Raw genomic sequence first — 72,089 nt, 5'->3', positions numbered from 1 at the left:
AGGACCAAGGGTGGAGGTCCCCCAAACACCAGAACCAAAGGTGGAGGTCTGACCCCAAGCACCACAAGACCAAAGGTGGAGCTGTGACCCCAAACACCAGAGACAGGAGCTGGAGCTATGACCCCAAACACCACAGGACCAAGGGTGGAGGTCTGACCCCAAACACCACAGGACCAAAGGTGGAGCTGTGACCCCAAACACCACAGGACCAAGGGTGGAGCTATGACCCCAAACACCACAGGACCAAAGGTGGAGCTGTGACCCCAAACACCACAGGACCAAAGGTGGAGCTGTGACCCCAAACACCACATGACCAAAGGTGGAGCTATGACCCCAAACACCACAGGACAAAGGGTGGAGGTCTGACCCAAACACCACAGGACCAAAGGTGGAGCTGTGGGGGGTTGCTGACCAGGGGTTTTGTATCTTTGTCACTTTTGTCAGGAACGAAAAAACAATAATGGAGACTGCTTCCATCCAAAGTTCTAATAGTTTTGGATTTTTCATTCTAGTTTAGTTTTATTTAGTTTGGACTTTTTTCTCTAATTCAGGTCATTTTAATTTGTGTTTACAGCAGGTTTGATAGTTTTATTAGTTTTCATTTTTTCTAAATGCTTAGTTTTAGTTTAGTGTAGTTCAGTTGTAGTTTAGTTGTAGTTCAGTCGTAGTTCAGTTGTAGTTTAGTTGTAGTTCAGTTGTAGTTTAGTTGTAGTTCAGTCGTAGTTCAGTTGTAGTTTAGTTGTAGTTTAGTTGTAGTTCAGTTGTAGTTCAGTTGTAGTTTAGTTGTAGTTTAGTTGTAGTTCAGTTGGTAGTTTAGTTGTAGTTCAGTTGTAGTTTAGTTGTAGTTCAGTTGTAGTTCAGTTGTAGTTAGTTGTAGTTCAGTGTAGTTCAGTTGTAGTTAGTTGTAGTTCAGTTGTAGTTTAGTTGTAGTTCAGTCGTAGTTTCAGTTGTAGTTTAGTTGTAGTTTCAGTTGTAGTTGTAGTTGAGTAGTTCAGTTGTAGTTCAGTTGTAGTTTAGTTGTAGTTAGTTGTAGTTCAGTTGTAGTTTAGTTGTAGTTCAGTTGTAGTTCAGTTGTAGTTCAGTTGTAGGTCAGTGGTCTCTTTCTCTTCTTCTCTGTGCCCTATTCAAATCAATCCCAGACAGGACTCTGCTGCTTTAGTCTCCATGTTTCCAGGTAGAGTGGGGACCAGAAGCCGACTGGAAACCCACAAGTGAACACAAGTGACGGAGCAAAAAGTGTCGTATGGAGACAGCACAGAAAACTGAGAGAGACAAAGAAATCCATTTAACATCAATCTGACATTGACAAAGACCAAAACCAAGGGAATTTGATCCAGAATTTTATGTTTTAGTTTTGTAAACATACAATTGTCATGACCCCTCCCTTCTGGTCATGTGGGCTGCTTGTCTGCCCTAACGTTTGTCTGCAGGTGGAAATAGGGGCGGAGTTAGGGGCGGACCAGCGCACACGCGTGGCATGTCTGGGTCCGACACACCACGCCTATTTATACTGGCGGTAAAGCGCCAAAGTCTCCTCTCTCTCTCCCTTTGCTGTTCAGACTGACAGCGTCAGACCACCGTATGTTTTCGCTGCCCTTGTCTTTTATTTAACACCATCCAACACTCACACTTCTCACATTCACTCGCCTCATTACTGACGCTACAGATGCCACATCCCATACCAGTTCTATTGTTTGTACATTTCTCTTTATTAATGTAAATTAATCACTTCATTCTTCATTGCATACTTTGTTGTTGGCGTCCTTTCGTCATGAGCCGGGCCATGAAACAATACAGTTTCAGATAGTTATCTTTTTTTTTCTTTTTAATTATAGTTTTATTATTTCAGTTAACGAAAATGTTTTTACAATTCTAGTTTTCGTCATTTCGTTTAGTTTCGTTAATGATAATAACCTTGGCTGAAACACATTTCTGTATCATTTGGTCTGTGTAGGTCATGTTTTACGCGGGGGGGGGGGGGGGGGTCACTGACCACAGGTTTTTTGTATCTTTTTCATTTTTGTGAAGAATGAAAAACAATAAATGCAGACTGCTTCCAAAGTCGTATGTATGGGTCTGGTCCTTTAAAAAACACAACGCAGAGTCCAACACCAGCACTTACACTTGCATCTGTTGCTTCTGTTTCACCTTTCTTTTCCAGTTGTTTCCACTGAAATGTTCCCGTGCGCTGCTTCACTAACACACACCTCTGGGTTTATTGGATTTTTAGGTCAGCCATGCTGTGAAGTCTGCCCTGAGGACTTCCACCTGAAAACAACCCACTGGTGCTCAGCCAGGTGTGTGTGTGTGTGTGTGTGTGTGTATGTGTGTGTGTGTGTGCATATATGTGTGTGTATATATATATGTGTGTGTGTGTGTGTGTGTGTGTGTGTGTGTGCATATATGTGTGTGTATATGTGTGTGTGTGTGTGTGTGTGTGTGCATGTGTGTGTGTGTATATATATATATGTGTGTGTGTGTGTGTGCAGCTCAGTTGTGGCTGTAGACGCTGACATTGAAAGTGTGTGTTTCAGGTTTTACTGTGTGTTTGTCTGGGGACATCCTGGGGACACCCCTACCCTTCAATCAAATATTTGTTGTCAATATTTCGTCCCTGTGCTCGGCTCCCCGGTGCCTCCCACACACACACACACACACACACACACACTCATTAGGTGTTTGACGGTGCCCCCCCCCCCCCCCCCCCCCCCCCGTGCAGATCTGCTCTCCTTCAGCCGAACACACACACTTCCAGAGTTAATCCATTTGATATGAAATGTTGACACTGTTCGGCTGTTCGCTGTTTCTACTCCAGCAGAGCGGTCGATTCCAATAACAGCTGATGGACACGAAGGGGCCAAAGGTTTGGGACGACTATTTGTGTAACAAGAGCAAATACCTGATGACAATAAAGCCCTCATCCCCTTTATTTATTTATCTGCTGTATTAAATTAAAGGTTCAGGGAATAGGATTGAAGAAGATCCAACAGCAGGAACGGAACAGAAGACAGTCCATGGACAAAGGGACGGGACGTTCTGTACCTTTAGTGGACTCAACAGACTGAATAGGACAGAGCAGGATTCAAACCACCAACCTTTCAGTTACTGGACCACCCGCTCTACCTCCTGAACCCCGACTGCCACATAAGTCTCTTTTCCATGGACCTTCAAATTGCACAAATATAACTTAAGCATAAAAATGTACCTGATGGAAAAATGATAATTTCACTAAAAAAGTCTCATTTTTTCGATTAAAAGTTTTTTGCGCTGACTAGACGTGGTTTTTTGGGCGTAGCACAAATGATATATCACACAAACTGCAATGGAAAGGCTTTTTTTTTTTGCAACTAGAGTCAGGTGAATTAAAAAATCGGACCAATGGTCCTGTATCTTACCGGCCAAATTCAAAGCTTTGGTAAATGTATCCAGATCCATTTATTCTCCCCCAGTTCTGTGTATTTATTCTATTACAGAAACAGCCCATGTTTTGCTCATATTCAATCAGATCTATAAAAATTCAAATTCACACTTGATATCATGATACTGATTTATTGCATCAATCCACTTCCTATCTGTTATAATGGGAACATTTTCAAAGTCGCACCAAATCCAGAATCAAATCCGGATCCAAATAATTTCAATCTCTTGTGTTGACATCATCATACAGAAGCTGTATACCAAGTTTGAAGTCAATCAGAGTTGTAGTTTCAGAGAAGAAGACAATTGAAATTTTTGTAACGGACGACAGACGACGACAGATGCCGCATGACGACAATAGCTTATGGCCTGTCAGCCGGTAAGCTAATAAAAACGGATGTTGACAGACGTTACAACAAGAGAAAAAGAAGAGGAAACATGTGTGTATGTGTGGACACACCAGGGGCCTCATGTATAGATGTAATGTATACGCACCAAAACCGGGTGTACATCCTTTTCCACGCTCACGTTCAGATGTATAAACAGTGACATGAGCGTGGAAATGTGCACTGCTCCACTCCAACTCCCCAGCTGGAGTTCACAGGTTTCTAGTGCTTTAGAACCACTGGAGACACTGAGAGGAAACGCTGAGAAACTGGTAATAATGTGGAAAAGGTCATTCCACAGAGTGATGAACACATCAGAGATACACAGAAGAACAACAAACACACCCACACCACATCCTACTGCCACAGCAGCACATCCACCACCAGAACCAACCACAACCAGAACCAACCACAACCAGAACTAGCCAGAACCAGAACTAGCCAGAACCAGAACCAGAACCAAAACCAACCAGAACCAGAACCAACCAGAACCAGAACTAGCCAGAACAGCCAGAACCAGAACCAACCTGAACCGACCAACTAGAACCAGACCAACCAGAACAGACTAACCAGAACCAGAACCAACCCTGGACCCATCAGTGCTAGTCCTGCCCAGGAGGATATTCAGCAACAACCACAGAGACAAGGACCCAGAATTCACTGGTTGATAAATGTATTTACTGTAGTGTTCATGTCTGTCAGAACATTTATGAGTCGGTCCAGTCGCTCATTGACTCCACAGACTGTCCTCATGATGTCCTCTGGTGACCCGGGTCAGTACAGACCCATGTGGGTCAGATGAGCATCATCAGCTGTTGGACCGGAGGATCAGCTTACACTGTGGAGTCACAGAGCCTGTGTGACAGGAGGACGGGACTGGGTCTGACCGACTACTGCCTCACTGTTGGAAAATAATAATTGGAGTAATTAAACATGAGTCAGTCTGTGATCTCCTCTTTGACTCCTGACATGATCACACATGATCCTTTATCTAGTTCAGCTGTGATCAGACTGAGGACCTGTAGAATGAACTCATGTGTGACTGACACTACTAAATATAGATTTACCTGGGGGGTGATCCCAGTCAGTCCTGTCAGACCAGTGTCACCCTGTTAGACCAGTGTCACCCTGTTAGACCAGTGTCCCCCTGTCAGTCCAGTGTCACCCCTGTCAGACCAGTGTCACCCCTGTTAGACCAGTGTCACCCCTGTCAGACCAGTGTCACCCCTGTCAGTCCAGTGTCACCCCTGTCAGACCAGTGTCACCCCCTGTCAGACCAGTGTCACCCCTGTCAGTCCAGTGTCCCCCCTGTCAGTCCAGTGTCACCCCTGTTAGACCAGTGTCACCCCTGTCAGACCAGTGTCACCCCTGTCAGTCCAGTGTCACCCTATCGGTCCAGTGTCACCCCTGTTAGTCCAGTGTCACGCCTGTTAGACCAGTGTCACCCTGTCAGACCAGTGTCACCACTGTCAGTCCAGTCACCCCTGTCAGACCAGTGTCACCCCTGTCAGACCAGTGTCACCCCTATCGGTCCAGTGTCACCCCTGTTAGTCCCAGTGTCACGCCTGTTAGACCAGTGTCCCCCTTGTCAGACCAGTGTCACCACTGTCAGTCCAGTGTCACCCCTGTCAGACCAGTGTCACACCTGTCAGACCAGTGTCACCCCTGTCGACCAGTGTCACCCCTGTTAGACCAGTGTCACCCCTGTCAGTCCAGTGTCACCCCCGTCAGACCATGTCACCCCTGTCAGACCAGTGGTCACACCTGTTAGACCAGGTGTCACCCTGCTGGACCAGTGTCACCCCTGTCAGACCAGTGTCACCCCTGTAAGTAAGTAAGTAAATTTTATTTCTAGAGCACGTTTCACAGGACAGAGTCACCAAAGTGCTTTACCAATTCAAATCAGAATCAGATCCAGTTTCCAGGACCAAACAGAATCCTTCAGGAACAAACACTTGTGATTGGTGACAGTGGAAGGAAAAACTTCCCTTTAACGGGCAGAAACCTGGAGCAGACCCAGACTCCTGAAGGATGGACGTCTGCCTGGACCGTTGGGGTTAAGAGAGAGAGAGAGAGTAAAGGCGGAGAAAAGAGAGAGCGATAGAGATATAGAGAGACTGGGGGGGGGGGGGATGACACATGGAGTACGTTATGATGAATACATAGAGTGTAATCAGTCTGTGGTGGTCCTGGGTCAGGTGGGAGACTAAAAAGCCTGTTTGAACAGGAGGGTTTGGAGGTGTTTCTTAAAGCTCTGTACAGGTCCATGGACGTAGGTGTAGAGGCAGGTCATTCCATAGACGTGGTGCCACAGCTTTAACAGACCTGTCACCGCGTGTGCTAAAACAGGTCCGTGGAACCATCAGCAGGTGTGTGGAACCATCAGCAGGTGTGTGGAACCATCAGCAGGTGCTGTCCTGAAGACCTCAAGCTACGAGTCGAAGCTGTAGGGCTGGATCAGGGAAGCAATGTATGCAGGGGCCTGGACATGTAGGGCCCGGAAAGTTAGCACAAGAATTTTGAAATGAAGACGATATAGAACAGGAGCCAGTGGAGAGATTTAGGATGGGAGTGATGTGGGTTCTCCTGTTGTGCGGGTCAGGAGCCTTCAGCAGAGTTCTGGACAAACTGGAGACGGGCCAGCTCCTTCTGTTTAAAAATGTAAACAGGCTGTTCCAGTAGTCTGAGCCAGAAGACACAAAAGCGTGGAACGATCATTCTGGAGCTCATTTGTGGACACCATAGATCTGAGTTTGGAGATGTTGCGTAGGTGGAAGAACAGTTTTTCACCAGGTGTTTGGAGTAGAATTCTAAAGACATGTCCTGGTCAAAGATGACACCCAGATTCCTCAGTTTGGTCTTTACCGAGGAACTCAGGTCTCCAAGGTGATGTTGATCCCTGGGATTGCACTGTCCGGGTCAGTGATGAGGGTCTGTGTTTGACTGGAGTTCAGCTGGAGGCTGTTCTCATTTAGCCACTGCTTCAGCTCTGACAAGCAGATGATTAAGGAACTCAGTTTGTGGGGCTCAGAGGAGTTAAAGGAGCAGTATATCTGGATGTCATCCGCGAATAGATGATAGGAGACATCACTATAGTGTCGGATAATGTGGCCAAGTGGGAGGACATAGAGTAAGAATAGGACTGGTCCCAGGACAGAGCCTTGGGGCACACCACACAGTAGATCTGCTGAGTCAGATTGGAAGTTGTTTATTGACACAGTGAAGCTTCTGCTGGTCAGGTAAGAGGAGAACCAGTCTAGCACAGGACCTGACATCTCTACCAGGTCCCTCAGTCTCTCAATCATTATGGGATGGTCCACTGTGTCAAAGGCTGAGGACATATCTAGCAGGACCAAGACCGTGGATTTCCCGGAGTCGGCCTCCATCAGGATGTCACTAGACACTTTTAATAGTGCGGTTTGTGTTGAGTGGCGTTGTCTAAACCCAGACTGAAAAGTCATAGATCTGGTGTGTCTGCAGAAAAGCTGTCAGTTGTTTAGGCACTGCCTTCTCAAGGATTTTGGCCAATAGGGGGAGCTTTGAAATGGGCCTGTAGCTTTTGAAGTCTCTGGGGTCCAGTGTGGGTTTCTTTAGTTTAGGAGGAGTCAGGTACTCCAACATATCCACTCAATTCAAGCTGACGGGGATGAATAAAGAAATGTACTTGGATTCAGGCGTATGCTCACGTTTGTTCATCTGGATTTTTTTGTGCGTACGGACTTTTCTGGATTTAAGCGTACGCCAGGTTTATGTATGAAATCCACATAAATCTGTGAACATGAGGCCCCAGGAAACCACATCATTTTAGAATTTAGTAGGAGATAGAGGGGTAATATATAATAATAATGAATATATCTGTCTCTATATTTAATGGAAAAACCCACATTACACACTTGTTTTTTTTTTTACATTTAGTAAATATCGGTAGAGTTTTGCACAGATGTTCAATGGAAAAGAGACTATATATGACTTCTATCAGTGATCAATAGTATCTACATTAATATCTGTAACTATTGACATGTTATAAACCATCAAAACATTGACCATTAGAAAGTAAGGAACATTTGAGATAGATAGATAGATAGATAGATAGATAGATAGATAGATAGATAGATAGATAGATAGATAGATAGATAGATAGATAGATAGATAGATAGATAGATAGATAGATAGATAGATAGATAGATTCTATTCTATTACATTCTACTCTATTCTATTCTATCAGGCCGACATGTGTGATAAACTGTGTCCCTTCAGTCTTCAGTGGACATTGGACCACCTTGTCTCTATCAGAGGACCGGTATCAATCTGTTCAGACCTTTTTTTTTTTGTTGTTGCTGTCTTAAATCCATCCAGAGGGTTTGAACACATCTGACTGTCAGACCCTGACCCATAACCCTAAACCCATACCCTAACCCTAACCCATCCCTTGACCTTAACCCTAACCCTAAGCTTAACCCATACCCTACCCTAACCATAACCCATACCCTAACCATAACCCATACCCTAACCCATACTCTACCCTAACCATAACCCATATCCTTAACCCCTAACCCTCAATCCTAAACTTAACCCATGTGCCCAGAGGGTCTGCAGACACAGATCAGTTGGTTTGGTTTTCTCCATTAAATTCCACTGTTGGTTTAGTGACTCTGTCCACCAAACATCAGCAGTCACATGACTTTGGACGCTATGGCAGCAGGGAGCCCCCCCCGCTGGTAAACAAACAACTACCCCCAGTCTGATAAAGGAATCACCTACAACAGGGCTGTCAAACTCATGTTAGTTCAGTTCCACATTCAGCTAAATCTGAACTGCAGTGGGTTGAACCAGTAAAAATATCATAATAATAATAATAATAATAATAATCTAATAATAATAATAATAATAATAATAATAATAATAATGTCAACTCCAAACTTTCCTTTATGTTTTACTTTAAAAAAAAAAAAAAAAAAAAAGGAAAATTACATTTTGAAAATGTTTACATCTACAAACTATTCTTTAAAACAATGTGAATAACATTAACAACTGAGCAATAAGTGCATTTTTAATAATATTGTGCTCATTTTCTCATTTACAGACAGAATATTGTTAAATTGCACTTCTCTTAAGACATTCAGGTTGTTCATATTTGTTCAAGTTATTCACAGCTTTTGCAAAATTATACTTTGTTTTAGTGTAAATACATGAAAATGTTTACATTTACAACACAACATTGGAATTGCCCATAAGTAGCTGGGATAGGCTCCGCCCCCGTGACTCTAGTGAGGATAAAGCAAGTTTAGAAAATGAATGAATGAACAGGTTTTTATAGGTCATTACCAATAATATTTTACTGATCCCACCCACTTCAGATCATACTGGTCTGATGTGAAACCTGAACTAAAGGATTGTTAATGTCTTCAGTATAATTTTTGCATTTCACACATTGATCCACAGGGCCGGACTAAACCCTTTGGTGGGCCAGATTTGGCCCCCGGGTTTGACACCTGTGTGCTACAATAATTATATGTATAAGACCAGTACCAACATTTACCAGACTTGGCTCTAATACGTCGTCATAAAATACAATAGAAAAATAAAAAGATTAAAAAAATATAACAATGTGTTACAGTGACTAAAAAATGACAACAACAACAATCATAATAATAATAATAATAATAATAATAATAATAATAAATGAAGTTATAACTGTGCAGTGGGTGACATTTCTAAGTGCGTCCAGTATCTTTGGTGTCGCACAGAAATACTCCACAGAAACTCCACTGAGGTTCCTTCATTAACTGAAGTAAAAAAGTAAAAAAAACAAATAAAATAGAACAAACTAAGCAACAAGTACATGAATTTAGTCCCAGTAATTTTAGTTTTGGCTCTTTTTTTCTAAATCAGTCCAGCTGCTTTTGACACTGTTTAACTCAGTAAAACACAATAAAAAAAAAAAAAAAGAGAGAGAAAGTCACCACAACACTGGAAACCAACAGGAGAAAAAAACCCACAAGGAAAACAGTGTTAAAAAAAAAAAAAAGCCCAAAGCGTCTTTTTTCATAGTGAGTCGGTCTCACTCACTGCTCTGTGTTTTACCCCCCCTTTTCCACAGGGTGCGGGGCTTGAACTGAGCATGCTCAGATGTCTATGAAAAGAACAGACAGTTCCAACATTTACCAGACTTGGCTCTAATACGTCGTCGTAAAATACAATCGAAAAATAAAAAGATAAAAAATATGAAAATGTGTTAAAGTGACTAAAATGACAATAATAATAATAATAATAATAATAATAATAATAATAATAATAATAATAATAAATAAATAAATAAATAAATAAAGTCCTAAATGTGCAGTGGGCGTCCCAGTATCTATGCTGCCATACATAAATAGTCCACAGAAACTCCGCTGAGTTCCTTCATTAATATTAAAGAGTGAAGCGACAGATGGACTTTTATGTGTTCATATGTATGTGACGGAGCAAACAAACACCAGCAGCTGCATCTACTGCTCATCCACAATAAACCATCCACAACACACTTCCATAACACCCCTGTGGATGAACGAATACTAGAAAAACAGGTGGAAGAGGAAACAGAGCTGATTACTACCCCACCTAGTCAGAGATTCATTTAGAATATTCAACTGAAGAGAATTATGAACTAGACTGAACTAAACCACTGTCTCTAATGTTCATGTTAGGTTAGATCTTTTTCTTAAGGGGGCGCTGTTGAGTTGTTATGTTATGTATAAGACTGCAGAAGAAAAAACGAATGCAGAGTGAAAAAACAGAGTAAGAAAGAATGCAATGTGAGTTTTGGAGACGCAAACTTAAAGGATCTAAAGGTCACAAACTGTGTCTGAGTCCTATTTGAAGATATTTAAAACATATTTTAATCATGTTTAAAACACTTGGACTCTGTCCTGTTTGGGGTTGATCAGTCTTAAAGGCTCATATTTGTCTAAACCCACTGTTTCTTAGTCTGTGCTTCATTCTTTGTGTATTTGGACCCTAATAGTTCAGGACAGTTTGAATTTGAACCTCCAGCTGATGATCAACTATAGATTTAGATTCATTTGGACAAAAATCCAGTGGATTATACAACCTGTTGAATTCTTGCTTAATTAGTTACATCTTTAAGTAGTTCCATCACGACATTTGCACATATCACCTCCAGATTATGAGACGAAAAATGTTAATGTGTTGATGGTGGGCGGGGCTACTAGTCTCAGTATTTGGTGGGCGGGGTTACTAGTCTCAGTATTTGGTGGGTGGGGCTAATAGTCTCAGTATTTGGTGGGTGGGGTTAATAGGCTCAGTATTTGGTGGGTGGGGCTACTGGTCTCAGTATTTGGTGGGCGGGGCTAATAGTCTCAGTATTTAGTCCTTGTGCGTAAACCCCAAATGAAAGTAGAAACCTCACAAAGTGTTCACAGTTCGACATATCAGACCAGTTGGAACGACGGTATTCTGGAAATTATGATATTTTTACACCTTGTTTTTAAAACACAATGTAATTCCCATAATATTATGGCTTTACTCTTGTAAAATTATGACTCTTTAGTATTCCACTTTATTTTCATAATATTACAGTTTTATCTTGATATTTTACGACTATATTCTCGTGGTATCAAGTGTTTTTATTTTCTTATGAGGCCCTGATACGCCATCGTAGAACCTGGGTGAATGGTCTTTGAGAAATTGGTCGTAATAATTTTCTAAGTTAAAATATCAAGATAAAACACATAATTTTATGAGAATGAAGTTGAATACAAAAGAGTCGTAAAAGTCGTAATTATTTTGAGGGTAAAGTTGTAGTTTTAAAATTTTAAAAAACCTCATAATTTAACAAAAATAATGTAGTTTTATGAGATTAAAGTTGCAATATTTGAAATTCATTCACAATAGTGCGATAAAAATATTACTAGTTTATAAATCCTAAACCTTAATCCTTCTTGGTGAGTTTCCAGTTCCAGCGAATGCAACAAGTGAAGCATCAGCTTTCACTCCTGTTGGAGCGGACGGACTAATGCTAATGTGTTGATGGTGGGTGGGGCTAATAGTCTCAGTATTTGGTGGGTGGGGGCTAATAGTCTCAGTATTTGGTGGGTGGGGCTAATAGTCTCAGTTTGGTGGGCGGTGCTAATAGTCTCAGTATTTGGTGGGCGGTGCTAATAGTCTCAGTATTTGGTGGGTAGGGCTAATAGTCTCAGTATTTGGTGGGTGGGGGCTAATAGTCTCAGTTTTGGTGGGCGGTGCTAATAGTCTCAGTATTTGGTGGGTAGGGCTAATAGTCTCAGTATTTGGTGGGTAGGGCTAATAGTCTCAAGTTTTGGTGGCGGTGCTAATAGTCTCAGTATTTGGTGGGTAGGGCTAATAGTCTCAGTATTGGTGGGTAGGGCTAATAGTCTCAGTTTTGGTGGCGGTGCTAATAGTCTCAGTATTTGGTGGGTAGGGCCTAATAGTCTCAGTATTGGTGGGTAGGGCTAATAGTCTCAGTATTTGGTGGGTGGGGCTAATAGTCCTCAGTTTTGGTGGGCGGGCTAATAGTCTCAGTATTTGGGGGCAGGGCTAATAGTCTCAGTATTGGTGGGCGGGGCTAATAGACTCAGTAATTTGGCCTTTGTGTGTAAACCCCAATGATAAGTTCTCCATTATGCCAATGAGTGGGTACGACTTTATCTCCTAAATTATGATATTTTTAAAATTACATTATTCTCGTAATATTACAGCATTAATCTGGAAATATTATGGCTTTATTCTCATAAACATTATGACTCTTTCTGTATTTGATGTTATTCTCATAAAGTTATGGGTTTTTATCTTGATATTTTATGACTTTATTCTCATAGTGTCATGTGTTTTATTTCTTCAGCGGCTTAATTACGCCGTCGTAGAACTGGGTGAATTGGTCTGAGAAATCAGTTGGAATAATTTCTAAGTTCAATATTGAAAACTTCATTTAAAAAAAAATCCTAAAATTCCAATTGAAGCGGTACACTGTGCACTGCACGTCTGCTGGTGGTGAAGAAAACGGGTTGAATTTAAAAAGAACTGGATGAATAGTCCGGAAAATCTCAGCTGGATGGAATTCCTGCTATTTCTTAGATCCCGCTCCACCCCCCCCAACCCCACCCACCCACCCCCCCCGCCCTATGGGGGTGTGAGCGGGGGGGCGTAATTAAACATGTAATCTCCTCAGATAGATGTTCATCTGCAGATCAGGTGTCATCACTATGTGTGTGTGTGTCACAATAATATGTGTGTGTGTGTGTGTGTGGTGTGTGTGTGTATATATAATTATCTATATATATATACTATATATATATAGGTTTTTTTTTACACACTGGCTGCCCGCTCCGCTCCAAACAGGAAACATTAGGATTGTGGCCTTTTCTGGATACATTGGTTGCACCTGTTGCCAAGACAACGGCAATTAGAAACGACTAGGTTACGAGCAGAGAGCCGTTACGTTTCCGTAGCAACCAAGGTCAGGCAGAAGGCTGTGGCTTTACCTGATTGTTAGGAAATAAGACAGACGCTCCATATTTGGTATTGTGCTAAGTACAGGAAAAGCATCAGCTGCGTAATGTTGGAGGTTTGTATTTATTGGAGTTAGTGCGTTACAGGCTGCAGCGGCACAGCAGCGCCTGTTCCCTTCCTGTTTTTTAATCATCTGTGGAAAAAGTTAAAAAAAAAAAAAAAAAAAAGTAAATTAAAGCCCCAAAATCAGGACAATGTTGTAGATTTTGTTGCGACTCACATGTGGACAGAAGTGGGCGGTGACGTGGACGTGGATGTGGTCCTGCTATAGTTGTCTATAGTCTGTGGTTGGTCTGCAAAGGGACAAGGCCGACACCAGGCGTCCTGTAAGTGTGTGTGTGTGTGGTTTGTGTGCCTGCTGTGCACTTCCTGTCATTAGTCCATTACCTCAGCAGGTCATCTGCACCAGTTTTTACACAAACACACTCGGAAGAACCAATAACACAACACAGACTCCTGAAGCCTCCGTCTACAACACAGGGGCCAAATCCAGTCCACCAAAGGGTCCAGTCCGGTCCCACCAAAGGGTCCAGTCTGGTCCACCAAAGGATCCAGTCCGGTCCACCAAAGGGCCCAGTCCGACCCACCAAAGGGCCCAGTCCGGTCCACCAAAGGGTCCAGTCCTGTCCACCAAAGGGTCCAGTCTGGTCCACCAAAGGGCCCAGTCCGGTCCACACAAAGGGTCCAGTCTGGTCCACCAAAGGATCCAGTCTGGTCCACCAAAGGGCCCAGTCCGACCCACCAAAGGGCCCAGTCCGGACCCACCAAAAGGCCCAGTCCGGTCCACCAAAGGGTCCAGTCTGGTCCACCAAAGGGCCCAGTCCGGTCCACCAAAGGGTCCAGTCTGGTCCACCAAAGGATCCAGTCTGGTCCACCAAAGGGCCCAGTCCGACCCACCAAGGGCCCAGTCGGGCCACCAAAGGGTCCAGTCCAACCCAACAAAGGATCCAGCCTGGTCACCAAAGGGCCCAGTCCGACCACCATTGGGTTCCGGTCCACCAAGGATCCAGTCGGTCCACCAAAGGGCCCAGTCCGGTCCACCATTGGGTCCAGTCCGACTCGTAAGATGTATTACACTGAGACATTAACAATTAATGGTATCAAAATCATTTTAATTCAGGTTCCACATATAAAACAACTGATCTGAATTGGGTCAGATCAAGGTTCTAATAGTTCTGGATTTTTTCATTCTGGTTTAGTTGCATTTGTTTGGACTTTTTTTCTCTATTCAGTTCATTCAATTCTTTTAGGAGAGCAGGTTTGATAGTTTTTATTAGTTTCATTATTTCTAAGTGCTTAGTTGTAGTTTAGTTGTAGTTTAGTTTTAGTTTGTAGTTGTAGTTTAGTTGTAGTTTAGTTTTAGTTTTAGTTTAGTTTTCGGTTTTAGTTGTAGTTTAGTTGTAGTTGTAGTTTAGTTGTAGTTAGTTTAGTTTTAGTTTAGTTGTAGTTTAGTTTTAGTTTAGTTGTAGTTTAGTTTTAGTTTAGTTTAGTTTTAGTTTAGTTGTAGTTTAGTTTTAGTTTAGTTGTAGTTTAGTTGTAGTTTAGTTGTAGTTTAGTTTTAGTTTAGTTGTAGTTTAGTTGTAGTTTAGGTGTAGTTCAGTTGTAGTTTAGTTGTAGTTTAGTTGTAGTTCAGTTTTAGTTCAGTTGTAGTTTAGTTGTAGTTTAGTTGTAGTTTTAGTTGTAGTTTAGTTGTAGTTCAGTTGTAGTTTGTTGTAGTTCAGTTGTAGTTCAGTTGTAGTTCAGTGTCTCTTTTCTCTTCTCTCTGTGTCCTATTCAAATCAATCCCCAGACAGGACTCTGCTGCTTTAGTCTCCATGTTTTACCAGGTAGAGTGGGGACCAGAAGACGACTGGAACCACAATGTGACCCAAGTGACGGAGCAAAAAGTGTGGTATGGAGACAGCACAGAAAACTGAGAGAGACAAAGAAATCCATTTACATCAATCTGACATGACAAAGACCAAAACCAAGGGAATTGGATCCAGAATTTTTATCCGTTTTAGTTAGTTTTGTAAACACACATACAGTTTCAGTTAGTTATGGTTTTTTCTTTTAATTATAGTTTTTATTTATTTCAGTTACCGAAAATGTTTTTTCAATTCTAGTTTTTGTCATTTTGTTAGTTGTCGTTAACGATAATAACTTTGGGTAGACCAGTAAAATATTATCATAATAATCTGTAAATAATGAAAACTGCAGATTTGATCTTTGTTTTAGTGTAAAAAAAAAAAAAAAAGTAAAATTACATGACAATGTTTATATTAACCAAACTATCCTTTTACAAAAAAATGTGAATGACCTGAACCAAATATGAACAACCTGACATGTCTTAAGAGAAGTAAATGCAATTTTACTAATATTCTACCTGTTACTAATGTTTTGTGATTTGTAATAGCCATGTAATTGTAACGCACGTTGTGTAAATGATAAACCTGATAAACTGAGGAAGAATATTGTTAAAATTGCACCTGTTTTTTCTCAAGACATTTCAGGTTGTTGATGTTATTCAGATGTTTTAAGGAAACGTAGATGTAAATATTATACGTAATTGGACTTTTTTCGCTGGTATATTTTTCCTGGTCTGGCCCACTGCAGATCAAACTGGGCCTGAATGTGGAACTGAACTGAAATGACTTTGACAAAACTGATCGACAAGATAGTATTTACCTCAACAAAAAATAATAAATTAATAAAACAGATACGGTCATTATCCACGCTTTTGGGACATGTCCTAATCTTCATAACTATGGACATCTATTTTACGTACATTTTCAAAATATATATGACAATAACTTTACACCTTCACCCTAACTAGCACTTTATGGAGTGATTCCCCCAAACATTTATATTTTTAAATACTATCACAGGAGTGTAAGAAAATATTGGTTCTGCAATATTTGCGATATTTCATTTCATGATACTGTATCAATATTAAAAAGTACTGTATCCATATTTTTAGGTATTTATTCAATGCAGATATGGTGGAGGTTCATTTTGTTTTTTTTCTTTTTTGTTTATATTTTATTTATTATTATTTATCACTGTTTATTAAATGGGCGACACGGTGGTGCAGTTGTTAGCACTGGTGCCTCACAGACAGAAGGTCCTGGGTTCGATTCCAACACCAGTGACGGGGGGTGGGACCTTTCTGTGTGCAGTTTGCATGTTCTCCCGTGTCTGCGTGGGTTCTCTCCTCCCACCATTCCAAACACATTCACTAATGGTTAATCTAAATTGCCCATAGGTGTGAATGTGAGAGTGATTGTTTGTCTGTATATGTTCAGCCCTGAGATGAACTGGTCACATGTCCAGGGTGAACCCCGCCTTCGCCCCTATGTAGCTGGGATAGGCTCCAAGCGACCCCCATGACCCTAGTGAGGATAAAGCGGGTCAGAAAATGAATGAATGTTTTATTAAATGCTGGTTCTTTGAATCATCCTAAAAGCCTTTTTACTATCTGAGAGGCAGATGGGAGTTCCTTCGGAAACGAGGAGAATTAGGAACATGGGTGATATACATTAGATCCTGTTCTGATCAAATAAAAATGTGTTTAGTGTTTGTGCAGATTTCTGCTGTAATTCAATTCTTCCAGGAAGTCTTAAAAAAAAAAAGAAACAAACAAAAAAATTACTTTTTAACAGTATCATGATATATCATATTGTGATCCTTGTATTATGATTGTATCATATCGCAGATTCTTGCCGATACACAGCCCTAGTGTTCAAATGTTATTACATCTGCTTCTGTACGTGCACGACGTTGTATACTTTTGAGGTGGAAACCGGAAAACCCCTCCCACACATGATCAGTGGATCACAGACATGAGGTTTTTTAAATATGGAGTAGATGAGACGTACGTCAGCAGGGATCAAATGCAAAATTCTATAAACAAAGCGGCCTTTTCTAAAATTCACAGAAACCTATAGAATGAGCAGTTCATCATGACTTTAAATCACCACTCCATCACCTGGCAGCTGTAGGTATGGTGGAATATTCTTATTTTCTGCCTTTTTTTTTGTATTGTTATCTATTCAATCGTATTTTATGTATTTATTTTACTTTTGCTATGTTTTCACATCTAGACTTGTATGAGTGCTATATGCCTCCTGTTCATATTCCTGAGTCTTTGGTCGACTATATATTATATATATAAATATATTTACATGTTTATGTTTGAGTTGGAAGTGGGGACTTGTGTTTAAAAGACAGTAGAAATGTACAGATTGTATGATGCATCCATGTTTGCTGCTGAAAATCCACAAATAAAGTTATAAATAAATAATAAAAAAAACACCACCACGGTCACATGTGGGCTCCAGCTGCTGTCCATCCTCTACCTCCACTCCACCTCCACCTCCACGTCTGTTGTGTCTCCTTCCGTCTTCTCCCCAATTGTCCAATATTCGTCCAATTACTTCATGTGGCCGTTGTCTTTTTCGTCTGTAAATACCACCTTCCCTGTGCTTTTAAGAGCTCTCACACACACACACACACACACACACACACACACACACACACACACACACACACACACACACTTCGCTGTGGTGTGTAACCAGAGGGCAGGAGAACACTTAATCCCCCCCCACACCTGTTTTCCATAGCGCTGTGACCTCTTTCCAGCTGCTCCTATCTGTTTGTTTTTGGGGGTTTTTTTGCCTTTATGTCTGTGTATTATGCATGTGTGCCTGTTCATCTATTGGTTTGCATTAAGGATGGAACCATATGAAAATTTCATATCATGGTTATTGTGACCAAAATTATCATGGCTATCATTATTATCGTGGTATTGTTGAAATTGTGCTCACAATGTTCAAACCATACTAATACACACACTGAAATAATTTAACAAGTTGTATTTTGGGAAAAAACAACAAAAAAAAACAATAAAATAAACAGTCCCACTGTCCCCTTCTGTGTCAGAAACATTCCAATATTAACCTTAGTGGTCTGAGTCTATTCTGTCTGTTTTTCAGTCCTTTTGATTTGGCCTTTATATACTATAGAAACAAATGTTACTATACCCATGTTTGGGATCTGTTTTTTCAGGCGCTACTTCATCTATATCACAGGTGTCAAACATGTGTCCCGGGGGCCAAATTCGGCCCACCAAAGGGTTCAGTCTGGCAATTGGGATGAATTTGTGAAATGCAAAAATAGATATTAAGAAATTACACAATCTTTTTAGTTCACAGGTTCCACATTCAGACCAATTCAAATCTCCAGTGGGTCAGACCAGTCAAATTCTATCATTATAATCTATAAATACTCACAAATCCACATTTTTCCTTCTTGTAAATTGTAAATATTTCATGTATTTACACAAAAACAAAGTATAATTTCACAAAAAATGTGAATAATCTAAACAAATGTGAAGAACATTGAAATGTCTTAAGAAATAAGTGCAATTTTAACAACATTCTGCCTGATATTAAATGTGTGTGTTTGTGATCCACTGCGATCTGTACGTTATAAATGAACATGTGTAATGATAAACTGAGGCAGAATATAGTTAAAATTGCACTTATTTTTTCAGTTTGTTCATGTAATTCACATTGTTTAAAAGGACAGTTTGTAGACGCAAACATTTCGTTGTTTAATTTTACTTTTTCATTGTAAAATATAGAGAAAGTTTTGGAGTCGACATTATTTATATATTATTGTTATTATTTACTGGTCTGGCCCACTGCAGATCAGATTTAGCTGAATGTGGAACAGAACTAAAATGAGTTGACAGCCCTGATCTATATCATCTGCTCTGTTATTTTGTTCACTTTAACCTACTATAAAAAAACAAAAGGACAAAAAACACACAAAAATATATAAAATCTGATTTGAAAATGTATATAATTTATTGCATAATAACACAGATGCTGAACAAATCTTTCACAGACTTTCAAAGTGAATATTGGTTCCAATATTAGGTATAGAATATTAAAATGGTAATAAATTAAACTATACTCAAACATTTGACATTAAAGCAGATCTGTACAGAGGGTTTTTTTCCCCTAAAAGTGCGGTAATCAAACACGGTTATCATGAGAATTAGAATTTAAACGGTAATACTAACCGTCTGCAATTTACCGCAGTTTATTGTTATACAGGTAATCATTACATCTCTAGTTTGCATTTGGGTTGGGGGGGGGGTTAATCATTTGCTATTTCTTAGATTGTTTACAGCATGCGTTTCATATTTTAAATCGCACATATGAGCTGAAGCAGATGTCTGGAGCAGGAACCTGAAGCACAGATGGACGCCACAGAGGAATAGCAACATTATTACTGGGCAGGAAACGGTGAGATTGAACATTACTGTCGCACTCGCAGTCTGATCGCTTCCTGTACGCGCCGCAAAACTTATTCTCACATCATCCAAGGTTTATTTAAGTCCCCAGTGTCATTAAGATCTGCAGCGGTGGTCCAGCCTGAGTAGGTACGAAGGGGAGAAAGAATCAGATGAAACGCAGCTTGGACTTGTGGTTTTTTCACACATATGCACAATGTTCCAACTAAGGCTCATTTCATTGTATTTATGTGGGGAGTTTTTTCTCAAGTGTAGAAACAAGTGGAAAAAAATTTCCCGAAGCCTGTGATTTGTCATTGCTTCTAAGAAGCTGGATTCACTGAATTTCTGCCTTTTTCTTCTTAATTACTGATATAGTGATATAATTATTCATTAATTTAAGATTCCACAACTAATGAAATGAAACATATACATATAACACATCTGTTATACATAGAATATAGTATATACAAACTGAACATATTATATTATGACTTGACTTAATCTCAACTCATCTTTTTTAAAGGTTTTAAATAAAGGTTAATTAAAAAAAAAAAAAAAGATTTTTTTTTTCCTGAAAAATGCCATTTGCATAAACTCTGGAAATGTTTTAGCCTTTTTTTTCTTTATATTCCTGAACAAATCACATCTTTACGGAAGCGTATTGCATTCACACAAAAAAATAAAATTGGCTCTGTTTTTCTGAATTAACAAGATAATTATGTCGTTCATTCGCAAAAACAGCCGAATTATTTTTTTATGTGAATGCAATATCGTCCGTACATCTTGTATTTTTCTGTAGATTTTTTAATGTGTATATAATAAATCTAAACCAAAACCATTACATACACTTCTAATTTCTTGTAGTTTTTCACTAATGCACACAGTCTCTGCTTTGTATTTAAGTCTTATATGAAGTAAAGCCAATAAAAATTACAACCATGAGAAAAAACGTATACAAATTTTATGGCTTAAATATATACAAACATTTTTGAAGTGTAAAACTTTATGATACAAAATGACCTCTTCCTCCATCCATGTGACACAAAGGAAGTTTGGTGGATAGCTGGTCTGGGAAACAACGGCAGAAGCAGCGTTCAGTGTTCAGCAGGAAAAAGAAAGAAAGACCCTTTGGTTGGTTGTCAGAGGTGGTCTACCTCCAGCTCCCACCCCCCTGCCACATCAATCACTCTGTCTACATCTCCATTTACACTTCTTCCAGCCTCTCCTCCCCACAGCTCCGTCTTTGTTCTGCCGAGGAAGGGGAAAGAGGAGGAGAAGTGGTGCAGAGCAAAGAAAAAGGCAGAATGACTGCCTTCTCACCGAGGGGGGGGTGGAGTGAGCACAGTATGATGGAAGAGGAACAGTGGGTTCCATTAGGAGGAGAACGAAAAAAAAAAGGAGGAGAATGAAGGAGGGAGAGAAGGAGGCACCGAGTTCAGAGGAGGAGAAGAGGAACAGTGGGTTACATTAGGAGGAGAACGAAAAAAAAAGGAGGAGAATGAAGGAGGTGGAGAAGGAGGCGCCGAGTTCAGAGGAGGAGAAGAGGAACAGTGGGTTCCATTAGGAGGAGAACAAAAAAAAAAAAAGGAGGAGAATGAAGGAGGTGGAGAAGGAGGCGCCGAGTTCAGAGGAGGAGAAGAGGAACAGTGGGTTCCATTAGGAGGAGAACGAAAAAAAAAAGGAGGAGAATGAAGGAGGTGGAGAAGGAGGCGCCGAGTTCAGAGGAGGAGAAGAGGAACAGTGGGTTCCATTAGGAGGAGAACGAAAAAAAAAAGGAGGAGAATGAAGGAGGTGGAGAAGGAGGTACCGAGTCTGTGGAGGAGAAGAGGAACAGTGGGGTTCCATTAGGAGGAGAACCGAAAAAAAAAAAGGAGGAGAAATGAAGGAGGTGGAGAAGGAGCGCCGAGTTCAGAGAAGGAGAAGAGGAACAGTGGGTTCCATTAGGAGGAGAACGAAAAAAAAAAAGGAGGAGAATGAAGGAGGTGGAGAAGGAGGCGCCGAGTTCAGAGTAGGAGAAGAGGAACAGTGGGTTCCATTAGGAGGAGAACGGAAAAAAAAAGGAGGAGAATGAAGGAGGTGGAGAAGGAGGCGCCGAGTTCAGAGGAGGAGAAGAGGAACAGTGGGTTCCATTAGGAGGAGAATGAAGGAGGTGGAGAAGGAGGTACCGAGTCTGTGGAGGAGAAGAGGGCGGACCGCAGGACAAACTGGTTGAAGTGTTCAGTTCCTCCTGATGGAACATGTTTGTTGGCTGTTAACTGAAGAACCCCCCCCCCCCTCAGATGCTCCTGCAGTTTGGTCCAAGTGTGAGGCCAAAGGTGTGTGGTGTGTGTGTGTCTGTGTGTGTGTGTGTGTGTGTGTGTGTGCATGTCTGTGTGTGTACGTGTGTGTGCATGTCTGTGTGTTTGTGTGTATGTGTGTGTGCGTGTCTGTGTGTGTGCGTGTGTGCATGTGCGTGTGTGTGTGCGTGTGTATGCGTGTCTGCGTGTGTGCATGTCTGTGTGTTTGTCCGTGTGTGTGTGTGTGTACATCTGTGTGTGTGTGGGTGTGTGTTTGTGTGCGTATCTGTGTGTGTATCTGTGTGTGTGTGCGTTATCTCTGTGTGTGTGTGTGTTGTGTGCGTATCTGTGTGTGTGTGTGCGTATCTCTGTGTGTGTGTGTGTGTTTGTGTGCGTATCTGTGTGTGTGTGTGTGCGTATCTGTGTGTGTGTATCTGTGTGTGTGTGTGTATCTGTGTGTGTGTGTGCGTGTCTGTGCACACACATTCACACTCACGCACATACGTGTCTCATGTGGAAGTTGACCACATATTCAGCGTTGGTGCGTTGGACAGAGATGGCGAAGGGTTCGAAGGGGTGGAAGGTGAAGGCCACCAGGCGGCGGACGGCGTGGTTGACGGGTCGACCCAGTAGACCCGCCTGGATCTTAAACTTCAGCAGCCCCGAGTCACGAGCATAAAACCTGAAGAGTTGAACAGAAGCAGGAAACGGAATCAGAATCCTGTTTATTGTCATGTAAGTGCACAGGGGTTCACATCAGTAGGAATCTGCTTCAGTGGTTTAGTTTAAACACAGAACATGGAGGGGGTAAGAAGCATGGAGTAAAAAAGAAAAGAAAAGAAAGAAAGCAGTCAGATAGACTTCCAGTGGACTATCAAATGTGGTTAAATATCCAGCAGTAGCTGGTTGACCCCCCGTGTGGAACCCCAGGTTCTAGAAGTGCTGGTTCTGATCCTGGGCTCAGCTGACTTTAGGGAAAACATGTTCGTCTAGATTTTATAAGCACTGACAGAAAAACTGTTCAGTAAATCATTCTCTAAAATTGAAATGACAATCAATATATTAATACCAACATTTAGGGACTGAAGTGAGTGAATGTGTGTACGTGTGAAGACACAACTATCGGTGGTGGTGGTGGGGGGGGGGGGGGGGGTACTGCCCCTCGAGGTCAGAATATGGATTTGAAAAACACACCCCCTTTTCACATCCCACCCTCAGGACTAACAATGATAAAGTCCAGGATCTAGAACCCATGGTTGAACTAGAGTCACACATATATATATATACATATATATATATATATATAATATATATATATATATATATATATATATACACACACATATATACATACACACACACACAGGGTGGGGAAGCAAAATGTACAATATTTTGAGGCAGGGATTGAAAGACAGTTATGACCAATTAGTTTATTGAAAGACATGAGAATTTATTTGCCACAAGAAAATGTCCATAATAGAAAATGTTTTTATTCTATGTGTCCTCCTTCTTTCTCAATACTGCCTTCACACACTTCCTGAAACTTGCACAAGTGTTCCTCAAATATTGGGGTGACAACTTCTCCCATTCTTCTTTAATAGTATCTTCCAGACTTCTGGTAATAGTTTTGCTCATAGTCATTCTCTTCTTTCCATTATAAACAGTCTTTAGGGACACTCCAACTATTTTTGAAATCTCCTTTGGTGTGACGAGTGCATTCAGCAAATCACACACTCTTTGACGTTTGCTTTCCTGATTACTCATATGGGCAAAAGTTTGTGAAAAGGTATGGATAATAGTGTTAGGTATGATTATGACATCAGTATATGTTTGGGTTCAAAACAACTGACGTAGTGCCTGCTGAGAAAAAACAACTAAATGTTCATTGTACATTTTGCTTCCCCACCCTGTGTGTGTGTGTGTGTGTGTGTGTGTGTGTGTGTATATGTTAGTGCTGAGCAGCAATTAAAATTTTTAATTGCAATTAATTTTTGTGATTTCTGCAATTAATCGCATAGCTATTTTTTGGGGTGGGGGTGGGGGGGCAGCATCAACAGCGTGTATTGCCTCTAAGTGATATTTCAGACTGGAAGTACTCTGGTGATAAAAATAATTCCACGTCAGTTCTTCTCCCCCCCACCATCTGAAGACATTTCAAATGAAAATGTCCATGGAACAGGCCGCTGCTGGTACACATGTTTATGTCCACGCGTTTATTTCCGCTTGTGAGTGATTGACAGGAATCTTAGTCCCACTAATCAGCACTAATACTAATAAGCCCAATAATATGTGATGTTCGGTTGTTAAAAGCACCAAAGGGGGCCCTCTAGTGGTCGGAACAAGTGTCACTAAGATGTTTTTTCCTTTCGCTGTTCCCGGAGTCAGTTCGGACATAAGAAGGAACTAACAGACACGTTTCTTTCACTCTGTTTGTATGGCCCCAAAAACGTTTGCCTGTGAGTATTTTCTGTTCAGTTGTCAGAATGAATAGTATCAAATATCTCTGATGTGAACCTTTGTTGCGGGATAAAAAGATGTTGTAAATCTTAAGTTAATCTGTAAATGCTAATTGTTAGCGTGTCTATGGAGCTAATCACATTGTAAATCACATTGTAAATGAGTAAAGGTTAATTCAAAGGCTGGCATATTATACCTAAACACAACCAATGATTTACATAAACTTAGCATAGCCTGCAAAAGATATAGCAACCCATCTCCGACTGCTAGCATAAACAAATTAGCTTAAACATGTTAATAACACATTGTACACATTTAAATAAATGTTAATTTTTTGTCCATCTGTAACACAGTAGCTTTTGATATTTTCATTTAAAATTATTTGAAACTAACTAATATTTCACGTGTGTTCTGATGTGTTCAAAAGATGTAAAACTATGATGCACATTTATTTAAATAAAATGTGTTGATCTTGTTGATGAAAAAGTGGATCAAGCCCACTCTTCCCGCCCACTTGTTAGGCCTGAGCCGAGTAAAGCCGGCGCAGGGCCTATTGAGTCTGCAGTGGGCGCATGGGGACGAAATCGCCAGTGATGCTGGTCGCCTTTCGCCACTGTCGCCACTCACACATATTCACATTCACGGCACTGAGACCTTTCCGACGATGTACATGACATGTGCACAAATCGCATATTTACACCTGCTCAGAATGAATGGGAGTCAATGGGACACACCCACTCGGGGTCAGTCACGTGGGTGTAAGTGCACGACACGTGACATCTGACCCCACAGACATGTGGGGGAGCTCGAGAGCTTTCACATAAGGCAAAATATGTGTTGCCATAGAAACGGCTATATTGTTCTTGCTAAGATTATTATTAGGCCCGAGCCGAGTAAAGCCGGCGCAGGGCCTATTGAGTCTGCAGTGGGCGCATGGGGACGAAATCGCCAGTGACGCTGGTCGCCTTTTCGCCACTGTCGCCACTCTCACACACATATTCACATTCACGGCACTGAGACCTTTCCGACGATGTACATGACATGTGCACAAATCGCATATTTACACCTGCTCAGAATGAATGGGAGGCAATGGGACACGCCCACTCGGGGTCAGTCACGTTGGTGTAAGTGCACGACACGTGACATCTGACCCCACAGACATGTGGGGGAGCTCGAGAGCTTTCACATAAGGCAAAATATGTGGTTGCCATAGAAACGGCTATATTGTTCTTGCTCAGATTCTTATTATTTTTCTTATTTTTCTTCTCCTGCGCTTTGAGCTAAAATTTGACCCCCGGAACATTTACGAAAACTCATCAAATTTTGCCCAAAATTCAGAAGTGCGAGAAATTGAATTTACATATAGGTTTCGTAGATGGTCGGTAAGAAATGTTGCCGCAGCGCCCCCTTGAAAAATGGAAATGCATTACGCCAATGGAGCACGTCCAACGTAAAGTTTTGTTGTAGAGCCACGAAAAATCGAACATAGATTCATCATGAGGAGACAAACAAAAAATATTATAATGGCCACGCCCCAAAACCAACCCTTAGTCGGCCATATTGGATTGAATTTCCAAAATGCTGAGTCAGCGTTTTCGCTGATGTCGTATTTAACTATCTCCTCCTTGGGCCGTTGGCCAAATGAGCTCAAAATTGGTGTACAGTATCTAGAGAAGTGTGGCATCAAAAGTTAGCCGATTTTTTTGGATAGGTGTCACCGTTTTTGTGTTACGACGTCGCAAACTTTGCAAAGTTTCTTTGTGAATTTACCATACAAAAATTGCTTCAGCTCAGACATACGAACACCGATTTGGCTGAAATTGGACTCAGACTTCTATCTCCAAGTCCTACACCCATTTATTAAAAGAAATTGAAATTTTGCACTATAGCGCCCCCTACAAATGTACATTTACAAAAATGAAATCAGTTCGGACATACGAGCACCATTTGGCTCAAATTTGACTCAGACATCTGTCTCCCAGGCCTACACCTATTTGTCAAAAGAAACTGAAATTTTGCACTACAGCGCCCCCCTACAAAAATTTTTAATATTTTTTTATTAAAATTTCTTCAGTTCGGACATACGAACACCGATTTGGCTCAAATTTGACTCAGACGTCTATCTCCCAGGCCTACACCCATTTATCAGAAATATTTGAAATTCGGTGCCATAGCGCCCCCTACAATTTTACCTTTATGAACATTACTTCACGTTAGACATACGAATACCAATTTGGCTCAAATTTGAATCAGTTGTCAGTCTCCCAGGCCTACACCCATTTATCAAAAGAAATTGTCACTTCGCTCAGTAGCGCCCCCTACAAATTTACCTTCACGAAAATTGCATCAATTCGGACATATGAACACTGATTTAGCTCAAATTTGACTCAGTGGTACATCTCGCAAACCTACACCCATTCAATGGTAGAAATTTATTTTTAGCTGCATAGCGCCCCCTACAGATTTGCTTATACAAAACTTTCTTTAGTTCGGACATACAAAGATTTGCCTCAAATTTGAATCAGTTGTCGATCTCCCAGGTCTACACCCATTCATCAGAAGAAACTGAAATTTGGTGCTAGAGCGCCACCTGCTGAACGATGGGCATACTTCCACTGGACGTGCCCTTGCCGAGGGCCTTTAAATGCCACTTGCGGCTTTAATTTTTCTTATTTTTCTTTATTTTTCTTCTCCTGCTCTTTGAGCTCAAATTTGACCCCCTGAATATTTACGAAAACTCACCAATTTTGCCGAAAATTCAGAAGTGCGAGAAATTGAATTTACATATAGGTTTCGTAGATGTTGGTAAAGAAATGATGCGGCAGCGCCCCCTTGAAAAGTGGAAATGCATTGCGCCAATGGGAGCGCGTCCAACATAAATTTCGTCGTAGAGCCATGAAAACTGGTAGACAGATTCATCATGAGGAGACAAACAAAAAATATTATTATGGCCACGCCCCTAAATCCACCCTTAGTCGGCCATATTGGATTAAAATTTCCAAAATGCTGAGTCAGCGTTTTCGCTGACGTTGTATTTTAACTATCTCCTACTAAGGCGTTTGGCCAAATGAGCTCAAAATCGGTGTACAGTATCTAGAGAAGTGGGGCATCAAAAGTTAGCCGAATTTTTGAATCGGTGTCACCGTTTTTGTGCGACGAGGTTGCAAACTTTGCGAAGTTTTTTTGAAAATTTACCATCACAAAAATTGCTTCAGCTCAGACATACAAACACCGATTTGGCTGAAATTTGACTCAGACGTCCATCGCCCAGGCCTACACCCATTTATTAAAAGAAATTGAAATTTCGCACTATAGCGCCCCCTACAAATGTACATTTACAAAAATGACATCAGTTCGGACATATGAACACCGATTTGGCTCAAATTTGACTCAGACATCTGTTTCCCAGGCCTACACCTATTTGTCAAAAGAAACTGAAATTCTGCACCACAGCGCCCCCTACAAAAACTTTTAATTTTTTTTTTTTTTTTTAGGCCCGAGCCGAGTAAAGCCGGCGCAGGGCCTATTGAGTCTGCAGTGGGCGCATGGGGACAAAATCGCCAGTGGCGCGGTCGCCTTTCGCCACTGTCACCACTCTCACACATATTCACATTCACAGCACTGAGACCTTTCCGAAGATGTATATGACATGTGCACAAATCGCATATTTACACCTGCTCAGATGAATGGGAGTCAATAGGACACGCCCACTCGGGGTCAGTCACATGGGTGTAAAGTGCACGACACGTGACATCTGACCCCACAGACATGTGGGGGACCTCGAGAGCTTTCACATAAGGCCAAATACGTGGTTGCCACGGAAACGGCTATACTGTTCTTGCTCAAATTCTTATTATTTTAGGCCCGAGCCGAGTAAGCCGGCGCAGGGCCTATTGAGTCTGCATTGGGCGCATGGGGACGAAATCGCCAGTGACGCAGTCGCCTTTCGCCACTGTCGCCACTCTCACACATATTCACATTCACGGCACTGAGACCTTTCCGACGATGTACATGACATGTGCACAAATCGCATATTTACACCTGCTCTGAATGAATGGGAGTCAATGGGACATGCCAAGTGGGGGTCAGTCACGTGTGTCTGAGTGCACCACACGTGACATCTGACCCCACACACATGTGGGGGACCTCAAGAGCTTTCAAATAAAGTCAAATACGTGGTTACCACGGAAACGGCTATATTGTTCTTGCTCAGATTATTATTATTTTTATTCATTTATTTATTTTTAGGCCCGAGCCGAGTAAAGCCGGCGCAGGGCCTATTGAGTCTGCAGTGGGCGCATGGGGACGAAATCGCCAGTGACGCGGTCGCCTTTCGCCACTGTCGCCACTCTCACACATATTCACATTCACGGCACTGACACCTTTCCGAAGATGTACATGACGTGCACAAATCGCATATTTACACCTGCTCAGAATGAATGGAGTCAATGGGACACGCCCACTCGGGTCAGTCATGTGGGTGTAAGTGCACGACACGTGACATCTGACCCCATAGACATGTGGGGGACCTCGAGAGCTTTGACATAAGGCCAAATACGTGGTTGCCATAGAAACGGCTATATTGTTCTTGCTCAGATTCTTATTATTTTTATTTATTTATTTATTTTTTTTATTTATTTTTCTTCTCCTGCTCTTTGAGCTCAATTTGACCCCCTGACATTTATGAAAACTCACCAAATTTTGCCGAAAATTCAGGAGTGCGAGAAATTGAATTTACATATAGGTTTCGTAGATGTCGGTAAAGAAATGTTGCTGCAGCGCCCCTTGAAAAGTGGAAATGCATTGCGCCAATGGGAGCACGTCCAACATAAAGTTTGTCATTGAGCCACGAAAATCAGTACACAGATTCATCATGAGGAGACAAACAAAAAATATTATTATGGCCACGCCCCTAAACCCACCCTTAGTCGGCCATATTGGATTGAAATTTCCAAAATGCTGAGTCAGCGTTTTCGCTGACGTATTTTAACTATCTCCTACTAAGCCGTTTGGCCAAATGAGCTCAAAATCGGTGTACAGTATCTACACAAGGGGGGCATCAAAAGTTAGCCGAATTTTTGGAATCGGTGTCACCGTTTTTGTGCGACGAGGTTGCAAACTTTGCGAAGTTTTTTCGAAAATTTACCATCACAAAAATTGCTTCAGCTCAGACATACAAACACCGATTTGGCTGACATTTGACTCAGACGTCCATCTCCCAGGCCTACACCCATTTATTAAAAGAAATTGAAGTTTTGCACTATAGTGCCCCCTACAAATGTACATTTACAAAAATGACATCAGTTCGGACATACGAACACTGATTTGGCTGAAATTTGACTCAGACATCTGTCTCCCAGGCCTACACCTATTTATCAACAGAAACTGAAATTTTGCACTACAGCGCCCCCTACAAAAAATTTTTATATTTTTTTATTAAAATTGCTTCAGTTCAGACATACGAACACCGATTTTGCTCAAATTTGACTCAGATGTCTATCTCTCAGGCCTACACCCATTTATCAGAAAAATTTGAAATTTGGTGCCAAAGCGCCCCCTACAAATTTACCTTTACGAAAATTACTTCACTTCAGATATACGAACACCAATTTGGCTCAAATTTGAATCAGTTGTCTATCTCCCAGGCCTAAACCCATTTATCAGAAGAAATTGCCATGTCGCTCAGTAGCGCCCCCTACAAATTTACCTTCACGAAAATTGCATTAATTCAGACATATGAACACCGATTTGGCTCAAATTTGACTCAGTGGTACATCTCGCAGGCCTACACCCATTCAACGGAAGAAATTTAATTTTAGCTGCATAGCGCCCCCTACAGATTTACTTATACAACAGTTTCTCTAGTTTGGACATACGAACACTGATTTGTCTCAATTTGAATCAATTGTCAATCTCCCAGGCCTACGCCCATTCATCAGAATCAGTATCTAGAGAAGTGGGGCATCAAAAGTTATTTTTTGGATTGGTGTCACCGTTTTTGTGTGACGACGTCGCAAACTTTGCAAAGTTTCTGCGCGAATTTACCATTACAAAAATTGCTTCAGCTCAGACATACAAACACCGATTTGGCTCAAATTTGACTCAGACGTCCATCTCCCAGGCCTACACCCATTTTATAAAAAAATTGAAATTTCGCACTATAGCGCCCCCTACAAATGTACATTTAAAAAAATGACATCAGTTTGGAGATACGAACACCAATTTGGCTCACATTTGACTCAGACATCTGTCTCCCCGGTCTACACCTATTGTCAAAAGAAACTGAAAATTTTGCACTACAGCGCCCCCTACAAAAATTTTAATATTTTTTTCTCAAAATTTCTTCAGTTCGTACATACAAACACCGATTTTGCTCAAATTTGACTCAGACGTCTATCTCCCAGGCCTACACCCATTTATCAGAAATATTTGAAATTCGGTGCCATAGCGCCCCCTACAATTTTACCTTTACGAAAATTACTTCACGTTAGACATACGAATACCAATTTGGCTCAAATTTGAATCAGTGTTCAGTCTCCCAGGCCTACACCCATTTATCAAAAGAAATTGCCACTTCGCTCATTAGCGCCCCCTAATAATTTACCTTCACGAAAATTGTATTAATTCGGACATACGAACACTGATTTAGCTCAAATTTCACTCAGTGGTACATCTCGCAAACCTACACCCATTCAATGGTAGAAATTTATTTTAGCTGCATAGCGCCCCCTACAGATTTACTTATCCAAAACTTTCTTTAGTTCGGACATACAAACAAAGATTTGCCTCAAATTTGAATCAGTTGTCGATCTCCCAGGCCTACACCCATTCATCAGAAGACATTGAAATTTGGTACTAGAGTGCCACCTGCTGAACGATGGACATACTTCTACTGGACATGCCCGTGGCGAGGGCCTTTAGATGCCGCTTGCGGCTTCAATTTTTATTTTTATTTTTTTTTGTCTTATTTTTCTTTCTCCTGCGCTTTGAGCTCAATTTTGACCCCCTGAACATTTACGAAAACTCACCAAATTTTGCCCAAAATTCAGAAGTGCGAGAAATTGAATTTACATATAGGTTTTGTAGATGTCGGTAAAGAAATGTTGCAGCAGTGCCCCCTTGAAAAGTGGAAATGCATTATGCCAATGGGAGCACGTCCAACATAAAGTTTGTCGTAGAGCCACGAAAATCGGTACACAGATTCATCATGAGGAGACAAACAAAAAATATTATTATGGCCATGCCCCTAAACCAACAGAAAGTCGGCCATATTGGATTGAATTTTCCAAAATGCTGAGTCAGCATTTTCGCTGACGTCGTATTTTAACTATCTCCTCCTTGGGTGTTTGGCTAAATGAGCTGAAAATCGGTGTACAGTATCTAGAGAAGTGAGGCATCAAAAGTTAGTCGAATTTTTGGGATCGGTGTCACCGTTTTTTTGGTACAAGGTCATAAAATTTGCAAAGTTTTTCCGAAAATTTTCCATTACAAAAATTGCTTCAGCTCGGACGTACGAACATCTTTTTGTCTCAAATTTGAATCAGAGGTCTATCTCCCAAGCCTACACCCATTTATTAAAAGAAATTGAAATTTCGCACAATTGCGCAACCTGCAAAGTTACCTTTACAAAAATTGTTTCAGCTCAGACATACAAACACCGATTTGGCTCAAATTTGAATCAGTTGTCTATCTCCCAGGCCTACACCTATTCATCTGAAAAATTTGAGATTTGGCTCCATAGCACCCTCTACAAATTTATTTTACTAAAATTGATTTAGTTTGGACATATGATCACCTATTTGCCTCAAATTTGAATCAGTTGCCAATCTCCCAGGCCTACACCCATTTGTCAGAAGACATTGAAAATTCACACAATAGTGCCCCCTACAAATTTACCTTTATGAAAATTGCATCAGTTTGGATATACGAACACCGATTTGGCTCAAATTTGACTCAGTGGTACATCTCACAGGCCAACACCCATTCAATGGAAGAAATTGAATTTTGGCTGCATAGCACCCCCTACAGATTTACTTATACAAAAACGTCTTTAGTTTGGCCATAGAAACAAAGATTTGCTTCAAATTTGAATCAGTTGTCAATCTCACAGGTCTACACCCATTCATCAGAAGACATTGAAATTTGGTGCTAGAGCACCACCTGCTGAACAATGGACATACTTGTACTGGACGTGCCCGTGGCGAGGGCCTTTCAATGCCGCTTGCGGCTTTAATTATATTTGTTCTATATTCTACTTAAACACTTGGACTAGATACTCACTCTTTTGTTCACATTTGAAGTGTGGGCATTGAATTGTACCTGAAAGGGAGGTTTTGATTTGCTTCTCCAAATAAATAAAGAATGAAAAAGGGTTCTTCTGTGAAACTGATCCTAAAAACAGGACAGAGGGGCTAAACATTCAAACCAGATGTAGACAAATGTTTTGAAGCAGGTTTGGAAGAACTGTGAGTCTACTTAAAAAATAAATACTTACTGAGAGAAAAGAGAAACTAATTTTCAAATAAAAACCCATTTTTATATTATTTTACATTATATTTAATACAAAAATCTGCATGTAACATGGTAAAAAATGACACAAAAATTACATTCTACTATTTTTTTTCTAATATCTCTTTATTCTCTCACGGGTGCATTTTGGGAATCAAAGTAAATATTCAAGGCAGAGTGTTTTTACAAAAATTACCGCTGTTGTAAAATCATTTGTGATTTATTTGTGTTTAAATGTTCAATATCTGTATGTAACACCAGTGGACGCGATGGGTTCCACCCCAAACCTGGAATGAGACTCAGATTGCTGCCAAACCCAAATGTCTGGATTAGAAAAACCACTAGGATCCACACATTGAACACAGTGTCTGTATTTACAGTCTATAGAAGAGCATTTACACACATTTACACATCTAATGCACTGACACCTAGGCAGATTTAATGTCCATATTTGGGTCCTATTTTGGACCCAATATTTGATTATAATTTCATTAACTATGGGATGGATTAGAGCAAGAGGATAATTTTTCTCTGTATTTATCTGAGGTCATCATTAGGTCCATCCTGGGGTAAATATGTCTACATTTACCTTTTATTATTGGGTCTAAAAAGATGGAACAGTGTCAGATACTGAAATAAACCCAGTTTCTTAAAAGCACCCCAAAAAAAACGTTTAAAAAAATAATTTAGCATCTTTGTCACTGTAACAACAAAAATATTCAAATAAGTAAATAAATGTAGGCAGTAAGGAGTTAAGCTTCAGTGGAGATGTTTTTTTTTTTAACTATACATTTACATAAATATGGACTTATACATATGAAACCACACAGATACCAGACAGACAGACAGACAGACAGACAGACAGACTATATTGCCAAAAGTACTGTCTCCCCCATCCAAATAATCAGACTCAGCTGTTCCAGTCCCTTCCATGTCCACAGGTGTATTAAATCCAGCCCTTGGCATGCAGACTGCTTTTACAAACATTTGGGACAGAATGGGTCTCTCTCAGGAGCTCAGTGAATTCCAGCGTGGAACTGTGATAGGATGCCACCTGTGAAACAAATCCAGTGGTGACATTTCCTGGCTCCTAAATATTCCACAGTCAACTGTCAGATGGATTATAAGAAAGTGGAAGTGTTTGGGAACGACAGCGACTCAGCCACGCAGTGGTAGGCCACGGAAACTGACAGAGCGGGGTCAGCGGATGCTGAGGCGCAAAGTGTGAAGAGGTGGACGACTTTCTGCAGAGTCAATGGTACAGACCTCCAAACTTCATGTGTCCTTCAGATTAGCTCCAGAACAGTGCGCACAGAGCTTCATGGAATGGGTTTCCGTGGCCGAGCGGCCGCATCCAAGCCATACATCAGTAAGTGCAATGCACAGCGGTGGATGCAGTGGTGTAAAGCACGCTGCCACTGGACTGTAGAGCAGGGGAGGAGCCTTCTCTGGACTGACCAATTGCGCTTCTCCATCTGGCGATCTGATGGACGGGTCTGGGTTTGGCGGTCTCCAGGAGAACGATACTTGTGGGAGCGCATTGTGCCGAGTGTAAAGTTTGGTGGAGGGGGGATTATGGCGTGGGGTTGTTTTCAGGAGCTGGGCTGGGCCCCTTAGTTCCAGTGAAAGGAACTGGGAATGCTTCAGCACACCAAGACATTTTGGACAATTCCATGCTCCCAACTTTGTGGGACAGTTTGGAGCCGGCCCCTTCCTCTTCCAACATGACTGTGCACCAGTGCACAAAGCAAGGTCCATTTGGACATGGAGGACAGAGTCTGGTGTGGATGAACTGGACTGGCCTGCACACAGTCCTGACCTCAACCCCACAGAACACCTTTGGATGAATTAGAGCGCAGACTGAGAGCCAGGCCTTCTGTCCAACATCAGTGTGGGACCTCACAAATGCGCTTCTGGAAGAATGGTCCAAAATTCCCATGAACACACTCCTAAACCTTGTGGACAGCCTTCCCAGAAGAGTTGAAGCTGTTAGAGCTGCAAAGGGTGGAGCCACGTCAGACTGAACCCATAGACTAGGAATGGGATGGACCTGACATTCGTATGAGAGTCAAAGCAGGGGAGGGAATACTTCTGGAAAAAATAGTGTGTGTGTAGGTAGGTAGGTAGGTAGGTAGCAAAAATTACACAAGAAACCTACAAACCTATTAAACCCCCAAAAAGAGAAAGAAAAACCAAAACACAACAACAACAAAAAAAAAACAAGATAAATAATATTATCAACTCCTCTTTACAATGCTCTATTTAGGCAGTAAGGAGTTAAGTTTCAGTGGAAATGTTTGTTTTGATCCATTTTAATCTGTAAACCCTGAGCGGGTTTTATGTACCAGCGACCTAACGAGTCCATTTCATGACATAATAATGTGTTAAGTGTACCCTCTGAACCCCAACTAAAGTGTGTCAGGAAAAAAACATGTTTCATTCAACAAAGAGAAGTTCAGAAAGTCCAAGTGAGCAGCTGTCAATCACAGCGGACATGTCTGGGGGGGTGTTGGGTCCCTACCTGATGGGGTGGTCTCCACACGTCTTGGGCCTCTCCATCACTGACACCCACTTGTCATCGTAGCTGAATAAGGACAGGTCCAGGTAGGGGCTGCTGCTGTAGGACTGGGCGCTGATGGGCAGCTGACCCAGCAGCCGGCGCACCGCCTCGGTGTGACCGCCGTATTTGGCATTGACAATGGTGTCTTTGAACCTGAGGAACCCAACACAAAAACGTCTTTACAAAAACCAAGTCAGTCTGTGACCGACGGGGTCTCTGAGGTCCTTGACTACCTACAAAACTATTTGCAGGTTTGCAAAATGGTAGAATGCTTGGTTTATTTTGGGGGGGGGGGGGGGCTGATCTGCCTTGGTGGAGGCCTGCGCTCTCTGAGTGATTTTCTTTTCTACAGTTGTTACTTGCATTTACTCAGATTGTTTTTATGTTTATCACTCAGACGTTTGATATGTAGTCTATGGATTTAATTTATCTATGAAAAATAATTAGGACAAATGTATGATAGAATAATACAAACACACCAACAGATGACAGCGGAGCACTTCATTAGTCTGACAAACTGGAGTTACAGTGTTCAACTGGACAACTCCCAACTCTATTGTCTCTTCTTTCTTACTTTCTCGAAAAACATTTATTTTCAATAAATCACTGATAAACCATTTCCTTTGTTTCATCTCAGTTTAAGCTCATAAGGTCACGAGGCAGGGGGAGGAGACAGAATTTTCCAAGCAACTGTTTCCAAGACATTTGACCTTTTCCTCATTTTCCATATGTTTTCCATGACTGGAAAACTGGTCGATCGTTTTCCAGGTTTTCCAGGACATGTGGGACCCCTGATACAGAATACATGCAAATATGTTCACAACACACACAAAGTCAGACTAAATGTCTTCTCCAGACCAAGGTTCAATAGTTTTGGATTTTTCATTGTAGTTTAGTTTTATTTAGTTTGGACTTTTTTTCTCTAACTCAGTTCATTTTAATTCGTTTTTAGAGCAGGTTTGATAGTTTTTATTAGTTTTCATTTTTTTGTAAATGCTTAGTTGTAGTTCAGTTGTAGTTCAGTTGTAGTTTAGTTGTAGTTCAGTTGTAGTTCAGTTGTAGTTCAGTGGTCTCTTTTCTCTTCTTCTCTGTGCTCCTATTCAAATCAATCCCAGACAGGACTCTGCTGCTTTAGTCTCCATGTTTCCAGGTAGAGTGGGGACCAGAAGACGACTGGAAACCACAAGTGAACACAAGTGATGGAGCAAAAAGTGTCGTATGGAGACAGCACAGAAAACTGAGAGAGACAAAGAAATCCATTTAACATCAATCCAACATTGACAAAGATGAAAACTGAGGGAATTTTATCCATAATTTTTATCTGTTTTAGTTAGTTTTGTAAACACACAATACAGTTTCAGTTAGTTATGTTTTTTTTTTTCTTTTAATTAAAGTTTTTATTTATTTCAGTTAACGAAAATGTTTTTACAATTCTAGTTTTGGTCATTTCGTTAGTTTTCGTTAACGATAATAACCTTGGTTTGTTCTTTATTTGGGTAGTTATAAAATTACGTCTGGTCGTCTGCCTGGTTGCATAGCTCTGTCTATCTGAACTAAAACAAACCTTTTTGTACAGATGGATGGGTTTTTTTGTTCTAATAATATTTCTAATCTCTGTTCTGCTTAAATGAATATCTGTTGGCTGTTGTTTTCACCTCTCCTTCTTTCCTACATCAGTTTTCACACTTGAAAATCCGGTTCTGGGCTTTTATCCTTCTTCCATCTATTCTTTATGGTCTCCTTCCTGTCCGTCTGTTCACCTCCCGCCACTCCCATGGATTTGGTCACCTATACTGGGGCCGTCTAATGGCCAAATTCAATCCCAGCTCCTGCGGCCGTGGTGACTGTCTTAACGTCTCCCTGCTATATCCAGATTAAATCCTCAAACGCCTGCTCACTCCTCCAGGCGATCGCTGATGATCTGCTTCCCTTCATACCCGCCATCTTCAAATCCCTGCTGACATTTGACGGTGCAGTTTGCTCGTTCGTTTGGAAGCAAACCCTGACCTAGCCTAAGTCAAAGCTACAAATCCATACGTCTCTGGAATGAAATTAATAAAGAATATAATGCAGTACCTTTACAGTTGTCTTAGGTTAAGAACGACTGGGTGGAAGAAGAACTAGCAATGTGTGTGTCAGTGGAGGAACCAATCAATATGTGGAGAACTCAACAGTCAAATACTTCTGCCAGAACATGGAGGGAACATTGATGGAAAAATACAGGGTGTCCCAAAAAAAAAATTTATACACACTTTAAATAACTGTAAAGTAGGTGTTTATTAAAATTTATTTAAGTTTCCAAATGTAATAGAATTTCCAAATGTAGCAAGGTGATATTATTTTTTTTAACATTCTCCAAACAGTTCAGTATGACATGTTTTATTTTTCTGTAATATATTATCAAACCATCAGTTGTTGGGTTCCACTTGTCACTTGTTGCTCGGGGGTAGTAATTAGTGAGACACACCTCCTCCTCCATGTGCACAGCTCTCTCTCTGTCTCTCTCTCTCTCTGTCTGTTTCTCTCTGTCTCTCTGTTTTCTCTCTGTCTCTCCCTCTCTCTCTATTTCTCTCTCTCTCTGTTTCTCTCTCTGTTTTTCTCTCTGTCGCTCTCTGTCTCTCTGTTTCTCTCTCTCTCTGTTTTTTTTCTCTCTCTCTGTTTCTCTCCGTCTCTGTTTCTCTCTCTCTGTCTCCTGTCTGTCTCTCTCTCTCTCTCTCTCTCTGTCTCCTGTCTCTCTCTCTCTCTCTCTCTCTCTCTCCTCAGTTGGAGCTGGTCAGCCTGTGTGCTGGTCAGTCACAGTTCAACTTGATCGCCCTATAAGCTAAGCGAGCTGTTTTTACAGTTAAGATAGCTCTAAATGAGAGTTAAAAATATGAAAATAAACTTATAACAAGTAAAAATATGGTAATGTAATCGTATTAAGGGTTGTGTTTGTTTCTGTTTCCCCCCATTTTGCTGGTATAGGGAGCCATATCACAGTTGTGTCACTAATCCATGCCTCCGCTGATCTGTTTAAAGCAGGGATTAAAGCAAAAATTTTTCATCTGACTGAAAATTTTCTTCTGGTCAAAATCATTGGCCACTATTAAAAATGATGCAATACAATATTTACTATAGCGTACAAGTTTATATAGTCAAATTTGGCAATACTGTAAAACACACTGAATGGGAGAGTGTACAAGTGTAGAAGATTAGTAACATGGATAGAAAAAATGTCATGAGTGGTATTGGTGGGGGGTCTGGGGGTCCTCCCCCAGAACATTTTTAAAGCTTCAGGTCAATTTTGGTGCTCTGTGGTTAATTTTAAAGGGGATGAAAACCTTTGAAGCAAGTGAAAATAATAACTAGAGGAAAACCTTACTGCAAAAAATGAGTGAGGCTGCTTCATTTTTTTGCACCATGATCTAATTGGAGTTCTATCGTCTCCCTTCTCATCAAGCCACGCCCACCTCCATCTATTTTTCATGCATCTCTCAATAGTTATCACTTCAGCTCCTTCCTCTACAAACGTGTCCATGATGTCGTATATGCTAGCCAAAATAATCTGTACGTCGTCAAACCTGCGTCCACAACCCCCTCCCACCAATATCATGTTCTCTTTTGATTGGAAGAAATTACGTCAGCTGAAACAGAACTTCTATTCCGTTCCAGATCCTCTCTGAGGGTATTTAAAATACAGTGGCTTTGCAAATACCAAGGCTGTTACTCATTCATTCAGTTTTATCTTCGTACTGTACCACACAGATAGAAATAAGATGCTGAACAGGTCAAAATAAAGCACTTATACAGTCGGGCGCGTAACCGCGTAAGGCCGCGGCGCGCACAGCCGCACGCACGGGAAGGGCACATACACACAAACACACACACACTAGTCATATACCGGCAAGAGGAGATCAGCTATGAACCCAAACATGAAGGTCCATGTAGATCAGTTGTCTTCTTCCCTTTTCGCTGTGGTTCTTTCATAATGAAAGCTACTTGTTAGCACTAAACTAAAGTTAGCGTCTGGAGGCTGAACTTCGGTAAAACTGAACTTGTCCATGCGTTTCTGAGGCACAGAATGAGCAGCGTTTCCTTCCATACATAAATAGTCATCAATCTGTCCTCCTGACATAAAAATAAAGAAGTAATCTTATTATAATCATTGTTAAACCTATCAGCCCCCTGTGCCTGTGTTAAACACCTGCAGACCCAGGACAGGATCGCGGTGCCGACTGGACTCCACGAAACACGTGGGGAAGTTACTTCAATATTTTCCATTTGACGGAAATCCGTCGTGGTGACGGAGAATTTTAATCCCTGGTTTAAAGGTTTGTCTGCACATTCTTTTCTTTTATTTATGAAATCATATATAAAACAGCACTGCACCTTTAATGCTGATTTTATTGCTTCTATATGGATTTTATTGCTTGAAAATTAAGTATACTAACATTGTTTTGTACATGTTTTATTTTATTTTTGGATAAATGTTAAATCATATAAAGTTATATTATAGTAGTTGCTGTTATATATTAATTATACACTTGTGCATGATTATTATACATACCTTTTATTAATAGCACATTAGTGTATATATTATTATAATATAATAAGCCTTTTATAACCATGTACCTCCTGCGTGCTGGGAGCCGTATCAACAGTTGTGTCACTAATCCATGCCTCTGCTCATCTGCTTAAAGGCATTCAAAGCTGCGAGTACTACAGTCCAGTCCGCTGCCTTCACACTTGTACGATGGTGACTGAATGAACCCTGCTACACAAACATTTTATTGTTGTGAGGTCTGGTGAACTGGACTATCAGGTGGTTTGGTTGAATCCCCTCCACGTTCCCCAGACCTCACGCCACTAGACTGTTTTTTACGTGGATCCCTAAAAGACAAAGTCTGCGCTATGAGACCTGCAACAGAACTGAACTGAGGGCAGCCACTGAACGTGAATGAACGCAAACACCACGGAACTGTTTGGAGATGTGTGTGATTCCATCGGCTGTGGTTGTGCGTGATTCCATCGGCTGTGGTTGTGTGTGATTCCATCGGCTGTGTGTGTGATTCCATTGGCTGTGGTTGTGTGTGATTCCATCGGCTGTGTGTGTGATTCCATCGGCTGTGTGTGTGATTCCATTGGCTGTGGTTGTGTGTGATTCCGGGGGCGGCCATGGCTCAGTTGGTGGAGTGGGTTGTCCAATAACCGAAGGGTTGGCGGTTCGAATCCCGCTCCGTCCTAGTCAGTCCGTTGTGTCCTTGGGCAAGACACTTCACCCTCCTTGCCTCCAGTGCCACTCACACTGGTGTATGAATGTTCGGTGGTGGTCGGAGGGGCCGTAGGCGCAAAATGGCAGCCACGCTTCTGCTACAGATGTAGTTTACCACCACCAGAGGGAGAATGTGAGCGTGAATGAATAATGGGTCAATAATGTAAAGCGCTTTGGGTGTCTAGAAAGGCGCTATATAAATCCAATCCATTATTATTATTATTCCATTGGCTGTGGTTGTGTGATATTCCATCGGCTGTGGTTGTGTGTGATTCCATTGGCTGTGGTTGTGTGTGATTCCATTGGCTGTGGTTGTGTGTGATTCCATTGGCTGTGGTTGTGTGTGACTCCATTGGCTGTGGTTGTCATCAGAGTCTGGACCAGAACAGATGTCAGTTTGAGAGCAGGACAAACAGACAAAACAATAAAAGGATGTTTGGAAATTCTGTTACATTTAGAAAATGAAATGAATTTTAATAAACACCTACTTTACAATTATTTAAAGTGTGTACACATTTTTTTGGGACACCCTGTAGAATTGGATTTTTCATAACAGCTGAACTTACAGTTAAGTATGTGTCCATAGTTCAACCTTGTTGGACAGAATGTGCAGATATCAGTGTAAATCATGCTCATGTCTTTTGGTTTTGTCCTAAACTTGTACCATTTTGGGATAATGTATATTCAACAATTGTTAAGATATTAGGTTATGCAATCCCTAAAACATGTTTGGTGATGTATTTCAAATGTATTATTGGTAATAATGTAAGAAAAAATTATAGATATTTGTTTAAAATACTATGAGCATCCTGTAAAAAGGCTATTACTAAAACAATAAAAATAAAGTAAAAAAAAAAAAAAAAAAAGGAACATCTGGTAGGACTGACGGTCACCCCTGATAAAAAAAAAAAAAAAAAAAAAGACCAGATTCTCAAATAATGAATGTTCTAAATAATCTAACCAGGTGAACTGTTGAAATATTAATGATATGTGTGATTTATCAACATTTATTTGAATATTATCCTTTAATTTTAATTTATTGTTTATTTTTATTCCTTTTATTCATTACTTTGGCTGTTTTTGTTCATTTTTTTTGCTTATTTTATTTTTTCACTTTATTATTTCTCTGTATGTTTTGTTTCTTCATTTTTGTTCATTTCATCCACTGTCATTGATCCAACTCCATGGGTTTGAGTGGTGAATCAATGTTGTAGAAGATGACGGTGTTTCCACAGTAACTACGGAGCCTCTGAATGTCCAAATATGGTCATATCTGACGACCATGAAAAGATGAAGGACTGTATTTTACAATAATTATTTCAACATATTTCTTAAATTTTATTCAGTTTGTGGCTTATTTTGTTCTTATTGATGATTATTTTTTCTTTTTTTAGGCCCGAGCCGAGTAAAGCCGGCGCAGGGCCTATTGAGTCTGCAGTGGGCGCATGGGGAGAAAATCGCCAGTGACGCGGTCGCCTTTCGCTACTGTCGCCACTCTCACACACATTCACATTCACGGCACTGAGACCTTTCCAACGATGTACATGACATGTGCACAAGTCGCATATTTACACCTGCTCAGAATGAATGGGAGTCAATGGGACACGCCCACTCGGGGTCAGTCATGTGGGTGTAAGTGCACGACACGTGACATCTGACCCCACAGACATGTGGGGGAGCTCGAGAGCTTTAACATAAGGCCAGATATGTGGTTGCCATAGAAACGGCTATATTGTTCTTGCTCAGATTCTTATTATTTTTCTTTACTTATTTATTTATTTATTTTAATTTATTTTTCTTCTCCTGCTCTTTGAGTTCAAATTTGACCCCCTGAACACTTACGAAAACTCACCAAATTTTGCCTAAAATTCAGAAGTGCGAGAAATTGAATTTACATATAGGTTTTGTAGATGTCGGTGAAGAAATCTTACCACAGCGCCCCCTTGAAAAGTGGAAATGCATTATGCCAATGGGAGCATGTCCAACGTAAAGTTTGTTATAGAGCCACGAAAATCGGTACACAGATTCATCATGAGGAGACAAACAAAAAATATTATTATGGCCACGCCCCAAAACCAACCCTTTGTTGGCCATATTGGATTGAAATTTCCAAAATGCTGAGTCAGCATTTTTGCTGACGTCGTATTTTAACTATCTCCTCCTTGGCCGTTTGGCCAAATGAGCTCAAAATCGGTGTACAGTATCTAGAGAAGTGGGGCATCAAAAGTTAGCCGATTTTTTTGGATAGGTGTCACCGTTGTAAAGTTTCTTTGTGAATTTACCATTACAAAAATTGCTTCAGCTCAGACATACGAACACCGATTTGGCTGAATTTTGACTCAGACATCTATCTCCAAGGCCTACACCCATTTATTAAAAGAAATTGAAATTTCGCACTATAGCGCCCCCTACAAATGTACATTTACAAAAATGAAATCAGTTCGGACATACGAGCACCAATTTGGCTCAAATTTGACTCAGACATCTGTCTCCCCGGCCTACACGTATTTGTCAAAAGAAACTGAAATTTTGCACTACAGCGCCCCCTACAAAAATTTTTAATATTTTTTTCTTAAAATTTCTTCAGTTCGGACATACGAACACCGATTTGGCTCAAATTTGACTCAGACGTCTATCTCCCAGGCCTACACCCATTTATCAGAAATATTTGAAATTCGGTGCCATAGCGCCCCCTACAATTTTACCTTTACGAAAATTACTTCACGTTAGACATACGAATACCAATTTGGCTCAAATTTGAATGAGTTGTCAGTCTCCCAAGCCTACACCTATTTATCAAAAGAAATTGCAACTTCGCTCAGTAGTGCCCCCCAACAAATTTACCGTCACGAAAATTGCATCAATTCAGACATACGAACACTGATTTAGCTCAAATTTGACTCAGTGGTACATCTCGCAAACCTACACCCATTCAATGGTAGAAATTTATTTTTAGCTGCATAGCGCCCCCTACAGATTTACTTATCCAAAACTTTCTTTAGTTCGGACATACAAACAAAGATTTGCCTCAAATTTGAATCAGTTGTCAATCTCCCAGGCCTACACCCATTCATCAGAAGACATTGAAATTTGGTGCTAGAGTGCCACCTGCTGAACGATAGACATACTTCTACTGGACGTGCCCGTGGCGAGGGCCTTTAGATGCCGCTTGCGGCTTTAAGTAGGCCCAAGCTGAGTAAAGCCGGCGCAGGGCCTATTGAGTCTGCAGTGGGCGCATGGGGACGAAATCGCCAGTGACACGGTCGCCTTTCGCCACTGTCGCCACTCTCACACATATTCACATTCACGGCACTGAGACCTTTCCGAAGATGTACATGACATGTGCACAAGTTGCATATTTACACCTGCTCAGAATGAATGGGAGTCAATGGGACACGCCCACTCGGGGTCAGTCATGTGGGTGTAAGTGCACGACACGTGACATCTGACCCCACAGACATTTGGGGGACCTCGAGAGCTTTGACATAAGGCCAAATACGTGGTTGCCATAGAAATGGCTATATTGATCTTGCTCAGATTCTTATTATTTTTCTTTATTTATTTTTCTTTAGTTATTTTTTTATTTATTTTTCTTCTCCTGCTCTTTGAGCTCAATTTTGACCCCCTGAACATTTATGAAAACTCACCAAATTTTGCCGAAAATTCAGTAGTGCGAGAAATTGAATTTACATATAGGTTTCGTAGATGTCGGTAAAGAAATGTTGCTGCAGCGCCCCCTTGAAAAGTGGAAATGCATTGTGCCAATGGGAGCACGTCCAACATAAAGTTTGTCATAGAGCCACGAAAATCGGTACACAGATTCATCATGAGGAGACAAACAAAAAATATTATTATGGCCACGCCCCTAAACCCACCCTTAGTCGGCCATATTGGATTGAAATTTCCAAAATGCTGAGTCAGCGTTTTCGCTGACGTCGTATTTTAACTATCTCCTACTAAGCCGTTTGGCCAAATGAGCTCAAAATTGGTGTACAGTATCTAGAGAAGTGGGGCATCAAAAGTTAGCCGAATTTTTTGAATCGGTGTCACCGTTTTTGTGCGACGAGGTTGCAAACTTTGCAAAGTTTTTTCAAAAATTTACCATCACAAAAATTGCTTCAGCTCAGACATACAAACACCGATTTTGCTGAAATTTGACTCATACGTCCATCTCCCAGGCCTACACCCATTTTTTAAAAGAAATTGAAATTTCGCACAATAGCGCCCCCTACAAATGTACATTTACAAAAATGACATCAGTTCGGACATACGAACACCGATTTGGCTGAAATTTGACTCAGACATCTGTCTCCCAGGCCTACACCTATTTATCAAAAGAAACTGAAATTTTGCACTATAGCGCCCCCTACAAAAATTTTTAATATTTTTTTATTAAAATTGCTTCAGTTCGGACATACGAACACCGATTTGGCTCAAATTTGACTCAGATGTCTATCTCCCAGGCCTACACCCATTTATCAGAAAAATTTGAAATTTGGTGCCATAGCGCCCCCTACAAATTTACTTTCACGAAAATTACTTCACTTCAGATATACGAACACCGATTTGGCTCAAATTTGAATCAGTTGTCAATCTCGCAGGCCTACACCCATTCAATGGAAGAAATTTAATTTTAGCTGCATAGCGCCCCCTACAGATTTACTTATACAACAATTTCTCTAGTTTGGACATACGAACACTGATTTGTCTCAAATTTGAGTCAATTGTCAATCTCCCAGGCCTACGCCCATTCATCAGAATCAGTATCTAGAGAAGTGGGGCATCAAAAGTTATTTTTTGGATTGGTGTCACCGTTTTTGTGTGACGACGTCGCAAACTTTGCAAAGTTTCTGCGCGAATTTACCATTACAAAAATTGCTTCAGCTCAGACATACAAACACCGATTTGGCTCAAATTTGACTCAGACGTCCATCTCCCGGGCCTACACCCATTTTTTAAAAAAAATTGAAATTTCGCACTATAGCGCCCCCTACAAGTGTACATTTAAAAAAATGACATCAGTTCGGAGATACGAGCACCAATTTGGCTCAAATTTGACTCAGACATCTGTCTCCCAGGCCTACACCTATTTGTCAAAAGAAACTGAAATTTTGCACTACAGTGCCCCCTACAAGTTTTTTTTTTTTTTAATGTTTTTATTAAAATTGCTTCAGTTCAGACATACGAACACCGATTTTGCTCAAATTTCACTCAGATGTCTATCTCTCAGACCTACACCCATTTATCAGAAAAATTTGAAATTTGGAGCTATAGCACCCCCTACAATTTTACCTTCACAAAATTACTTCACTTCAGACATACGAACACCAATTTGGCTCAAATTTGAACCAGTTTTCAAGCTCCCAGGCCTACACCCATTTATTAAAGGAAATTGCCATTTCGCTCAATAGCGCCCCCTACAAAGTTACCTTCACGAAAATTGCATTAATTCGGACATACGAACACCGATTTGGCTCAAATTTGACTCAGTCGTACATCTCGCAGACCTACACCCATTCAACGGAAGAAATTTAATTTTAGCTGCATAGCGTCCCCTAAAGATTTACTTATACAAAAATTTCTTTAGTTTGGACATACGATCAAAGATCTGCCTCAAATTTGAATCAGCTGTCAATCTCCCAGACCTACACCCATTCATTAGAAGACATTGAAATTTGGTGCTAGAGCGCCACCTGCTGAACGATGGACATACTTCTACTGGACGTGCCTGTGGCGAGGGCCTTTTGTTGTTGTTGCTGATTGTTTTTTAATTTTTTATTCTTTTTGTTCATTTTATTGATTACCTTGGCTGTTCTGGTTCATTTTATTGGCTATTTAATTAATTTTCCTTCATTTTTTGGTAAATTTTTGGATTATTTTGTTTATTTTTCATCATTTTCTTGTCTATTTCATTATTTTTTCTCCAATTTTGTTCACTTTGTGGCCTATTTTGTTGATTTATTGTTCATTTTCGTTCCTTTTATTCATTACTTTGGCTGTTTTAGTTCATTTTGTTGCTTATTTTATTACATATAACATGGGTTTTACTGGTGAATCAATGCTATAGAAGATGACGGTATTTCCAATGGTAACTACAGAGCCTCTGAACGTCCAAATATGGTCATATCTGATGACCATGAACAGATGAAGAACTGTATTTTACACTAATTATTGACATGTATTGATAGGATTAGTGGATCAACAGGTGTTAAACAGTTTAGATCAGTAAATGGTTTTGGTTGATGGTGGATATTTGGGTCTTTGCAGGTTAAATTAAACCCCATATCTGTTGGTTTTTCAAGTCCACAACTATGTTTCAGAGTTAAATCCATTGAGCGTGAGCAGCTGTAGTGTGCGTACCTCCTCTGGACCTGCCGGGCATAGTTGTTGGATGAAGCTGAACAGGGGAACTGGACGGCCTGGCTGTGCAGGGTGGCGTTTCTAAAGAGGTCACAGAAATTCTCAAAAAGCTCCAGCAGCTGGTCGGAGGTGTTCTCAAAGACGGCCAGCACCTCTGTAGACACCATGTTGTACACCACGAAGAACGACGGCTGTGTGAGAAAAAGAACGGGTGTGAAGGAGAAACAAAGGTGGACATTTGGTTTGATGTCTTATGAGCAGGACCTGAAAGAGTTCAAATCCAAGACTAAACAGGGCTTGACAATATCTCAAATGTCCTGTTATAAAATGCCCCCCCCACACACACACACACACACACACACACATACACACACACAATATAAATATTATCAGTCACAGGTGTCAAACATGCGGCCTGGGGGTCCAATCCGGCCCCTAGGATGAATTACACTAAGATATTAACAGTTAATGGTGAAAAAAAATCATTTGAATTCAGGTTCCACATACAGAACAGCTGATCTGAATTGGGTCAGAACTGGTAAAATATCATAATAATCTGTAAATAATGAAAACTGCAGATTTTATCTTTGTTTTAGTGTAAAAAAAAAAGTAAAATTACATGAAAATGTTTATATTAACAAACTATCCTTTTACAAAAAAATGTGAATAACCTGAACAAATATGAACAACCTGACATGTCTTAAGAGAAGTAAATGCAATTTTTACTAATATTCTACCTGTTACTAAATGTTTTGTGTATTTGTAATAGCAATGTAATTTGTAACGCACATGTATAAATGATAAACTGATAAACTGAGGCAGAATATTGTTAAAATTACAATTGTTTTTCTTAAGACATTTCAGGTTGTTGATGTTATTCAGATTTTTAAGGAAACGTAGATGTAAATATCCTAATGTAATTGGACTTTTTTCACCGTCATCATTTTCCTGGTTCGGCCCACTGCAGATCAAACTGGGCTGAATGTGGAACTGAACTGAAATGAGTTTGACAGAACTGATGTAGATGATGAGCTCATCTCAGGATCATCCACTATATGGACAAAAGTATGTGTATGAATTTTAAAAATGCATCTGAAAAAGCTGTTTCAACATGTTCCAATAAAGGCAATTTAATATTAAAAAAAAAAAAAAAAGCAAAAACTTGTACTTTCCTGGGTGTCAGGATATTTAACTTCTCTGAAGTGATTTATCACCATTTTTTCAACACTGATTTTTTTTTTTTTTTTTTATCCATGACTATGATTTTAAATGTTCTTCCTCTAAATATGTTAAATATTTTTCCTGCTCTGACTGTAAATAATAATTTTCTAACACAACTAACCATCTACTTTCATCACATCTGACTGAGGAAGAAAAATCTACCATTAAACTTTAAGAAAATATTGATGTTTTTATCTCAGATCCTCATGGACAGGACATCTGACAGCTGTAGACATGATGGGTGCCAATATTTATGTCCATAGAGTTTAGAAACATCAATATTTCCTTAAAGTTTGATGGGAGATTTCTCTTCTTAAGTGAGATGTGAAGCAAAGATCTGATATTTTCCAATGTGACTTCAGTCTGAACATCCAGGTCACATTTATCCAACCTTTACGTCACTGAAATGCTACAAACGTCACAATTCTGCGCTGAGACCAGATGCCTCCATATTTCCTTCTGTAAACACAGTGTGTGTCTGCGTGGTCTGGTATTCCATCAGGACCTCTTTAGTGCATGTGGGTCACTTCAGGGTCACATTCAGTTAAAACTCAAAACTGATAGAAGCTGCATTTAATGTGGAATATGAACGAGCTCAAAAAAAAAAAATCGGATTTCACCCAAAAATCTGAATTGTGCATTCAGACCTGCTGTGTGAACGTAGTGTTAGTTAAGGACATCTATCCATCCATACCTCAGTATTCAATCTGTTAACTTGTCAGCGCTTCTTAGCTAGTAGTTTGATAAAATGTGAACAATATGGTCTCACTGGTGATCGAGCCTTTATGTGTAGGTAACATATGGATTCATGCTATTTCTTTTCTTTTTTATTGTGTATGTTTTTTTGTCTTATCCTATGGAACTAGTTTTTGTGTCTCTAATAAAGCGTGCCCTTACATATACAATGCCTCAGTTTAAAACAGGGGTGTTAAACATGTGGCCCAGGGGCCAAATGCCTCCCTCCAAAGGTTCCGATCGATGAATTTCCAAAGTGTATAAATTCCACAGTCCAGGCTGTGGCACTCATTTTAGTGTGGGTTCCACATCCAGACCAATCTGATCTACAGTCCAATAATAACAGCAGAAGAACCCACACAAAAGAATGACTGCAGATTTACTACTGGGTTTGATGGGAAATAATAATATGACATTATGTCTGTAAATAATGACAACTTCAAATGTTTGTCTTTGTTTTAGTGCAAAAAAATCACATTAAATTCTGAAACTCTTTCCATTTCCAAACTCTCCTGCACCAATAAACTGTGACTAACCTGAACAAATGTGCCCAACCTGAAATGTCTGTATTAAATTCAGTCCAGTTTGAACTCTTTTCTTCCTGTTCCTCAGTGTTTAGTGTCTTTGTAGATCTGATCCAGAATGCACATGGACTAATGAGAAGTGGAGGAAGAAGACTGAGAAAATTACACTGATTTTACTGAAGAAATTTCATTTTTTTCAAGTTATTCAAATTTTGTTTGGACAGTTTATAAAAGTAAGTATTTTCATAATTTAATGGGGGTTTTTTGCACTAAAACACAGACATAAATTGTCAGTTGTCATTATTTATCGGTTCTTCTGTTCTTATTTTACTGGTTCGGTCCACTGCAGATCAAATCAGACTGAATGTGGAACCTGAAAGAACAGGAGTTTAGAACCCTGGGTTAAAAGGTCCAGTCAGAGAGCTGTCATGTATCGTAACGTCACCCCAGTATCTCATAGCGGTGGGGTAAAATGGGTCAGTCAAGTGTCACCTGTCATCTGGTGTGATATATGTCACCAAAAGGGACGTCGCCTCGACACATTTCACCTTATTTTTACGCGAACACGACTAAGCACAACGTAAAACTACGACAGGTCTGGTCACGTTGAAGCTGCACAGACACATTCAGCAGCTCTGAGTAGAGGGTGAAGACAGGAAGTGAGGATGACATCACTTACACAACCTGTGGGTGTGTGTTTTTACCACCTATGGGTTCGAAGTTTTTGCAGGGGTGTAATTATTACCTCCGCTAGGAGGTATTGTGATCACTTTGCTTTGTGTGCGTGCGTGTTTGTTTGTTTGTTAGCAAGATAACTCAAAAAGTTATGGACGGATTTTCATGAAATTTTCAGTAAATGTTGATACTGGCACAAGGATGAAATGATGAAATTTTGGTGGTGATCGGGGGGGTGTCTGTCTTGACGGAGATCTGCGCTCTCCAAGTGCTTTTCTTGTTACTATATATTTTTACCTGTCTCTTTATTAAGTAAAAATAAAATACACAGGTTTCCCACTGTTTCCCTAAATTATTTTCCAGGACATTTTCAGACGCTACAGAGACCAGTCACCCCAGTATACACTCATCCACCCCCCTTTCCTCCTCATTCTGTGGAAGTGTTCTTTTACCTCCGCCAAGAAACAGCAGAGCTTCTGTTCTCATCGGGGTTTGTCTGTTTGGGGGGGCGCACTGATCTGCCTTGGTGGAGGTCTGCGCACTCCGAGTGCTTTTCTAGTCTACAGTTGTGACTTGCATTTACTCAGATTGTTTCTATGTTTACTACTCACACATTTGATGTACAGTCTATGGATTCAATTTATCGATGAAAAATAATTATGACAAATGTATCCAATAATGATGTAAACACGCCAACACATTAGAGTTGAGCACTGCATTAAAATGTGGAGTGTGAAGGACACTGTGGTTCCAGCAGTGATGGGGGTGGGGACTAGGGGCAGTGACCCCCAAACAGAGGATGGAACCAACAGATACCAGAACAACTGAGGATGGAACCAACAGATACCAGAACAACTGAGAGGATGGAACCAACAGATACCAGAACAACTGAGGATGGAACCAACAGATACCAGAACAACTGAGGATGGAACCAACAGATACCAGAACAGCTGAGAGGATGGAACCAACAGATACCAGGAACCACATCAGACATCTGAGTCCGACAGAGAACAGTCCAAGGAACAGCTCATTCCACAGGATATTTACTTGATCTTATTCTATTTTTATTACTGTGTTCAAATGGTAAATGTTTGACTGTTCTGTGTTTGGATGCACAAAAGTTTTGGGTCTAAGTAATGTTAGATTGACTGGACATGGAAACAGCTGTTTAAATGTTCTCAGTTCTGCCTTTTTGTTTTATTGCACATGGATTACTGGTAGTTTAGCTTCAAAGGTTGAGAACATGCACTTAAATTACAGGAAAAAAAGCTGATTTTCTAAAAGTATTCAATTACAATATTTGAAACTTGAGGTTTCTTTTTTGAGTTTTTACAAATAGATTTTTTTGTTTTGTTTGTACAAGCAAAAAAAGTTGTTGAAACTTGTGCAAAAAAAGCAAAAAATAAATGCCCAGCGCAAAAATATGCATACTGTGCGCAACCAAATCAAACAGTGTTTTTTTTTTGCTTATCAATCATTTATGTACCAGTACTTATATTTTGTTGGTTGATTTTTGTTTTGATTTCACTGTCTACATGTTCGAAATAAAGATTTCATTCATTCATTCAAACAAACACAGTACTTGTCCCACATGTGGCTCGTAAGTACCCGGTAACCCTAATATAAATATATATATATATATATATATATATATATATATATATATATATATATATATATATATATATATACACATATATATATACATACATACATATATATACATATATACATATATATATATATATATATACACATATATACATATACATATACATATACATATACATATATATATATATATATATATATATATATATATATATCCATCCATCCATTATCTTCCGCTTTATCCGGGGCCGGGTCGCGGGGGTAACAGTCTAATCAGGGATGCCCAGACTTCCCTCTCCCCAGACAATTCCTCCAGCTCTTCCGGGGGGACCCTGAGGCGTTCCCAGGCCAGCCGAGAGACATAGTCCCTCCAGCCTGTCCTGGGTCTTCCCCGAGGCCTCCTCCCGGTGGGACATGCCCGGAACACCTCCCCTTGAACTGTCACCTTACCGTGGTGGGGGAGTTTGAGTGCTCGAATGATCCTAGGAACTATGTTGTCGAGGGCTTTATGCCCCTGGTAGGGTCTCCCAAGGCAAACAGGTCCTGGGTGACGGGCCAGACTAAGAGCAGTTCAGAAGCCACTATGGAAAAGAAAACAACAAGGACCGTGACGTCGCCCGGTACGGCGCAGCCAAGGCCCCACCCTGGAGCCAGGCCTGGGGTTGGGGCTCGAAAGCGAGCGTCTGGTGGCCGGGCCTTTGCCCATGGGGCCTGGCAGGCCACAGCCCAAAAGAGCATAATCTAGCTCTTGGGATATGAGTTTATTTTTTATATATATATATATATATATATATATATATATATATATATATATATATATATATATATATATATATATATATATATATATATATATATCACCATTAATACAAACTACAAACAGATATATTACTTTGGTCTGTACCACCCAGCCCAACAGGAATAATGCAACATTTATTTTATTAAACCTGACATGTATTTCAACAGTTTTCGATACGTCTGTCATAAGCTATAAAATGATGATGATAATTCTTCTAATTGGAGAGATGGAAATAACCAATAGCTGATAACATACCTGGAGACTTCCTGTGAATAAATGAACATTAATTACATGTATTTGCTGTTGTGTGTATGAGCGTGCTGCAGGAGAACCGGTGTCCTTGGAGACCTGAGAATGGAATCCTGCTCATACAGCACCAGCAACAAAAGACATACAGCACCAGCAACAAAAGACATACAGCAACCAGCAACAAAAGACATACAGCAACCAGCAACAAAAGACATACAGCACCAGCAACAAAAGACATACAGCAACCAGCAACAAAAGACATACAGCACCAGCAACAAAAGACATACAGCACCAGCAACAAAAGACATATAGCAACCAGCAACAAAAGACATACAGCACCAGCAACAAAAGACATACAGCAACCAGCAACAAAAGACATACAGCAACCAGCAACAAAAGACATACAGCAACCAGCAACAAAAGACCCACGAGAGCGAGGGGAAGGGGACAAAGACAGCCTAGGACTGAATGCAGGTGTGTGTGTGTGTGTGTTCATTTGTGTGTGTGTTCATGTGTGTGTGTGTGTGTGTTCATGTGTGTGTTGGTACCTGTGAGGGGTCGGTGACTCGCAGTGTGACCACGTCTTCGCTGGTGTATTTAATAAAGAGGTGATGCTCGTCCAACAGCTGCATCTTCCACATTCTCAGCCTCCTCAGCTGATCGAAAAACTGGAAAAATCTGACAACATCGTGCAACGGAGAGATCGAAATTAAGAGTTGGATCAAGGTTCTAATAGTTTGGATTTTCATTATAGTTTAGTTTTAGTTAGTTTTGACTTTTTTTCTCTAATTCAGTTAGTTTTAATTTGTTTTTAGTGCAGGTTTGCTGTTTTTTATTGGTTTTGTTTTTTTCTAAATGCCTAGTTTTAGTCTATTTATTTATTTATTTATTTATTTATTAGGGATGGTGCATATTAATGAACATATACAACAATTGTAGCTGTGAATGTGCCAGATTGTAGCAGCAGTGCTCATTTCCATCTGTAGTCCCAAAGGCAGGTGACAAGACAGACAGTTGACAAAAAGGTACAAACATCCTACAAACATCTTTTCTCTTCTTTGCTGTCGTATTCACATAAATCACAGGACTCTGCTGCTTTAATTTCCATGTTTGCAGGTACAGTGGGAACCAGATGACGACTCTAAACCAAGTGACAGACCGTGAAGTACTGTACGGTGTCATCAGCTAAAATTGATGGAGTGAAAAAAATCTATTTTATATCAATCTGACGAATGAAGGGAATTTTATCCAGAATTTTTATCCGTTTTAGTTAGTTTTATAAGTACACAATAGTTTCAGTTATTTTTCGTTTTTTCTTTTATTGTAGTTTTTATTTATTTCAGTTAACAAAAATGTTTTTTCAATTCTAGTTTTCATCATTTCGTTAGTTTTCGTTAACGATAATAACCTTGAGCTGGATAAATTAATTCAGTCTGGTTTAATGGAGTTTACAGGGTGTTGTTTAACTGATGAGTTCATACTTTACACAGAGGAGTTAAAAGTGGAATAGTCCAGTTAAATAACAAAGGATTCACATACATTTTCACAGACAGAACACGAATATAAACAGTAACACACGTAAAACCTGTCAAACTCTGGTTCATTTGTTTCCAGTCGGACTCATTTCAATGTAACACAAAACAATGGATTAGCCGATAGCAGAAGACTCATTCATATAAACCCAAGCTATGATCAGAAAACAGCAAAAAAAATAAAATAAAATTCATAATCACCTCTTTATAATGTGCTCTTCTTTGTGTCAATCAGTGATTTTTAACGGTGCAGAAATAATCCTCGTACAGTTGGATCTAATTGGTGTTAGCTTAGCGCTGCAAAGTTAGTCTCATTGGTCTGTTGTTAACAGTTGATAGGGTTATTATTCAATTATTCATACACTGGTCTCAGACTGTTGGATTGGTTTACATATTTGTCCATTTAAGTACATGCTCTGTTTTCTGATAATAATAATTCTGATAATTGTTTGGGTTTTTTTTTAGCTTTTAGCTGACGTTCTTCTGGCTACGTGGATGTATAGTATATGTATGTTCCTACAAGCATCATGTAGTATTACCATGGCAACACAGACAGAACTGCAGCTGTACTGGCTCAACCGGCCTTAAGAGGCTACATTAATGTAAGGAGTTTCTACTGAATTACTTTACTTTCTACTAAAACTGAGACTCATTTCCAGTTTTATATATATATATATATATATATATATATATATATATATATATATACACACATATATATATATACAAACACACACACACTTTTTTTTTTTTTTTTAAATGGGCTCAGCTGGCTGACAGGCAGCTGTCTGTACTAATAAGGCAGCAGCCGACACCAACTGTACTCCCTGTCATCATTGCCCATTTTTCGGACACCTTTGCTTGTGTATCCTCTTTTATTTGGACATTTTACCAGGGAGTATCTCACACTACTTTTTTTTTTTTTTCTACTTGTCTTGTCCAGCGTCCTAACAGCAGAATGGTAGTCTGGTTCCTCCCGGTGTTGAACAAATTTGCTTTTCCAAGGGTAACTTCATAAAGTATATGAAGCGCCCTTTGATATTCTACTGTGTTTATTATGAGTTTTGTTGAACCACATTTCGATGCCGGACCTGACATGGGGGGTGGGGGGGGGTTTATATTTGATAAAATCCTTGAAAACAGCTATAAGTATCAAATGAAGGTTTTGTGTTAAACCCTACAACGCCAAATGTATCATATTTGACACATAAGTTTTGAAACCCTCTACATGATCAGTGTGAAATTTTTTTGTCTTGAAAAACCTGATGTACACAATTAGATACATGCAATACACAGATAATCCACCGGGGGGAGGAGTTCATTCACCAGAGGCCTTTAGTGACACTACAAGACTGACATTAATGAGGAAGGAGGAAGAACTGGGAGCATTTAGAAAAGGAATTAACTATTTATTAGACATGTTTGTGTTATAGTATGTTTTTGTTTGTTCAAAAATAATAATATTTGAGCATTGAGACCTGATGGATCAAATATGATACAAAATTGAAACTCATACAGGGAAACTGATATTTGACAAAAATGCTTTGGTTGTTCAGAAGGACCAATAAAGGCTCCAGTTTCAAAGAACTGGAATTTTCTGTCAGTGATTTAATGGTTCTGGCTTTACAGGTTAAAATCACTAAGATTTCAATCCAAAATCCAAAGATACTCATTATACTGTTGCATAACAAAGAAAACCATCAACTCCTCAAATTTTACATTTTTATAACCCCACCCCCCCAAATGGTAGACAAGGAGTACTGTTTTTGGTTTGGTTTGTTTGTTTAACACTTTAGTAGAACAACTATTGGTTGAATTCAGACCTAATAGGGTTTATAGATTACCACTCACCCAGAATAGAAGTGATTACATTTTGGGAAAAGTAGGTCAAAGGTCAAATTTTTTATAACTTTTTAAAATCTTTTTTTTTTCCGCATTTACTTATAATGGGTGAAATTTTGCCGCGTTTCCACTACGTGGAACCGGCTTGACTCGGCTCAGCTCGCCTCCACTCTGGTACCAGGTCCAATTCCAGATGGTTTCCATTCCAGGATACTACCCACTTTCCAGTACCTGGTCGTCATAGCGATGTGGTGCGTTCCTTCTGTGTCGTCTGCTCAGAGTTGCTGATAAACTCGTTCGTTTCGTGTTGTCTGGTCAAACTCCTGCTGAATTTTTGCGTCTGAACCTCCTGGACAAACCATGGTGTAGTTTTACAGACTGTCATCATATGGATTCACCTACTGACAGATTTACTGGAAAAGGGCGGGGCACACACACACCACTCTGACCAATCAGTGGTCTGCAGTGTTTACAGGGTCACCTTTTAGTATCTGGTCCCCAGTCCTGGAACCTCAGCAGAGGTGAGACCAAAAACTAGTACCAGGTACCAGATTCCAAAAAACTAGTACCAAGTACCAGATTCCAAAAAACTAGTACCAGGTACCAGATTCCAGGTCCTTTTACGTAACGGAAACGCAAAAAGGACGAGTCGAGTCAAGCCAATACCACGTAGTGGAAACGTGGCATTTGTCTATGCTAACTAGTGATGTCTCAATCTGGATTTTTTTTGCTTCCGATCTGTTCCAATTTTTTTAGGATTAGTTTTGCCGATATCAATCTGATACCGACTTTTCACAGTAAAATTTGATTTAAATTTGGGGTCATCATTTATCGGTTATTATTCTATTATTTTACTGTAGATCCCAGTTGGTCTGAATGTGGAACCTGAACTAGAACAACTATGACACCTTTGACTCTGAAGAACTTTAGGATAATTTTTGTACTTTCCAAATTCAGACTGTGGACACATTAGAACCTTTGGTGGGTTGGTTTTGGCCCTTGGGTCGTATGTTTACCACTGCTGTAGCTGGTCTATGAACAGGTCCATCCAGGGGTTCTATGGGGGTGTGTTTTATGCCGTACGTTAGTGATGCGAGGATCAGCAGGTTACTCACGGGGCGGGTTGGGGCGGGTCAAAACACTGTCAGTTGATTTGTGGGGCAGGTTGGGTCGGGTCAAATAATACCACAAAAAAAAAAAAAAAAAAACGACTCACGCATCACTACCAGACCATTAAGTGAAAGTGAAACCTATAGACATTTTACTAATTCCTCTAAGTCTCCCACTGTTGTGCAGCTACTTTTCCTTTCCCCTACCTTTGGAAACTTTAATTTGAGGGGGCAGGATGTATGTTTACTACCCCCCTCACAGAACTGCGTCCAGATTGGCCCGATCTTGTGACTAAATCCGATCTGATCGCCTAAACATGCCAGATCGGCAGCCGATACTGATCTGTAGGTAGATCACATCGGGAGATCCCTAATGCTGACATCAGCACATGTATAGACATGATGACATCAGCTGGATCGATGCCAAAATAAGCTACAATACAGATGAGGGGCGGGGCTTGTTGTGTCTGGAACCACTTGTTTTATTCTATTTTATATTTTACTGCATGCTTTGTACCTACTCCATGAGGATTCTGTTGGGTTTCTGTAAATTGACTTAGAGTCTGGTTTGGACCAACTTGATACGTAAAGTGTCATGAGGTAACTTTTGTTATGATTTGGCGCTATATAAATAAAATTTGATTGATTGATTGATTGAGCGATGTTCTATGTATGCTCCAAACCACTGAAGCATAATCCTAGTTACACTATACTGCCAAAAGTATTGGCTCACCCATCCAAATAATCAGAATCAGGTGTTCCAATCACTTCAACGGCCACAGGTGTATAAAATCCAGCACCTAGGCATGCAGACTGCTTTTACAAACATTTGTGACAGAATGGGTCTCTCTCAGGAGCTCAGTGAATTCCAGCGTGGAACTGTGATAGGATGCCACCTGTGCAACAAATCCAGTGGTGACATTTCCTGGCTCCTAAATATTCCACAGTCAGCTGTCAGCTGGATTATAAGAAAGTGGAAGTGTTTGGGAACGACAGCGACTCAGCCATGAAGTGGTAGGCCACGTAAACTGACGGAGCGGGGTCAGCGGATGCTGAGGCGCAGAGTGTGAAGAGATGGCCAACTTTCTGCAGAGTCAATGGTACAGACCTCCAAACTTCATGTGTCCTTCAGATTAGCTCCAGAACAGTGCGCACAGAGCTTCATGGAATGGGTTTCCGTGGCCAAGCGGCCGCATCCAAGCCATACATCAGCAAGTGTAATGCAAAGCGGTGAATGCAGTGGTGTAAAGCACGCCGCCACTGGACTGTAGAGCAGGGGAGGAGCCTTCTCTGGAGTGACCAATCGCGCTTCTCCATCTGGCAATCTGATGGACGGGTCTGGGTTTGGCGGTCTCCAGGAGAACGATACTTGTGGGAGCGCATTGTGCCAAGTGTAAAGTTTGGTGGAGGGGGGATTATGGCGTGGGGTTGTTTTTCAGGAGCTGGGCTGGGCCCCTTAGTTCCAGTGAAAGGAACTGGGAATGCTTCAGCAGAACAAGACATTTGGGACAATTCCATGCTCCCAACTTTGTGGGAACAGTTTGGAGCCGGCCCCTTCCTCTTCCAACATGACTGTGCACCAGTGCACAAAGCAAGGTCCATAAAGACATGGAGGACAGAGTCTGGTGTGGATGAACTGGACTGGCCTGCACACAGTCCTGACCTCAACCCCATAGAACACCTTTGGATGAATTAGAGCGCAGACTGAGAGCCAGGCCTTCTGTCCAACATCAGTGTGGGACCTCACAAATGCGCTTCTGGAAGAATGGTCCAAAATTCCCATGAACACACTCCTAAACCTTGTGGACAGCCTTCCCAGAAGAGTTGAGTTATAGCTGTAAAGGGTGGACCCACTTCATATTGAACCCCATAGACTAGGAATGGAATGTCACTTAAATTCATATGCGAGTCAAGGTAGGTGAGCAAATGCTTTTGGCAATATAGTGTATGTGAATTCCTTTTTATTTGAAATCTGACCACTGTTCATCGATTGGATTCACTGATCAAAGTGATTGACTTGTCACCCAAGTACCACGAATAATTCAACAAAGAACACGTGCCATTTTCTTCACTTTCAGACCAACATCGCTTCACTTTATGCAGAGGAACACATGTCGTGCGTACCTCCTCTTGGCGGTGGGGCTGCCGTCCTGCTCCGCCCTCCTCCACAGGTAGACCAGCAGCCGATGCTTTAGGGAGTTGATGGTTTTGTCGGTGTAGAGACGAGGGAAACCCGGCTGACTCTCGGCCTGGGCCTCGGTGTAAACGGCTGAAAGAGTCAGCAGGTCGTCCTCGTAACAGAAGCGTCCAATGGTCCGTACGTCCAGGAACGTCCCCTCTGGAGTCACCTGAGACCAAACAGAGAGATGAGAGGGAAGTTTAAGCAACAGACACTATTTACTTCCCCTAATTAGCATAAATACAATATATGGACAAAAGTATGTGGACACGTTGAATTCAGATGTTTGTTCTCTAACAGGGGTCTGGGATACAAAACAATAAGGACTATTGTCAGAATATCATACGAGTCTAAATATGATTTGAGAGATGTTTGTAAATTTGTTGTGCAAAAATCTAAACAAAAGAGAGTAAAAGCAGGTGGGGTGTTTCAAGAATACTCACAACTTTTGTCAACCAGGGGGCCAAAATTTTTACCTTAGTGAAATTGCTCAAAACTCGGCTGATCCCTAAGAGAGGAACCTAAGGAAGAACAAACTGAAAACCATTTTCAAATACTGTGCTTTATTATGAGATAACAGCAATTAGAAAACCATGACAACACTGTGGTTATGTACAGGTCACACACAACAAAAATAAGGTGAATGATGATAAAAATGTAATTCTCATCAAGAAAATGGGCTCCAGTTGACAGGTTTGCCCAAGTGTAAGTGAGCTGAGGTACTTTAAATCAATCTGAAAGGATTTTAGTGTCCGATTTTGAACCTGGTGCATTCTTAATGTCCAATAGGATTTTCAGGATACGGTTCCGTTTGTCCTCATTTCCCCAAATCACCAGGTAATGCCACCAAACAGCTCCTTTACAATGAGTAGACATGGAACACTGTAAAACTACGGGCATGAATCACTGGTCTTCCATCAAGGCTGAGAGTGTTCAAAAATTCAGAGTGTACAGTAGAGGTTATGTACGGGACATGGAGGTTACACATAGGACACTTGTTTGTTTTGCCTCCATGATCATCATTTTGAACTTGTTACTTCCTGAAATGGGTAAAACATGATTAAACCATGCTTTGTAAATGTCATTTGCTATTGCATGGTGGAAAGGGGTTGTATCATTTGTATGAAACAGAAAAACATGACAAAGTGTCAACAATAACTAAAGAACAAACTTCCAAATACCTGAAATGTAGCTAAACCATAGCAACTTAAGTGTTTCTGAGGCCTCTACACTGATGTGGACTGAAGACTAACTAAAGTCTGATAAAAGGTTATGTACGGACATGACCTGCATCCTCCCAAGATTGAAAAGTAAATTGCAGAGCTGTGCATTTGAGGTTGAATGAGGCCACCATTAGAGCATGAGCACATGTTCTAGTCAGAGAAAAAAAGAAGTGAAAAAAAGTTTTTTATGCATGATGCGAAATTCCCAGCAAAAAAAATCCACTTTTCAGGTACCATGGATATGAAGCTGAAAACATGACTTCTATTCCACACATCCTGGTAAAACTGGGTCTACACAAATGAGATGGGTCAGGAGATGCCCATCAAGGCCATCAGTTCAAATCAGCAGATCCGAATGTCCAGATGAGCTTAAATATATGAAGGTGTCCCGTACATAACTCACACTGGCAAAAGGTTATGTACAGGACACTCTTTAAAGATGGATAAGGATCACTGAACTGTTTTTTGTGCTATGATTTCTTCTTGTGAAGGTTAAAGCAGTTACTAAACACATTCTTCCAGTGAAATAGAGTTGCTCTAGTATTCCAAAGATATGCCCATTTGAAGCATGGTTATGTACGGGACATGGCCAGTTTAGGCATGTTTCTTGTACTGTCAGATTCTGGAGATGTGCAGAAAGGTATTTCCAGCATGGGCTTCCTAAATTCCTTCTTTACAGTGATATTTGGGTCAGTCTTCATCAGTAGGAAGAGTATTTGGCATAAAGTATGAAGTCCATGTCAAACCCTGCTTGGATGGAAAAGGCATGTTCCACACTGAAGTGCTTCTGTAGGGGACATTCCTGACGTGCAGTGTTTCTACACTTACTAATGGCCTAGTTCTAAAATGACAAGTTTCCCATTTGGTTGTTTACCTTCCTCTGTGGTAAAGGACTGGAACTGATGTAGTTTTTGGCCTTGCCTCTGTTTTTATTTCAAGATATCACTTTGAAATTAAGTGAAAAATTTGGTTCTGTACAGGACAGGTGAGAAGGTCCTGAACAGAGGCACACCAATCACAAACAAGTTGGTTCCTTGATGGCTGAACTAGTTATTCTCGATAACAGATGAGTATTGAATGAAACTGACATAAAAACTCATAAAAGCCTCTGTTTCTTATCATCTGAGGGACAAAAGATTTAGAGGGTCAAGAAACCTGAGCAGCGGTTACGAAACAGGTTTTTGAAAAACTGCTGTCATGATGTTAAGATCCATCAAATGTAGACCTAAATTGTTCTATCACTGAGGCAGTATCATAAAGTATTCAAAATCATTCAATATGTAAGCAATTCTTTGGCTTTTTAAACAGGGCAAAGGGTTGAAAATTGTGATTACCCCTTGGTTGACACAAAACTGGCAAAAACGGGTTATGTACGGGACACAAATGGAGTTGAAGAGGGAAATGTAGGGATTACTGACCGAATTTTCAGGCGTGCACATTGTAGACAATGTCCAACACACCAGGTAAACAGTTCAGAACATTTCTATTACTGTACATGTCTGAGATTCACCATGGTTACAAGGAGTTTTTACAAAATTGCAAGTATTCTTGAAACGCCCCAGATGTATATCTGTTGTTGGAGTTCAACTATGGAATGAGGCCAGCATGGATTTACAAATGTGGAGCTCATTTTTGGTTTTTAAAAAAAGTGGTATGTAGGGCAATTTTTGAAGGATACAATTGTTAAGACCGCTTGTATGTGACAAGATCCCGGATACAAGCGGTCGAAATGAGCTTCCTCCGTAAGGTGGCTGGGCGCACTCTTAGAGAAAGGGTGAGGAGCTCAGTCACCAGGGAGGAGCTTGGAGTAGAGCCGCTGCTCCTCCACATCCAGAGGGGGCAGCTGAGGTGGCTCGGACATCTGTTTCGGATGCCTCCTGGACACCTCCCTGGGAGGTGTTCCGGGCATGTCCCACGGGAGGAGACCTCGGGGAAGACCCAGGACACGCTGGAGAGACTATGTCTCTCGGCTGGCCTGGGAACACCTTGAGGTCCCCCCGGAAGAGCTGGAGGAGGAGTCTGGGGAGAGGGAAGTCTGGGCATCCCTGATTAGACCGTTACCCCCGCGACCCGGCCCAGGATAAAGCAGAGGATAATGAATGAATGAATGAACAATTGTTAAGATCTAATTATTAGTAACTAAACAATTTATTTTCTACTCTACATTAAATTACCATTAATGTGGTTGGTTAGGTTTTCTGTTTTTTTGGTTTAGTTTCACTTCTTCATGTTTTTATTTGTTTGGTTGGTTGTTTGCATTTTTGTTTTTTTTCTTTTCCCCTACTGAATGCTGGGTAGCTTCATTTGTTATGTCGGACAGGCATTAATGGCAGCATTCTTCTTCTGCCTTTTCAGTCACTAACCTGTTGGTAATGTTTGTAGTGTTGACACTGGTTGTATTATGTGATGACTGAAGAAAGAATTTCATCAAGCATCATCATCATCAATATAGTTTTATATTATGGGATAAATATCTTACCATCATTTTTTATCCATGACACTGATTTTAAATGTTCTTCCTCTAAATTTAAACAATATTTTTCCTGCTCTGACTGTAAATAATAATTTTCCTCTGCTTTCCATCTACTGTCTTCACATGTCACTGGGGAAGAAAAATCTACCATTAAACTTTGAGGAAATATTGACGTTTATAAACTATATGAACATAAATATTGGGACACATCATGTCTACAGCTGTCAGATGTCCTGTTTATTTATTTATTTATTTCAAACATGCAAAGAAACAAAATGAAACAAAACAAAGCAAAAATAAACAAAAACAAAATAACATTTAAATGAACAGAATCTATCTTCAAGTATGTGCAAGTCTGAATTTGAATGGTGGAAAAGGAATAGGAGGAAGCTTAAACCTATTTAATCTAACCCCTCAAGTGCTTTTACACATTTATCACTAATTTAATACAAGAATCAAACAATACATTTTTCCTAATTTTAGCATTCAGCTAAAACTAATACATAATGCAGTTATTGAATTATACACAACAAAATTATCACAGTAGTACAGTCATACAAACAGACTCAACAATTTTTCGTTCATGAGGATTTAAGATAACAACATCAATATTTCCTTAAAGTTTAGTGGTAGATTTTTCTTCCCCAGTGACATGCGAAGAAAGTAGATGGAAAGCAGAGGAAATTATTATTTACAGTCAGAGCAGGAAAAATATTTTAGAAATTTAGAGGAAGAACATTTAAAATCATATTTATTGGATAAAAATTTAAAAAAAATTTTTTTTTTTAAATCAACATTGAAAGAAATTAAGTCAAAACCATCTCTGAGGCATATTTGGAAACAAGATAATAATTGAACCCAAACTGACCAATGGCAATGATATTTATTCCATAATATAAAACTATACTCTGGCATTAGTCCTTATTGTTTTGTTTAGAACAGAACACCTGGACTCAACATGTCCACATACTTTTGTCCACATAGTGTATCGTTCGTTTAGCTCACCTGAAAGGGACATGTATGGTCTGCTGTTGGACCGACAGCACAGCCAGGATGTTCCTGTAGAGGTAGAGGCCCTGGTTGTGGGACAGAATAATCTTATCACACTTAAAGGACCTGGTGTCGCACAGTCTGCCGGTGTGGAGGTCGATGATGTGGAGGGAGTAGTCCTCCAGAGGAGAACGAGGGTTAGGGGTCACCGATTCATTGTTGCGATACACCTGTTGGAAAATTAAACATGGATGAAAGGAGCCGTCTCAACCAGATGACGTACAGTCGTGGAAAAAAATGATTAGACCATCCAAAGTCATCAAAACCAACGGTTATGTAATCCAGTACTAACTCCTGTGTAGGGCTGAGTATCACAAGAATATGCTGATACATTACAAATCACAACACTACGATCACAATACCATATATCATGATACTGTTAACAAAACAATATTTTTTGTTTTGTTTCTTTTTTAAAAGATTATTTCCTGAAAAAACGTATAGTGCAGCATTTGGATAAATAAAGTTTTAACATGTGGCTTTTACCAGTACAAAAAAAACACAGAAATAAATAAATAATGTTTTACAGACGTTACAGTTAAAGATCCTGCTTAAATGTTCGTATTCTATTGCAAAAAGAATCATCCAACACCATAACATTATTTTTGCGCATTCCCAATAAAAACCAGAAAATCCTATCTTGTCAAATGACAATAAAGGCAATTCTGATTCTGAAAAGGACTCAGAGAGCGCAGACCTCCGCCAAGACAGATCTGTCCCTGATCACCACCAAAATTTAATCATTTCTTCCTTCTTGTGCCAGTATCAACATTTACTGAAAATTTCATGAAAATCTGTCCATAACTTTTGAGTTATCTTGCTAACAAACAAACAAACACGCAAACACACAAAGCAAAGTGATCACAATACCTCCTGGCAGAGGTAACAAACAAACATCTGCCTCTTTCAGACGGTAAAAAGTGCTTTTAGGATGCTTGAAGTATTCGTTATTTGACAAAACAGCGTTATCAATTTAAAAAAAACTACATTTATGACCTGCACTATCACAATAGTACTACTGTAGTAAACTAACAACAGAACAAGATGCCCATGTGAATATAAAAATAAAAAAGTAAAATACCCATGAGAATATAGAAATAAAAGAGTGAAATACCCATGAGAATATAGAAATAAAACAGTAAAATACCCATGTGAATATAGAAATAAAAGAGTAAAATACCCATGTAAATATAGAAATAAAAGAGTGAAATACCCATGTAAATATAGAAATAAAAGAGTAAAATACCCATGTAAATATAGAAATAAAAGAGTGAAATACCCATGTAAATATAGAAATAAAAGAGTAAAATACCCATGTAAATATAGAAATGAAAGAGTAAAATACCCATGTGAATATAAAATTAAAGAGTAAAATACCCATGAGAATCTAGAAATGTTTCCATGCCAGGCAGTAATCCCATGCAGGAGTGTGTGTGGGTTTTCCCTCCTCTCGTCTGTCTGCTCTCCAGGTGTCATCAGACTGATTGGCATGCACCTGTGGGAGGTGGTGGTGGCCAGTCCCATTCCAGGGCCCTCCTATATAAGGACCACACCTGCAGCGATTGTCCTCTCTTTTTCTCTGTCTGCCTGTGGGAGCTGCTGGTCATGGTCTTCTGCCTGTGTTACACTGAGTTATGGTTAATCATTTGTGGAGTGAGGTTGCGGGCTTAGGTAAGTCGGGGTACCCTAGACATTTTCCTACACGTAGATCACTTTTGTATAGATGCATTAGGTTATAGGATTAGTGCCACCTTTGTATTATCTTTTGGTTAAGTTATTTTATTTGATAGGAGTCAGGTTTTTGTTTAAGTTCTGTTTTAAGGATAGAATCAGTTTAGGCACAGTTTTATTGTATTTTTCTGATTTTGGTTGGCACAACCCCTTTGTCCCTTCCTCCTCCACATTATTGATCCTTTGTTAGGTTTTTTTTTTTTTGTTCAATAAATCTTTGTCACTTGTTTCCACCTACACTGGCTCATCTTCATTTTGATTGTCGGGTTAACGTCTCTTTTACACACTAACAAAGGAGTCGTAACAAGAAATAAAAGAGTAAAATACCCATGAGAATACAGAAATAAAAAAGTAAAATACCCATGTGACTATAGAAATAAGAGGTAGAAAAACAAAAAAAGAGCCTCCGCCATATCTGCATTTGAGTAAATACCTAAAAATATCTATACAGTACTTTTTAATATCGATACAGTATCGTGAAGTGAAATATTGCGATATATTGCAATACCGATATTTTCTTCTAGCCCTGCTCCTGTGTGTGTCATGTGACTAAAACAGACAGAAAAGAAAACATGGAATGAATAAAAGTACTGTTTTTGTCAGAACAATGACACAGATACTGATGGAAGAACTGAAGGGTCAAAACACAGTATTCAAAATCTCTCTGACAGGACATTTTGGAGACACTTTGACAGATTAGTGTTGTTAAATGACCCACATTTTTACTTTTGAATTCATTTTGCTTTAGTTGGACCATAAGGGATTATCCAAAACAAGGAGCTACTTTATATTGAAATATATGTTGGAATGACAATCAATTAAAATTCGCTCTCTGATGGGACATTACTGTGTTTGGACCCTGAAGTGACTTTAGTTTTTATCAAGAAACATGTTAAATGGATAGATACCAGCTCTAAAATTAAACTACTATGAGCTATTTTTGTTGGTATCATTATATACTAGTCAACATTTGCTAGGGATCAGTTTTATATTTGCACAGTAATTGATGTTGTATAATATTTTGGGTGACTTCATATATTATGTGTGTACTTTGGCTAGTCATGTAAAGAAAAATGGACCAAAAGGTAAAAAAACATAAATTTTTATTGCACTTTCAGGCAAAAGGGTGATACAACCCTAGAAATTAGAGTTCACAACAATTACTTTTCCAATTTCGTTTTCACTGAAACCACTCAGAATGTTCTGAAACACATACGGTGTGATGTCAATAATGTGTGTGGCCAACATCCGCATCCGCAGGCTGTACTCCACTGGGAAAATAAACTGTCAAGTTTCCAGAATTACACCCTCGAATATAGCAAAGTTATAGTCCTGATCCCTAGCAAATGTTGACTAGTGTATTTGTCCAAACTAATGGACCTTCACTTGTACCAGGCATTAAAAATGAACAAAAAAACATTTATTTATTTTTGTATGTATGTATATATGTATGTTTAAGTCACCACTTGAATTATTTTGTTCAGACTATGTCTTAGTATTCTTTTCATTGTATTGTTTGTCGGGTTTCATTCTTATTTGTTCCTAAAAAATATGCAAATGTAAAAGTAATGGTGTTTCCAAACCTGGTTCATGTTGACATTAGTGTGTCATGGTATTAGTACGTACCTTTAATTCTCTTGTATACACATCAATAAAAATATGAAACAAACAAAAAAAATGAACAAGAAACTGAAGAAAACAAGGGGTGGTCTGATCATTTTTTCCGCAACCGTACACGTGGATTAAAATGTGGTGGTGGATCAGAAGCGCACCTCAAAGAAGTACGGCGGCGGCTCCTCTGGAACGTACACCGCCGAGCCCACGATGACGTAGCGGCAGTCGTCGGTGAAGAGGCTACACTCGCGGTTGAGGTGTTCGCCGTTAGAGGCCACATTGGTGACGTGGAGCAGCGAGAAGAAGCGCTCGAACAGGCGTCCTCGGATGTTGAGGGAGCGCTGGTCGTTGGCCGTCAGCAGAGTCTCCCCCTCCTGGCCTCGGAGCAGATCCTGAGCCGCCTGGCAGCCTTGGTATTCATAAATCTGCACCAGGAACATGGACATGAGAAAAAAGGGGAGGGTTGGAACTGTGTCATAGTGTTACGTTGGGCTGTACAATTCTGGTAAAAATGTGAATCACAATTCTTTTGCTTAGAATTGAGATCACGATTCTCTGGCATGATTTTTTCCATAAAATGCTTATTGCACCGCTGTCAAGGGAAATGGGTTCTTTTACCTCTGATTGGTGTCTTTCATATCACTGTGCAGTAGTCCGCTCACTTATGCAGTGTTTGCTGCAAAACTGATCTGTTGTGCACGCGCGTGCGTTTCAGTCAGCTTGGGGGAGCTCAGCCACACGCATGCAGTTCGGCTGAGGGGGGTTGCACGCGCATGCGTTTCTGCCGGTTACCCGCGCGCGTGCGTCGGTTTCCATCCTACTTATACTATGGGGGTACGTGGCACAGCAGTCCGTGCCCGCCCCCCTGCAGAAGTGAAAGTGAACCTTTCTGTTCATTTCCCTTTTCCCTCCCATCCTGGCCTGTTACATATTATACATATGTATAATACACGACAATGATGGGGTTTTTTGTATGAAATGTTTGGTGTGGTGCATGGATAAACCTGACCAGCGGAAACGCTGCACTTATGGTCCTGGTTGCTAAGTGATGTCAGCTGATCCCTGAAAGTTTGCAGCGCAAAAAAACTTCCCAGACGGCACAATGGAATATTTTAATATAACATTTTTAGAGAGGGCAAGACTTTTGATTCTTGGTTAAAGGCCGAGTTATCGTCATTGTCAAAGAAAAGAAAAAGGAGAAGAGGAACAACAGCAGAAGTCAGAGAAGTGAAAATGAAAACACACTTGGATCTGGACAACAGAAAACAAGACCGACATGAGATGAACAGCGCCAAATGTGAACCTTAATTGGACAGGAGTTCAGGTGGGTGACTCACCACTACCAATGGGGTTTTCATCCATTTCACTCTCTTTACCGCAGTCGTTCCTCCGTTTTAATTCACTCTTTCTTCACTCAACTGCAGCCGATAGCAGCAGGGTCATGTGTTGTAAAGACACTTTACCATTGGTTGAGGAAGAGGCGGCAGCGGTTCTGTGATTGTGGGCATTTGTTTGTAATGCAGCCCATGAAATAAAATACTTAAAAATCGTCCGTGTTTAGAAACGAGATCGCATACATGTGTGAATCGAGATCACAATCTTTTAATGATTAATTGTGCAGTCCTAGTGTTACGATTAATCGCAATTTAAAACGTTACGGTTATTTAATCATCAAGGCTACCAAAAACCGTCTCATAAAGTACAGTAGATTAAGAGTAGAAGCAAAGACACACCAATATGCACTTCCTGCATTCTGTAGATGGGAGTTCACATTTACAACCAGATTAATCAGGAGGATGGATTCATTTGAGTTAACACTGCCCTAATAAATATTTATACACATTTAGAATTAGCATGAAAATTAAATATTATTGACATTATGTTGCACATGGTGTGAAGGGGGGGAGGGGGTCACTGGGAACTGTTGTCGAGTTGGATTCACACAATATGTGTCACTGGATGATTCTAATGTTTGAATCCTGACTCAGGCGCTGTTATATTTTCATGTTAAGGACATACATAATTGGAATCGAGGTAACGATTATTAAAGTTTCCTACCTCCAGAGACGTCTGGTCTGAGGAGAAGGCGATGAAGCAGCGTCCATCTGGTGAGAACTTCCTCAGGAAACACGGGGGTTTCTCCACATTTACCACGGTGAAGTTGGGGAACAGGTTCTGGTGGAAGCAGCGCACTCGGTACCAGTGAGCCCCTGGCCGTCCCGAGCAGATCCTCCTCCTTTCTAAGCGATGAACAACGTTTTGATTCTGGATCCGTCTGGGCTTGAGGGTCGGGATGTCGTCATCCATCACTCCTCAGTGGACAGACAGAAAGGCAAAGAGTCCAGTCAGATGACTACATCACACACGCCGTCCTGTTACCTGTGGGTTATTGAAGGAAAAGAAAAACATGAGCTTCTGCTGATGAGTTCTGACTAGGGATGTAACCATTACCGGTATAACCATAAACGGTATAACCATAAACGGCGGTAAAATTCCCGACGGTCAGTATTACCATTTAAATTCCAATTATCATGATAACTGTGTTTGATTACCGCACTTTGAAAACTCATGGTACTGCTCATTTCCTGGAGAAGCAGCAGCACTGCAGGATCTATCTATCTATCTATCTATCTATCTATCTATCTATCTATCTATCTATCTATCTATCTATCTATCTATATTTTGCTGATTTTCAAAGCTCAATTGCACTACCACACATTGTCCTGTACAACACAGCATTGTAATTATTTTGCGTTCGTCTCCCATCTTTTCTGTCTGACATACTGTAGTTCTACTACTTAAGTGATTTGAGTGAAACAGTGATTACAAAGATTACAGTGACAGGAACAGATTCTATGACTGAGATTTACCCCCTGATAAATAGGCAGGTTTATTTCTTTAGCACATTTCACGTACAAGACCATTCAAAGTAGAGCTGAAACGATTAATCAATTAGGTGCTTGAAGCGAATGCAAAAATTCACGATTTGATTACTCAACATGAATTGACTGAAGGGTAATATTCTACGTCAGTTTTCCTGAATTGAAGCTTCTTTGTGTGTCACAGTAAGCGTCCGTGTGAAACACAACAGTGGAACCAATGTTTAGCAGCAGAGAAATGAAGGAAACAAAACTTTGATTCAGGAGAATTGTGGTTGAATTATTTTTTTTGGGATCACTGTGAGTCGATTAATCGTTTCAGCTCTAATTCAAAGTGCTTTACATAAAACATTAAAAGTATTACAGCAGGAAAGCCATAAAAAGAAAAGGCATGAGAAGAAAAAAACAAAACAAAAACAACAGAAAAATAGATAAAACTGTATCTACAACCACAACAACTGATGAAGCTGTTGACAAACATTTATGTCTGCTACAGATGTGGAAAAAGTACAGAATTCCATCCTTGGATAATGGGACTGTTTGTGAACTTTAGGAGGAAAAACAAACACAACAACAATTCTGTTCACATTCACTGACTCACGCCAGTGTGTTCAGTACATCATCCCGCCAACAGGACAATAAACACCACGATAAACTGGGACTTACTTGTTGTTTTTAAAAGCCGTCCAGTCTCTCATATGATGCTTTTTTTCAGTCAGAATTCACCGGGTCGTGAAGTTCTTCCACACCAGCCCGAAAACTTCCACTTAGCTTTAGCTACCGGATGCTAACAGTGTCCTCCTTAGTCCAATATTCAGCTTCATTTACTAAAGACCAGCCACTTTTATCCATCGATATGGTGGAATTATCCTCATTAACGTGTTAGAATCTGTAACGACACCCAAAAATGCACCACTTAATGTCATAAAGTCACTGGTTTGATGTTTGTTGTGGGTACGCATTGGTGGAAGCACAGAAGAAGAAACAGAAGAAGAAGAAACAGACGTAGAAGAAGACATGACGGTCCTCTCAACAGCCAGTCAGTTTGAACAGCGCCACCACATTATCCAAAGGACAAAAGTGGTATTACAGTTTGTGAAAATGAAAGTATGAGGATGGATTGTTTTTAATTTAGGCCCTTTTAATGAGGTAGGTTATGACCCCGCCCCCCGAAGGAGAGGCAAGGGTTATTGTTTTTGGTTCGATTTGTTTGTTTGCTTCTTTGTTCGTTTGTTTGCTTGTTTACACTTTAGCAGCAAAACTATTGGTTGAATTCAGACCTAATTGGGTTCGTAGATTACCAGTGACCCAGAACAGATGTGATTATATTTTGGGAAAAGTAGGTCAAAGTTCACATTTTGTATGAATTTTTAAAATCTTTTTTTCCCTATTTACTTATAATGGGTAAAATTTCAAACGTCTATAAAAACATCAATTTTGCTGAGATTTATCTTAAACTTTGAACATATATATATATATATATATATATATATATATATATATATATATATATATATATTTTTTTTTTTTTTTTTTTAAATCAATGAGTAGAATAATTTTTCTCACATAAAATATACAGTGATGCAGATTTTACATAGTGAGTTACTAGAC

The 72,089-nt window shown here is 40.2% G+C and overlaps 1 protein-coding gene across 1 annotated transcript; it reads right to left on the bottom strand.

The window, feature by feature from the left end:
- Positions 1-19,445: 19,445 nt before the first annotated feature.
- Positions 19,446-71,451, bottom strand: det1 (DET1 partner of COP1 E3 ubiquitin ligase). The gene is made up of 11 exons (XM_030130298.1): positions 71,145-71,451; positions 69,658-69,978; positions 67,758-68,024; positions 64,210-64,424; positions 62,227-62,230; positions 59,454-59,677; positions 53,395-53,524; positions 47,033-47,223; positions 35,383-35,574; positions 22,401-22,578; positions 19,446-19,759 (listed from the first exon to the last, which is right to left on the bottom strand). Exons 2-11 carry the CDS (start codon positions 69,904-69,906, stop codon positions 19,718-19,720), a joined length of 1,692 nt encoding a protein of 563 aa, XP_029986158.1. The 5' UTR covers positions 69,907-69,978; positions 71,145-71,451; the 3' UTR covers positions 19,446-19,717.
- Between the last annotated feature and the right edge of the window lie 638 nt (positions 71,452-72,089).

Source organism: Sphaeramia orbicularis, unplaced genomic scaffold, assembly GCF_902148855.1.
Source record: "Sphaeramia orbicularis unplaced genomic scaffold, fSphaOr1.1, whole genome shotgun sequence".
In the NCBI taxonomy this organism is placed as follows: Eukaryota; Metazoa; Chordata; class Actinopteri; order Kurtiformes; family Apogonidae; genus Sphaeramia; species Sphaeramia orbicularis.
The sequence above is the reverse complement of the archived record's forward strand: the minus strand, read 5'-3'. Positions and strand labels throughout refer to the sequence as shown.

Excerpts from the sequence above, each read along its gene's own strand:
- det1 (XM_030130298.1), bottom strand. The coding sequence starts at position 69,906 with ATGGATGACGACATCCCGACCCTCAAGCCCAGACGGATCCAGAATCAA. Across the intron at positions 68,025-69,657 it reads CAGACCAGACGTCTCTGGAG|ATTTATGAATACCAAGGCTG; the intron begins GTAGGAAACTTT and ends TTCCTGGTGCAG. Across the intron at positions 22,579-35,382 it reads TGTGGAGACCACCCCATCAG|GTTTTATGCTCGTGACTCGG; the intron begins GTAGGGACCCAA and ends TCAACTCTTCAG.